Genomic DNA, 72,089 nt, shown 5'->3' with positions numbered 1-72,089 from the left:
CAATCCTGAGATGGCCAGAGTGATGAGAGAAAAAGTTGGAAGTGGAAGTGTGTCCCAAGAGATAGAAAACAAGAGGGGGAGTGCACTTTTTTTGTAGCAATAGTCCAAAGCACTCGGGGAGGGCACTGGACTTAACCAGTCATATGGCAGAGAAAAGCAAATTTCTTTCTATCTATCTATTTATTTATTTATGAAAATTAAAGAAAAGGTAACCTCCAGAAAACTAGGGCCCTTGGTGTGGTGGCTTTTGCCTCCTTTCTTCTTTGCTTATAGGACTCAAGATATAGTGTACACTCCATAATTGTTTGTTGAGAGATAAATGAATACAAAAACAACAATACTGAATTTCCAGGATGTCCACACAAAATGAACAAACCTTTTAAAAAAAATTTAAAGAAAAAGGAAAAGGGTTTTATTAAAGCCCAAGTTAGGACACCTGCCTGTGATATACAATCTTCACAAAGAAGAGAGTGCTTCGGGGGAAGAACATTTGGTGCAGGGTTAAACGTTTTTTTATGTAAAGAGTTAGAAATCATTATGACAAAGGACACTCCAGAAAGTTACATACTCTATTTTATGTTTTTAGTATATGACTTTAATCTTATGGGAACCAGGGATGTTTTTTTCTTTTTTTTTTTAAAGATTTGTTAATTTGACAGAGAGAGACACAGCGAGAGAGGGAACACAAGTAGGGGGAGTGGGAGAGGGAGAAGCAGGCTTCCCTCGGAGCAGGGAGCCCGATGCGGGGCTCAATCTTAGGACCCTGGGATCATGACCTGAGCCAAAGGTAGACGCTTAACGACTGAGCCACTCAGGCATCCCATGTTTTTTTTTCTTCTTCTTGTGTTCAAAAGGCTCCTTTTTGGTTTTCTTTAATGAAGCAGATGTACAATGTGTGCTTGAGGCAGAAAAAGTGCCCATGCTTTGAGGTTTTGACAAATCATTTTGACCTTAGTTAAAATATACCTTCCCTCAGAGTCCAGGAGCAGGGCCCACCCACAAACATTGAATATTGAAAATTTCCTTTTATCAAGGACGATCTCTAGTCACTAAAACACTATCTAGGGACACTTGGGTGGCTCAGTCAGTTAAGTGTCTGCCTTCAGCTCAGGTCATGATCCCAGGGTCCTGGGATCAAGTCCCACATTCAGCTCCTTGCTCAGCGGGGAGCCTGCTTTCCCTCTGCCTGGCCCTCCACCTATTGAGCTTGCTCTCTCTCTCTGACCAAAAAAACAAAAACAAAAACAGAAAAACACCACCACCACCACCACTGTCTTTGTGTGACATTGTTTTTTAGACTAATTGACCATGTACATAAATTGTTTTCAGGAAATCAATCATAATAAGGAAATAAGGAGGTACAAGTAGGTATTGACATTTACTTGCCAGGTTTTCAGACCTCAGAATTGAAGAGAAAAAATAGAATGGAAATAATGCAAAAGGCAAAGCAGAGACTAAAGAAAAACAAGGCAGTTAGATTCTGGGCTGATTTCCTGGCCATCTCCTGAACCAGTAGAAAAGGCAAAATTTTCTCAATTATATAAAAGGACTCTCTTGGGGTGGGTAAGTCAAGTGAATGTCATCTTTAAAAATAATTTTAAAAAATCAGCAAAGTAGTAAAGAAAAAGAGTGTATGCTCACCTGAAATTGGCTGACCAACTACATCATGGATTGTATACACTATGGAATTATCAATTTTCTATTTTGCTAGTGTAGCAAAACCTGAGATACCAATCTAAGCCAATTTACATCAGGTGAATTGCTAACCAGCAGCTAATTACTAACCACCAAACAAAAATTAAGATGTTTGGCTCCTAGATTATCTGTGTTTCATTTTACTAAAACTTTAACAGTTAAATACATATAGATATCCCCTACTTCAACTTTATAAGGGAAGGGCCCATTTCTTATATGACCTCATTATCTCAGTTGGGGTAGGAAAACTGTAGCCTACAAGCCAAGTCTTTCTGGCCTCCTGTTTTTGTAAACATTTTATTGGAACACAGCCATGCCCATTCATATACTTATAATCTGTGGCTGTTTTTGCACAACGAAGGTAGAATTGACTAGATGTGACAGAGACTATATGGTCCAACAAACCTAGAGTATTTATAATCTTGCCCTTTACAGGGAATGTTTTCCAATTCCTGGTCTAGGTTCTCCCTATTCCAAGTTTGGTTCATTGACTAACAGCATCAGCATCACCTGGGATCTTGTTGGAACTATAGCATCTCAATCTTTAACCCAGACTGATTATATCAATATCTTTATTTTTAAGAAATCCCCAGGTGATTCATGTGAAGTTTGAGAAGCTGTAATCAAGAATAAAGTCTGGGTCTTAGTAGATCCCCCGAAATAATTAAGGTGTGAATAACTAGTCAATATGCAATCATTGAACTCAATTAATAGATGTTTTTATTTACTGTGTACAATATACCTGACCCTTGGCTAAGTCTGGAAAAGGAGCCAGAGAAATGGTTCTTGTCTTCAAAGATTAAAATTTACTTAGGATAATAAAGTAGCAGATGTGAAACAGAGAATATTAGAACACAGCACACATGATAATATGCTGATCGTATGTTGCAAATGTAAGTGATGAAGCAGAAATGATACTGGAATCTGAAAGGAACTGGAAAGTGTGTCAAATATAAATGGCTTTGGACTGATGAGTATGGTGTCTTGGATATGGCTCATAAATACAAAACTGAGGAGTGAAGTCCTTTCATTTATCCAAGGGCTTTTTGAACTACAAAGATGTGATGGAATATGCTCAAATAGTTCCAAGGCTCTCACTGAAGTGGATAAATGCATGAGTACATGTGTTTATGTGGCAAGTAAATTAGGCTGTAAATCAAGGAACAAAAGATAGAACCAAACATTGCAGCAGTTATAATGTGACAAGAAATACCTGAACAGCCTCCAATGAATTAATTGGTAATGACATGGTGAAACCGGTAAAAAAAAAGAGACAACAGGCCCCAGATGCAGTCACTTGCACTAAGCCCCATGTCAGCAAACCAAGACTTCCAACCTAATCTGATTGTAGTTGCAGCCTCTCCCAGGAATGTAATCTTTTAACTAGTCAACCTGGAATTACCTGGTCAGCGCCAGTGAGGTAATCCACTGGATATACCCCTTCTGTCTCCCATAAGAAGATGACCGTGTCTAAAACAAACCACTCTGCTAGAAACCACCTTTCCTGCCCCCTTCTGCCTATAAAAGCCTTTCATTTTGTACAGCTTTCTGGAGCTCTTTTCTATTTACTAGATGGGATGCTGCCCTCATTGAATAAAGCCAGTTAGATCTCTAAATTTACTCAGTTGAATTTTGTTTTTTAACAATTACGTATCTACAGTAGAATTAGCCATGGTAAGTCTTATCTTTTTTTTCCATGTCAAATGCTAATTTCATAAGAGTAAGGTAATTACAAAGTCACAATCCTGCTCCTTTTTTTTTTTTTTGCCATTGAGCTGTTTGTAAGCACTTAATTTGTCAGTCTGATGTCAAGTCCTTTCCTGTAAGAATAAATAGCATTTCTCAGAAAACACAGATGCATTTTAATTCTCCAAAGATTATCCTCTGCTGGATGTAATAAATAATATTCAAAGGATAACAGAACACCCAAACTTTAGATAAAGAGGCCCCCACTAATGCATTTGTTTTACATTTGTTTAAGCACCAAGACTGCAGTTTTCCATTTAGATTTTCAAAATTAAAAAAGCACTGATCAGTGTAGCCTCCAATTGGCTTTCTGAATTGAGGGAAAAAAAATGTTGCTTTCATAATCACAATGGTGGAAAAAAGTCATGAGTACAGGTGGTAGGGCAAAATCGATTATTTACTACTTCTGTGGATTTGACAGTTCCAGCATTTTGATTTACAGACTTCCATGTCCTGAAATTTAACATTCCAAGATTCTTTGGGGGCACTCAGTGTAGCTTTACTCTAGTTTTATTTGCCATGAAAACACTAGGGCTGAGGCAACAAGGAAAGGGAGTGAATGTTTATAAATGAGGAGTGGGTTTTTACATTGTGAATATTAAAATCAGGACAGGGGCATCATAGTGTCATCATATTTCAGTTTGATTTATGTCCCTGAGCCGCCTTGCTCCAAGTGTGTGTGTGTGTGTGTGTGTGTGTGTCTAGGGGTTGGGGGTAAGGGGTTGAATATGGTGACCTGAGACTCCTACATTATTCTTATGGCTTGAGCTTTCAACTCAGAGGGTATGGCCTCAATGTGAATACTAACAATTAGAGATTTAGAATCTTGAATTCAGGAGGGGATCCAAGAGGTCTTGTGCCTTTCACATCTGTATTTCATCCCCCCTGTGTTTGAAATCTGAAGAATAAATAGGTTGCTTGGATGGGGAATCATGTCTTCTAACTCCTAGCAAATATCCTAACCCACAAAAAGCAAGGTCTGACCCAGAGTTTGGTAGTATAGTACATGGGGAGAACACTAGATGGATCTGAACCCTTGAGTTCTGATCCTGAGGACAGTAAAACCCTCATTTCTTATACAAGCCAGCTTTGCCTTTGGGTGTTGGTTTTCTTATCTGTGAAATTCAGAGGTCCCCAAACTGGCTATTATCAGAATCACCTGGGGGAGTTAAAGATACAGATCCCTTGGCCTCATACCTCTCTATTGATTTACTAGGTCTAGGTAGGACTTAGGAATCTATATTTTAAAATGTTCCCAGAGTGTTCTGATTTGCAGAACCATTTGGGAACCCCTGAATTAGATGACTTTAATGGTTTATTTTATTGATTTAAAAAAAATCTGCATGTGATTCCAGTGAGTTCAGTAGGACTAATGAGTGTAGTTTCTATTCCCATGTTATGTTGAATTCCATTCCTGACCTTTTCTTTCTTTTTTTACATAAAAGTTATTTACTCATTTAAATAACCTAGTTTCTTAATATTCAGTATCATTTTGCAGTTCAGACATTGTTTGACTTTCTTACTTATAACCAAAGAAATTAAAGAATGATAAAACATGGTAGCTATAATATCCTGATTTCAAAATAGCTGTTTTCTATACAATTATGTTTTCTATAAAATTCTGTATATTTCCATTTATTAAAAAATGCTTATTGGGTGCTTAGTATGAGCCAGGCACTGTTTTAGGCACATGGTTATAGCTGTTAATAAATGGACCAAAATTCTTTACTGAGCTTATAGCCTACTGAATTTAGTTTCCCCACACAGAGAGTCTATGCACAAATTATAAACACTGGCATTCTGCCACCAAATACCCTTGGTCTGTCTCTTGCTTACTTGTTTTTACTATGATTTGGTTTTGGATTCTTTCCATTCTATTCTCCCTATTTTCTAGTGATGTTGTTTTTCCATGACTGCTGTGGAGCTCTCTCTCCATCATTCCCAGACTAAACTTATGTTTTGAGGCTTTTCCTAGGCTTCTACTTCAGGGGGCTCTAGTTTCCCTGAGTCTATGTCTACTGAGTGAAGCAACCAGATTTTCAAGTGTTAAGAGATATATTAGGTAACAAACTATATAAATCAATCTTACTTATGGTTACAGGTAAAAGAAATGTCAACTCAAACTGATGTAAACCCAAAAGTAAATGTATTGGCTCAGATAACGTAAAAGTTCAGAAATTGTTTGACTGCAGTTAAAGCTTGATCTGGGTGATCAAAGAATGCTCTCAGGAATCTGCCTCTGTGTATCTCTTGATTCTTCCCCTCTGCATTAGTTTTGATACCAGGAAGACTCCTTCCACATGGTGATGTATTGAGGGTCCAAAGACAAACCCCAGGTTTGATGATTGATTTGCCAGGAGGACTTACAAGTCTCAGCATAAAGTCGTCCTCAAGGCTGTAATTTATTATAGTAAACAAATACAATACAATACAAAATCAGCAAAGAGAAAATCCACATGAACAAATTCCCAAGGAAAACAACTCTGATGTTCCCAAGAGTTCTGTCCCAATGGAATCATACAGGATGCACTTGATTCCCCCAGCAAGTTGTGACAATACCATGTGAAATGTTGCTCATTAGAGACTTAGAGCTTCAGGTTCTTTTAGGAGGTGGGAGACACCATGTAGGCATGCTTTGCCGAACATGAACCAAAATTCCAGACTGCAGGTGTTGAGGATAAACTACATTGTTTTTACAAACAGGTGAAGCACCAGGAGCCACTCTTATCCATTACGACAATGTGAACCCTCTGAAATCCAAGTTCCCAGATGCATTCTAAATATCTAGGGCCAATGTGGCAGACAGGCCATTCTAAGAATAAGAAGCCTCAGGCCTGCCGTGTTAACTTTTTTTCTGCACAAGTGGTAGCAGTGGTTACCAGTAGTTCTATGTCTATAGTTTGGCCACTCCTCCAAAAAGATGCATCCTTTTTCCAATAAATCGAGCAAAGTCTTTATGTCAGAGACTTACTAGATGTGCCCCAAATCCAATTTCTCTTCTTCCTGGTCCCAGGGAGACCAGCCCCTCCCTTGGTCAGCCATGAGGTAGTGTTCTAGGCAGTAGAATGTGAGCAGAGGTGATACGTGTCACTTCCCATTAGCTACATGCAATTCTCCATGTTCTTTCCCTACTTAAATCTGGCTTGAGGCTTACATGATAACTTTGAATATCAAGTATTAAAGATGGTGGAGCCAAAATATGAGTAGAGCTTGAATCCCTGAATTATTACTTTGGAAAGAACCACCCAACAAGCAGGAATACCCATTTTGGACTTTATTTGTACAAGAAATAAACTTTAGTTAATATGAATTGTTCTACATTTTTGGTTAGTTTGTAATAGCAGTTAGTGTTACCTTCTCTAATACATTTGGGAATCCCTATTAATGGACTGATTTGGGTGACATAGTGCTCCTAAAACAGTTATTGTTTCTCTATGTGTGTATATATTGGGGTGTTTCTCTCATCAGCCAGGCTTAGATCATGTGCTCATCCCTAAAGAAGGCTTTGTCCTTCTCAAGGCACCTGGAATGAGTAAGACTGAATGGGGAGGCTATGTTTCCAAAAGACCATTGGATTGTGTTAGATTAAAAAGGTCAATTCAGGGTAGGCTAAACAGAAAGTATCTAACATACAGATTATACATGCTGTAAGTCCACTGAAGTTTAAGCTCTATTCTACCCTGTAGCTCTTAGCAACTCTGGCATTCAGTAAATTTGTTGAATGCATGAGTGCATGTATAGAAGGAAACCAGAAAATCAGCTCAAAAAACCTTGTCTTTTCCTCAAGTGCAGCATTGTTTAAATGAATTTGAATTTTCTCAACTCTCTCTCTCCCTTTGCCCCCGTTCAAGCATAACCTAAACTGTGCTTTAAACCAAGCATGGATTTAATGAGTCAACGCAAGTCTCTTTGCAATCCGTTTACATTCTGGCTGTGTCTATAGAACATTCAGATCTTCAGGTGTCCTTTGACCTAAGGAATGAAGACACAAACATGGCAAACAACTACAACAGCAAATTATTTATAGTGACAAACCTAATGGTGGTATATAGAACAGTTGACCAAAATATGTGTTCGGGCAACTTCTGGTTTAACGTGTAAAAATTATTTATCATTAATATACTACAAAGAGAAAAATGATAGTCATTCACAAACTCACCACTATAGGGAAGTAATATGAGTGTGTTAGCCCATTTTCTACTGGTCCTTAATCGTGTGTGTGTGTGTGTGTTTGTGTGTGTCCTTGCTGTTATGTTCTGCCACATCTGGGTATTAATGCTGGTACTGCCTATTACCAGAAAATTTCTGATTTCCCTAGGGCCTAACGACTATCTTAGATTTCAAACTATGGTACAAACTATGGTACAAAATATTTATTTTCTCTTCCTTTCTGGAAGCTTTTCAAATGATATTGAATTTCTTTAATTAGGTACTCAGGTTTCCTCTCCCAACTTGTCTTCCTTTTCTACCCCTCCATCTTTCTTTTCTCCAAAGAATACTCAGGATTCCTGATCCTTTTGATCCTTTTCTCTTCTCTTGTGTCCATGTAACCTCTTCCTGAAATGTTCCGTCTAGGGAACTAGGAGGGCAGCAGTAAATAGCCAGTTTTTGGAGAAGGGCATCTAAAAGGTAAAGACATCAGATAAAAATAGGACTTATCTCCTAAGTTTATTTTTCAATAATTACATGTAAAGCATATAGAATAGTGCCTGGCCCATTGCAAGCACTTGGCTGCTATTATTACTGTTGATTTCCTTTTATAACAACTTGAATGCATTATTGTTTTAAAGGCTCCCTCCCCATCTATGATTGATAGTGAGGAGACAAGGTGGTAAAGAGGTCAGAAACTATTCTGCCACGCATTTATATTTTTACACATTCCAGTTCACACTGAATATAAAAATGTATTTCATGCATTTATATTTAAAATTTTTATGAACATTTTCTCATGTCATTAAAAAATCTCCACGTGAAGTGACAAAATCCAGCAACAGTGGGGTTTCAGCTATGTAGCTAGGACTCTGAATTCCTATCAGTTTGAGGATCAGAGATTCTCTACTCCAGGCAATAAGGATCCATTCAAGAATTACTGTTTACCTCAGCCTTAGTCAAAAACCCAAAACATTTGTTCATTTAATTCATTTTTGCATTTATTCATTTAATATTTATTGAGCTTTTATTATGAGTACCATATAGTAGTTACTGAGGATAATAAAGAAAGCAATTTAAACGTGGCTTCTGCCTCCATGAAGCTTACGTTCTGGAGAGAGAGAGTCATCAAATACTTATATAGATATATGGCATAGTCTTCAATGAACATGGAGTAATAAGAGATAATACTTTGGGGACCTTATCTAGCTTTAGAGCTGTCATCATGATGAAAGTGAGTGGTAAGGAAGGAGACTTAGGAAAATTGTCTCCAGGAAGAGATATGCAAACTGAGAGTTGAACAATGAATAAGTATTAAGCAAAGAAGAATTGGGAGAAGATTTTAGGTAGAGGGAAGAACATGTGCAAGGGCTCTGGGATGGGAAAGAGAAAACCTGTTCGAACAACTGAAAGATGGCCAGGGTAGTTGGGGTCTAGAGAGCAAGGACAGAGATACGGGTAGGTGAGGGGGAATGCATGTAGAGGGAGAGTCCTTATTAGCCCTATAAGGAATTTTGCACTCTATTCTCAAAGCAATAGAATTCTCTGAACAGTTGGAGCCAGAGAGTATACCTGTGTAAGACACTGTCAGCAGAATTAAGAGGAGAGAGATCTGTTTCCTCTGAGATTATGTAAGTCATATTGGGCACAAAAGGTTATGTCCAATATTTAAAAAATTCTGTAAGAAACTATAAGCATACGCATGAACTGGCCAGCCACACAGACACATACACATATACCTCCACACACATACACAAAACCCTGTCATTATAAAACAAGATGCGGGGGAACAGTTGGGAACTTGTATGGATCAAAAGTCTGATTGACCTCTTAATTATGCCTTTAATGAATCTAAGAAAACAAAATTAGTATTGCTTAATAGTTCTTACTAGACAAAATACTGCAATATCTGGAGTCATTTGTGGGAACAAGAGAACATAATTTAATGGGGTGCTCAATGATAAAGTTTGGGAACTACCAATATATAGTGGGAATCCAGTTGGAGAAGGAAGTGAACAATATTAGGGATTGGAAGTTTTTTAGGTGTTTAAAGGGAGGTCAAATAGTGGAAAGAAATAGATGAGAGCTACTCATAGCCACATGCAATTCCCCAGTGCTGAAGGATTTCAGGATTTTACATAGGACTGATCACACAGTTCTTTAAAAAAGAATGCCCTCAGGCTAAATGAATGCAGAGGGTGCTCATGGGGTGTACATGGTAATGGGTGTCTGTTATAATGAATAGGTTAACAGGAAGTAAAACTCTTCATTTGTATGATTTATGATAGATAAAAAGTTCATACCATCATCCAGATGTCTGTACTATCCAATTAAGAACACCTGGTTATTTGGAAACATCTGGTGACAGAGAGCATGTTTCACTATATTCCTGGATATGTAATTTACATACATAAACACCTGTGTTACCTTAGATCTGTTTCCTGTGTAAGAGGACATTCTTGGAAGGATCCAAGTTCCTAGTTCATTTCAGAGATCCCACCAGATTCCAGTGGTTTACATTCTTTGGTGTGCATTGATTATCAGGAGGAGTTTGATACCACACATTACTGAGCATCAGCATCACAATTTCTGATTTAGTAGGTTTGGGGTGAGGGCCAAGGATTTGCATTTGTAACACGTTCTCAGGTAATTTACTGGTCTGAGGACCACACCTGGAATACCACTCTCCTTGAAAACCCTTTACATTTTCAGTTAGGGAAGAATATAAGGTCCAGGCAGAAGCAAGTAGATAAAATCAGAGGGTTTCCATTAAATGGTCTCATTAGCTTTAATTCTAAAATTCAGGGAGGTTATTCAGCATAGAAATGATTCACATTCTAGAGCAAATTCTCCATTCAAATATAATAAAACTTATTTTACCAATTACATTTGCTCTAAAAGTGCTACATTTTAAAAATGGAGAGGAACTGAAATGAAATTTATTTTGAAAATTTCATGGAACATTACAGAGGTGTTACAACCCAAAGTCTGGGAATCACTGTGACAGTGACTCAGCTTCCTGTTAAAGGAAATGAAATGCAAAACATTTGTCACACATGTCCAAATTTGGGTGATTTTTTTAAATCCCAAAGCCAGTGTTTTTATTTAGAAGCATTTGGATTACTTTTGTTCTGAGGCATTGGACAGACAGCCCAGACAACATAGTTTTGGTTTATTCATTAACTTGACACATAAGATGTCTAAGTTAAGATGTATGAAGAGGGACTGAAATAAATTATGTGTCCACAAGCAATATTGATTTTTTTTCCTCTGCAAAGCACTATTCCAACATCATTTTAGACAACAGAGCAAATGAGGGAGACTAGGAAAATACAGTGGCTTTGGAACTATAAATATACATCACTCTGCTTTTGCTATAGATTACAGAGTACTCGTTTTCTTTTTCTTTTTTCTTCTCCTTTTTTTAAACAGCTTCCACCATTTATTGAACACTATGAAAACTGTGCTATGCCAAAAACTTGACATATGTTATCTTATTTAATCTTCACAAAGAAGAGCCATTACCTATGGGGGGGGGGTATTACCATATGTCATAGAATCTAAGACCACAATTTTTATAGTCTGAACATCTCTGAAATAAGGATACATTTGGCCATCCCAGTTGGCCATTTTTTCACATTTTTAAAAACCTCTGCAATAAGGATGAGTCTTAAAATTGACATAGTCTAGATTCTATGAAACATGGTATTATTATTTTGCAGATTAAAAAAAAAAGAAAAGGAGTTTCAGTGAGGCTGCCTACTAAGTGACCAAGCTGGAATTAAAATCTATTTCTGTCCATCTCCAAAACTTTTAGGTATACCACACGATCTCCATAAATTCAGATTTATCTGACTTGGACATTTCCTTCTGAGTTTACAATTTCTCTAATTGTTACTCAGTTTTCCTGAATGTTTGGCCGTGATCCAATGTGCCCAATGAAAGACTTAGACTCCACTCTAGCTCATGTACATATATATGCCCAGATTAAGAGGGTCTTTGTAACATAATTAATGATAGGTCATCTTTTGAATAATGGGGCTTAGTTGCAGAGGCCGGTGGACTGCCCCTACCCTTTGTAGGAAGAGGCACTATGGGCTTGCAGCAGCCCTGATAGGGTTCAGTGTCCCACATGGGTTTCAACTATCATTTTCTTTATCTTTTTTCCTTAAAATGTGTGTGTGTGTGTGTGTGTGTGTGTAGTTGACACACAATGTTGCATTAGTTTCAGGTGTACAGCATAGTGATTCAATATCTCTATACATTATACTATGCTCACCACAGTGTAGCTGCTCATTTTGTTTTATTTTTCTTAAGTAAGCTCTGTTTTCACTATTATTTGACTGTGTGAGAATGAGCAAATCTGGTGCTTAGTTTTCATTTGTACAATGTTGACATTGAATTAGATTGATTTTTTTAAAAAGATTTTATTTATTTTTTGACAGAGAGAGAGAGACAGCAAGAGAGGGAACACAAGCAGAGGGAGTGGGAGAGGGAGAAGCAGGCTTCCCTGTGAGCAGGGTGCCTGATGCAGGACTCGATCCCAGGACCCTGGGATCATGACCTGAACCAAAGGCAGATGCTTAATGACTAAGCCACCCAGATGCCCTGAATTAGATTGATTTTTAAGTGTCACTTTATTCTTAGCATTCCATATTTCTTTTTTCTTCCTGTTAAAAATGTTTGATTGAAGTTAACTCCCAAGTGCTCTATTGCTCTGACCACACTTTGTAAAGAAAAGTTAAACATTGTTGTTACCCTTAGAGAATTTACAGCCTAGCCTGATATTACAACTATGTCCTTTCTGAATATATTTTCTATAAATTCTCAAGTCAAACGTGTGACCTCTGTATGAGTGCAGATAAGTGGCGTGCTTGCAACTGTTTAGCAACTGGCTTTCTGAAATAAAGAGGTGATAAAAATCAACAGTTCCTGATTTGTAGCATTTTTTTATTTCCATGGCATAAATACCCTTACTATAGAGTCAATTTCAAGCTGCCAGTGTGATATCATTACCCACAGAGAGATGTGTAGTAAAACATCTTAAAAAGAAACAACAGGTCCAAAATGGAGACACTTACATTAAGCCCAACCAGGACTTAATACCTAACCTAATGGCAGTTTCAGCCTCTCCCAGGAATGGAATTTTAAATCAGTCAATCTGGAAAATCCTGATCATCCTAGTGAGGTCCTCTGAATAGTAAGACCCTATGCCCTGACCCCTAAGGGGTAGGGATCCTGCCTGAAACAATCCTTTCTTTTATTTTGCTAATAACTTACTTGCTCATTCAGTTTCTGCCTATGAAAAGCCTTCCATTTTGCACAGCTTCTCAGAACACCCATCTTCATTAGATGGGATGTTGCCCAATTCATGAGTTGCTGAATAAAGCCAGTTAGATTTTTTAATTTGTTCGGTTGAGTTTTTGTTCTTGAACATATTTGGTGGCAGCATCAGGATCTGAAGAACACTTCTGATGGCTTTGGAGACAATGAGAAACATAGCACAGGACCCTTTGAGTTGTCTGCCTTGCCATTTCTGAGGGCCGTGGTAAGTTCCTCTTGGTTCCAGGGCTCCACCCTGTTTACCTTGTTTACCTTGAGCTCCCAATCTAGCTGATTTTGCACAGTTCCCTATTTGATTGGAAACCCCAGCCCTTGGTTCTGTCCCCAGATTCCATGTTGGAAACTGCTGGTGGTAGCTGTGGTTCCTAATTTGTTTGGAAATCAGTTCACAGTCCCCATTCTTTGCGGTCTGCTGGTTCACTCCCTTCTCTAACCGCTTAGTCCACACAGGGAAGTGTTGGTAGTTACCCACTAGAATTTGACTGCATCCAACTTAAAAACTGGATTGGGTCCGGGTAGCATTGGATCTGATATTGGCCAGATGGGGCCTGGTGGTAAAAATTAAATGTGGGCTGTTTGCTAGTGGGAATCCCAGGAGTTCAAAAAACCACAAACATTGGTGGGCACAAGTTGAGCATTTAAATGCGGTTAGAGCACTCACACCTCAAGAAGACTCCCATGATAGGCCCTTCTTAGGTATTAATTTGACTCCCCAAAACCAAAAGGCCTAACTAAAAGAAGTGGACTCCTTTATATCCAGAGATGAGCATGCTACCTTCCAGCACACCTGCTTATTTTATGTTTAAGAACTATAGTCCTGGAAGCTGCAGATGTCTAGCAAAATGGCAAAATTTTACTAAGAATAGCCTAGAATTATAGTGGCCATTATGGGGAACATTCCAATTAGATAAGATTGCTCATTTAAGAAATGCACTCAAGGGCAAGAGATCCCAAGTTGAACGAACAGAATGGGATGCTTACTTTAATTGGTATGTAGAAGCTTCCAAAAGTCATCCTGATTTCAAATTAACTTCATAAAAGACTCATTTACAAAAGGCTAATGAAAAATTAAAGACATGGAGGTACCTAAAACAAAAGATGATGGGACTTATATTACTCCTGCTCCCCACCTTCCTTTTTCACCAGAGAACTCAAGTTTAACTAATTCTCTATCTGAACAGCCATTCCACTCTGAAGAGACTAACAGATAGTTACTTTTTAAAAATAAAACTAGTCAAGGTTGCAAATGAACCTCCTCAGGTTATCTTTCACCCTTTGTTCAAAGACTGAACTAAGGGCCATAGTTAAAGAATTTCCTAACCTAAGGAAACCCAAATATTTTATTTTTTTTAAAGATTTTCTTTATTTATTTGACAGAGCGAGACACAGTGAGAGAGGGAACACAAGCAGGGGAGTGGGAGAGGGAGAAGCAGGCTTCCCGCGGAGCATGGAGCTGGATGTGGGGCTCGATCCCAGGACCCTGGGATCATGACCTGAGCCGAAGGCACACGCTTAACACCTGAGCCACCCAGGCGCCCCCCAAATATTTTTTTAAAAGAATTTAGAGTCATTACTGGAGGTTATGACCCTGATCTGCCAGATCTTTATCAGCTTGTACACATGTTGGTAGGACCTGAGGTGGAGGAAGCAAGATGGCAAAACCGCAAGAATGATATTTGAGATCTTTAGCCTTCAGCACCACAGGAACCAACAAAAGCTCACAAAATAGCATCTGGATTTATAAAAGGCATTCCTGTAGTCTTCCCTGCATACACTGATTGGTCTATTTTACAAACTTAACTTAAGCAAACAACAACAAAAAAGAATCTGCAGCAGACTTTAAAGCCCAGTTGGAAGCCCTTTTTCTATGGTGTTTGAGGTTCCATACAATAAATAAGGTCACCCAGCCTGCCCTCTTTGTACATGGATTATCTCCTGAGATTGGTGGATTGATAAAAAGGTAGAAAATAGGATGGAACACTGCTGGCTTGACTGAATCCATGAGCATTTTGAAAGAACCCTGGAGCAAGATCTTGTGGAGCAAGATTGAAAAAAAAAAAAAAAAATCCACCAAGCTATTAGTTTTTCAGCTGTAACAGCTTCAAGACCAGAGACCTAAAACAACACCTGGGCTGACTGCATTCACCCTTCTAGGGGTCCACCATTAAAATGCTAAAGATCAATGTCTCAGCTGTAATCAACTGGGACACTGGAAAAGAGATTATCCTCAAAGGTCCCATGCGAATTCTTCTTCAAGGCTCTCATAGTACCTCCAAAGGAGGGTGCTAGATAGACCCCTCCCACAGGTGATGGAACTTCAAGGGATTCTCCAGGAAACTATTACCAATAATTCCCTTAAACAGCCATGGGGAAACTGAAATTAAAATTAATAGGAAGCCCTGCCAAATTTTAGTTGATTCTGGAACTACACTTTCTACTTTAAAGCCCACCATCATCAGACAACAAATCCCTCAGAGTAAAAAGAAGGTTTCCACAGTGGGGGTATCTAATAACATTCAGAGAAAATTTCTGCTGTCTCATCCAGTACAGATGACTCTGGGACCTTTTACTGGAAAACATTCTTTTTTTTTGCTGTGTGCTATAGCCCCAATCAATCTATTAGGTAGAGATCTCTTTTCTAAATTTAAAAAGGGCTAATACATTTTGCTTCCAATGGAGAGCTCCCCTTCAAGTTTCCTGACCTACCTGAACCTGATCTTTTATGTACCTTGGAGACTTACCCTTGACATAGAAGAGGAAGGATTTCAGCAACAGTCCCCTGACTTAATCAAGGTGCCTCACAATCTGTGGGCTACCTCTAATACCGACATTGGAAGAATAAAAAGTACAGAACCTATAAAGATTCAGATAGATAAACTAAACCTCTCCCTAAATTACCTTAATATCCATTAAGCCTAAGGCCATATAAGGCCTCACAGCCACCAGAAGACCTAATAGCCCAGGGGCTAATCATTCCTTGTACTAGTCTCCAAAACACACAGATCTTGCCAGTCCAGATATGTAATAGGAGGGGATGATGATTTGTCTAGGATTTGAGAGCTGTTAATAAGATAGTTATTCCCTGTTTTCTAGTCATTCCAAACCAGAACACCCTACTGTCACAGTTCCCCCTGACTCAAAATGTTTCACTGTTACAGACCCTTGTTAAACATTTTTCAGCATCCTTGTAGACCCCAATAGCCAATATCTTTTTGTTCTTACTTGGAACAATTGACAATACACCTGGACAGTCATGCCTCAAGAGTTCACTGAGGCCCCTTCTTATTTCTCACAAGTACTTCACTGAGATTTAAGCACCCTCCAGTTCCCTGGGAAAGCGACCCTTTTATAATATGTAGATGACCTCTTGCTGTGCTCAGTTAAGGAGGCTTTCATAAAAGATTCCATTTATTTGCTACAAGGGTTAGCTGAAAAGGGACACAAAATCTCTAGGGACATTTCCTAGGTCAGGATCTAAGCACTGAAGGAATTCAGCTGCCTCCAAAAAGAATTAAACTATTCTAGGAATTTCCTAGACCCATAACTAAGCCACAGCTTTGTAGATTTCTGGGCTTGACTGGTTATTGTAGACTATGGCTTCCTAATTTTTCTCTATTCGCTTTCCCACTATATGAACTTACTAAATTTTGGTTTGAACCCTTTCCTTGGGAAGACAAACATAAGTAAGCTTCTAGAAGACTAGAACAAGCCCTGCAAGAACTGCCTGCCATAAGGCCATCTAACTATTCAAAACCTTTCACTTTGTGCATGAAAGGGATGATCAAGCCCCGGGAATGCTCTTGTAAGAAAGAGCATGGTAATAAACATAGGCCTGTTGCCTGTTAGAGCATACAACCTGATTCAGTTGCTCATGCCTATCCCAGCTGTCTTAGAGGCTAGAGCCACAGCTGTACAAGTTAGTGGAAGCTTCAGCAGATTTAACCCTAGGAAATGACATTTATTTGCAAACTTCCCATGCTGTCCAAAGCCTTCCTAACTCTGAGACTCAACATTTCTCTGCAAGTAGACAAACTTCCTATGTGATCCTTCTGCTTTCACCACCTAATCTACATCTTACATGTTGCAATGTCCTTAATCCTGCTACATTACTACCTCTACCTGACAAAGGTGAGCCCCATAACTGACAGGTAATAATGTTTTGTTTTGTTATCCCGTATCATGATTTATGAAATCCCCCTTTAATCCTGATATAATCTTTGTTTATGAGTCATACTGTAAAAATGAAAAAAAGAATTTTCAAATTGGTTATGCTATTACTACCCAATATGTCCTACTCAAAAGGGGAAACCTCCAAAAAGTTAAATCCACCCAAGTAGATCTCCACGTCCTTACCCTAGGATGCCAGTTATCAGAAGGGCAAACTGTTAATATTTTTACTGGTAACTAGTATGCCTTTGGGGTTGTCTCTGATTTTGATATATTATGGAAACAAAAGGTTTCTTACATGTTCTTGGACCACAATCAAAACTGGGCAACATGTGAATGATCTTCTTACTGCTGTTCTCTTACTTTGTGCAATTGTTATCAAAATTGAGGCTCACACTAAAAGGACTGAACCTGAATATTAGGGAAATGACTCAGCTGGCTTTCATGCAAAGGCAGCAGCAACAGAATCTATAAAGATTGTGGCACATGTGGATGAAGTCCATTCTGCTTCTGCAAAAAAATGTCCCGTCATTGCCAGATTGTTGCCACCCTGATGTCCTTGTAACATGGCAACAGTCTGCTCCTGAATCAGAGAGATTAAGATGGGTAAACAATGGTTGTAAATTAAACAAATAGTTGGCACTATGGGAAACCCAAGACAGCTGTTTGGGTCTTCCCAACTCCCATACCTCATTTTTCAGTTTTTTGCATTCCTTCATTCACCACAGTACATTTAAGATGACTAAAATTATGAATAGATGTTGGTGGGGAGATGCCTGTAAAATTGTGAAAATAGTCTACCAGCTATGTCTGACCTGCCAGTTCCATAACCCTGGAAAAACTACTTTTGTCCCCAGAGACCTCAGACGTCCTCCATCTGGATGCTTTGAACACCTACTGGACTTTATTTAACTGCTACTTAGTATGGGTTATCATGCTTTTGTTATCTAATATCTGTTTTCTGGTTGGATTGAAGCCTTCCCCTGCTACAAAGCTGATGCCCTCACAGTGGCAAAGAAACTGTTAGAGAATGTGTTTCCCACTTGGGACATACCTTCCACAGTCTCCAGTGATCAAGGCATCCACTTCACAGGGAAAATAAGATGAGCCTTAATGAAAACCTTGCAAACTTCTTGGAATTATCATTGTCTTTAATCACCCTCAATCATCAAGCAGCATTGAGAAAACTAATGGGATCCTCAAACTTAAAATTTCTAAACTTTTCAAAACCACTGGACTCTCTTGACCTAAGGTATTGTCTTTGGTCTTGGTGACTACTTGAAGTATCCCCTTTGGGAATGTAAACTCACTCCACGTGAGATAGTCACTGGCAGACCAACATCTATTGGTATACAACCATCTACTGATCCCTTGTTGTCTCATGCTAGTATGACGAGCTACTGTAAGCCTTGAGTGTCTTATGCTCAAGCGTATCATCAAAAGATTAGAGAAGCTTTCCTGGATCCTGTTGGTCACAGTCTAGAGTCCAGAGAATGGGTATTCTGAAAGCATCATTGGAAGAAGACAGCCCTTGAGCCCTGTTGGAAGGGACATTAACAAATGGTCCTGACCACTGACACTTTTTTAAGGCATTTAGGGTGGCTTTTTATTTCAGGCTAAGAGATTCTCTTCCCATTTGCACTAAAAACCTGACTGACCCCTGGATTAGGAGTAAATACAAATGAGAATATGATCAGAAGCCTTTCCTTAATCCTTGGAGACATGGTGGATTCCATTGCTAAAACAGGAGCTGCCTGGCAGAGATCCTTAGACTCTCTGGCCAAAGTTGTTCTTGATAACAGGATTATCCTTTAGCTGAGCCTTGAGAAATCTGTGCTGTGGTCAACACCACTTCCTGCACCTGGATTAACACTGCTGGGGTAGCTGAAACTCCGTTACATAAAATAACTTGACTTAAAAGGGTGACTTCTTCAGTGAGGTCTTTCTTTGATTAGTTTGGGTGTTGGGAATGCTCCAAACATTAGGAATCATCCTGGTTATAGTTATCACAATAATCTTCCTAGTGCATTGCAGTCTCTCAAAAGCTTTTTTTTTTTTTTTTTTAGATACTTTATTTGAGAGAGAGAGAGAATGAGCAGGGGAGAGGAACAGAGGGAGAGGGAAAAGCAGACTCTCTGCCGAGCAGGATGCCTGACACGGGCTTGATCCCAAGGACCCTGAGATCATGACCTGAGCTGAAGGCAGAGGCTAAACTGACTGACCCACCCAGGTGCCCCTCTCAAAAGCTTTAAATGCATGCTCACAGCCATTAACTACCAAGCAAATGATTTTCCTAAGACCAAAATGTCAGAAAAGTAACAAAGAATGACTGACTAAAAAATTGTGAGTCTGAATTCATGACCCATGAATACCACAGAGATTCAGCAAAATCACATCAACAAAAGCTGGGAAAACTACAGAGTGGTAACTGAGAATGGTGCTAATGCCTTAGATTTTGATCACATCTTTTAGTTAGGCTGAGATTTTGATCAAAAGAAGAAAATTGTTAAAAAGTAACAATAGGACCAAAATGGAGTAATTTATGTTAAGCCCCACCAAGACTTAATATCTAACCTAATTGCAGTTTCAGCCTCTCCTAGGAGTAGAATTTTAAACCAATCAGTCTGGAATTTTCTCATCAGTAATTGTGAGGTAATCTGCATAAGGTCCCCTGCACTGACCTGTAAAGGAAGGTGCCCTTGCCTGAAACTATCCTTTCTTTTCTTTTGCTAATAAAGCACTTGTGCCACTGTGTTCTTTAACAAACATTATATAGGATCTGCATCATTAGAAAGAAGTAACTTCAAGAGCTTAACAGAAAAGTAGAGTAAAATATTTAAAAAATGAGTGTTGAGTATTTATTACTTTTATTTTTAATATAATTTATTTAATTGTAAATTTATATAATTTAATTTTTGATAATGGAGTGTTTGAAAACTGGCTTGCAGAATTCCTGAAAATTTAGTTATTGGTTCTTATGAGCTTGTATGAGTTGGGTCCAGCATACCACTGGTCCTCCTAGTGGATTCCAAGACAAGATAGAATGTGCAAGAAGTTTATTAGAAGACATGCCTATGAAAGGAGATGGGGAGGGAGCCAGGTAAGGCTGGGGGAGTCATCAGACCATGATGCAATATTGATTGATCCTGAGTGAAAGAAAGAGAGCCTAGGGGTTGTCCAGAAGTGTCCAGTCAGCACAGAATCTAAAGTTAGTTCAACAAGGCCATCAGGGAGTCCAAGGCAAAGTCAGCCATCAGAGTTGTTCCTCTTTCTAGGAACAGGATAGCTTGGTATTCCTGCTCAATCACTCCTTGAGCAGCCTGTGGAAAGTGTGGATTCAGGACAAATGCTAGGAAGGATTTCAGAGGAAGCTGGGTCCTTATCAATTCAGCTTCCTGTTCTTGGAGGTGTGCCAAGAACAATCCTCTGGCTGCAATACCCTCAATACCACTGTGTCTTATGTCTTCCTCACCTGGTTTCTTTTTAACGCCCATGTGTGATCATGTTATTCCTTTCCTCAAATTATTGAGTGGCTCCCAATTACTTTGACAATAATCTTTAGACTTTCCAACACAACAAACACAAACCCTGCAATCTGGCATAAGCTTTCTTTACCATCTTCTACTCTCTACACATTCTATGCTCTAACTTCACCAGATTTCCCATTTTTCCATTATATCGTTCCTACCTTGTCCACTCATACACTCGTCCATCCAAAGACTATTTTGTCAGCGTTGCATATGCGTAAAAACCTTGCTAATCACAGTATTAAATGAGCAGCTTAGAGTTTCATGGGAGACAGATATAAATAAGCAGATAAATTTGAGAAATGTACAAACATTGATAGCCAATAACCAACATGATTAGGATGGATGCTTAGTCATTTAAGTAAATTTTGTTTAGAGAATGGGTTAATAAAAATTATATATATATACACACACGTGCATATATATGTATATATAAAATGCATATATATATACACAAAGCATTTTAACATGTTAAAATAAGCATGTGCAATCATTTATTTTTTGAATATGAGTCTATTAATTAGGTTTCTACATCATTTCTAGTTGTCTCACTCTTACCTAACTTTAAAACATGTTTTCAGCATTCATGTTATATTATTATGAATTTGGCATTTTTCTTTACATATTGTGTGTGTGTGTGCTTTGTTTTTTGTTTGTTTGTTCGTTTGTTTCAGTTTATCCTTTGAGTCAGTTAGGTAGAGGTTGGCTAAGAGAGAAGTGTTAGAAAAGACAATATTGAGAAGTGGCCAGGAGCAGACACTGGAGACAGTCTGTGTTTGAAGCGTGACTCTTGCTCACTTATTAGCTGTGTGATCTTGGGAAAGTTATGTAATCGTTCTATATGCAGTTTCTCTTCCATAAAATAAGGAAATGATATTAGGCATAGTTACCTCACAGGTTTATAAGGATTAAATGAGTTAAGGTATATAGAGTTGTTTAAATAAGTACTTGGCGCATAATAAACCCTTTATAAATTTAGTCCTCATTATCATCATAATCGCAAAACAGAAATAACTACAAATTGCTATGGAAATACTGAGGCTGGACAATTTTAGAGTGTGAGGGAAAGCTTATGGAAAAAGAGACATGAATGCTGAGACCTGGAAACATCACAGCAAGAATGAATGTGGATTGCATCTGTGGTTGTCCCAGTGCCTAACACAGAGCATGGCACACAACAAAAGGGGGGTTGAGTGCCTATGAATTGTGAATTGACCAAAGTTAGAAACTGAGCAAAGGCTACTGGATAAGACAGGACCGGAAGGAAATACAAGTCCTAAACAGCAAGACAAAAAAATAAAATAATGAAGAAGCAAGAGACAAACATTGTGATTATTCTGTAGTATCAAAGCATGGCATTTTACTCAGTTTTTTTCAATATTTTTTTTTCTTTTGCTAGCTGCATGGTTAGACATTAATTGGTGCCATACACCAATTAGAAGCCAAATTGCACAATGCCACCTCCTAAGAAAACTAATTTTTCACATGGATAATTGCCATCAGGCTGGATTTGTTCTTTTTAGCACAATTAGTTGGCCTGTATTAACAATTCAAATAATACTTCGTAATTTCTTTGCCTGTGCAAGCATATGAAATTAACAAAAGAGAGAAGAGGTTTAATGCTTGATAGAAGAAATACACTTTTAATGGATTTGGACTATACTTTTATTATTTAATGGTAACTGTTTGACCAAAAACTTTATTTTTCATCTCAAAGTAAATCCAATAACTAACAGTAAAAGTTATTTATTTAATTTATTTTTCCCACTGCCTTTTTTGTGGACACACCAAATGGAAAAGTTGTCTTTTCTAAATTTAGGCAACATAAGTGTAAAAGATGAATTCCTTGTACTTCAAAATATAATCTTTCACACAATGTTAGATCTTAATTAATTTCCTTTTTAGAGTCAATCTTCCATAGCTTCATCTCTTGTTCTTAGTTAAAGGGGCTTAGGGTGGAATTAAATGGAAAGAAAAAGTTGATAGAATCTAAAGTAGCTGAGTAATTATTCTAACTAATCTTACTGATAGAACAATACCAAGAACAGGTTGCAAAAATTATAGGGGACCGTTGTCATAACTTACTTTAAATTTTTAAAACTTTATTCTGGATAAAACAATTGTATTAATGTTTAAATCACTAAAACCATAGAGCCTCACACCATCTGCTGTGGTCAGGATGTATATTAAAGGTAAAATTATGTCCTTGCCTTCGAAAAATCTTATATCTGAGCATGGTTTAGATAGATGCTGTTTAAGAGTGAGTTTTCTAGTCTGATGTTCTGAGTTTTTACCACAGCTGTATCTTTTTTTTTTTTAGCTGACTGGCCCTATAAAACACTATGTAAATAAAAGCTGGTATTATAAATTATTATCATTATGATTCTTATTGTTTTAGATCAAATACATAAGTGTCTTAAAGCAAAATAATGGTGTGTTTAAAATATATTGAAGTAATTGTGGTAAAATAACATCTATTAAGAGTGAGAGCTTTAATTTTTACAGTATTTAATAGTTTAGAGCATAATTTCTTTTTTTTTTTTTTTTAAAGATTTTATTTATTTATTTGACAGAGAAAGACGCAGCGAGAGAGGAAACACAAGCAGGGGGAGTGGGAGAGGGAGAAGCAGGCTTCCTGCGGAGCAGGGAGCCCGATGCGGGGCTCGATCCCAGGACCCTGGGATCATGACCTGAGCCGAAGGCAGACGCCCAACGACTGAGCCATCCAGGCGCCCCTAGAGCATAATTTCTATCGCGAGCCTTGCTACAACTTTGGAGGATATGTGGGGCACTCACTGTCAATGTTGCCGTATCATAATTGGGGAAACTGGCATCAGAGAGCTTATGCATTAATGGAACTCTTTTGGTTTCAAGCGACAAAAATTAAACTCAAGGCTCCATATGTTGGTTATGTAGCTAAGAATGATTTTGAGGCAACTCTAAGATCAGGGACGAGCTATAGGCATGAGTGCCTTAAGGACTGGAATTGAGAACTCAATTCATTTCAGACTCTCTCCTGCCTCTGTGACTCTCCCTACTGCAGAAGGAACTTTTCCACATGGAGAGAAATTCTTCCAGCACAATGTATAAATCTCTGGGAAGGGTGATGACTGACCCTGCTTGGGTCACATGAGCACTGATGCCAAGTAGATATGGTCCTGTGATTGGCCAGGCCTGGGTTATGTGCTGCCTGTGTGGTCAGGATTGGAGATCTGGAGCCGTTAGAAGTGAGATATAAAATGGCTGGGAATAGGGAAAACTGCTGAGTGTCCAGTCTGGCTGACCAGTATATGAGTTGTGGTGAAGGCATAACTGAGATCCTTGTCTGACCTCACACCTACTGCCATGTCCTCTTCATCCTTGCCCATCCTCTCAGGGTCTTTTAAAACATCATTTCTTTTTTCTCTTTCCTACTTCCATGTTCCTCACTTAGACTTCAATTATTTTTCCCATGGTCTAGTCTCTAGTTAAATAGACAAGGCTTTTTTCACAGTAATCCTTTGTAAGCACTGCTGCCATATTGTTCTTTCTAAATAGCAATTTCCTCCTTGAAAGTCCTTCAGTGATTATGAAACTAAGCACAGTCTTGTCACCCTTGTATTCAGGAACCTTCAGAATATGATTCTATTAACTTTCTACACTTATTTTGCTCAGCAACCCCATCCTCCTCTGAAACTGAGCTACCTATTGAGATCCAAATGTAATTTAAGCTTTTCTGTCTTCATTTCCCCCTGGTTGCTCTTCTTTACCCCTCAAATATAATTTCTCTTATTAATGCTCACTTTAAATTTCCCCTTAATGCAAAGGACAAGCACAGTTTAATCCAAAATATCTTCTTGCTAGTGTAATCAAATTCTCCTGAAAGGAAAATTCTTGGACTGAAGATATTCTACAGTCTGTAAACAATCATTTCCAAAGTTATAAAATTGGCATTTATTCCATTTTATATTTTTTACTGATCTTCCCAGTTAGCTTTATCAATTTCTTTGTACTACCTTTGATGGAAAGTTTCAATTCAGTATTTCTAGAAAACCCATATTCCTTTCCATTATCAATTTTTCATCTGAAAAGGTTATTACAGCTTATTTTTAGAGTACTTTGTACTTAAGAACATATTATTTATGGTTAATATATGTGTCTGTACAGATGGTCACTGCTATTTTACTCAGAATATATTTATGGTATTTATGTCTTCAGTAGATATTTAATTAGTGCCTTAAAAGTGTCAGACTGTCCGAAGTGCTAGGGACATGACATGAATAAGATGGACAAGTTCTCTACCCTCCTGGGGAGAAGAAGACAAGATATACACAAATGTATTATTTCCTCTGATCTTTTAAGCTGACCTAATATCCTTCTGTGTTAACACAGCTAATAAATTCTATCAAGCTAGTTTAAGTTGGATCCTGTCATTTGTAACCAAAAGAATCCTGACCTGCATATCTTTCCTCAATTATGGCATGTCAAGGATGATAAAGACTGCCCTATATATCTCCATTTTGTGCAAAGATTGGCTAAGAAATTTCAATACAATGAATGACTATGTCATTTATTTTAAAAATATAGTATCAGAGCACCTGGGTGGCTCAGTTGGTTAAGCGTCAGACTCTTGGTTTCGTCTTAGGTCATGATTTCATGGGTTGTGAGATCGAGCTCTGCATCAGGCTCTACACTCAGCAGGGGAGTCTGCTTGAAGATTCTCTCTCTCTGCCCCTCCCCCCCCCCACTCGCTTGTGTGCACACTTATAAGTAAGTGCACACTTATAAATAAATAAGTCTTTAAAAAAATGAAAATAAAATAAAAATATACTATCATTACCAGTCATAACAATAACATTTATTGACTCTGTTATTTACCTATTATGTAGCTGTAATATGAATAAACACATTTAAGTTATGCTTTTTGAAAATATATAGAGGGTCACATGAGTGGCTGCCTGGTAAGTGAATAAATTCATCTTTCTATCTTCCAAGACTTGGTGTCTATTTTCTTTTCAACTTCAGGATATCACAGTTATGGATGGCCTGGCAGACTATCATCCTTACTGTTCCATAGTCCTTTTATGTTAGTTTTCATACCCAAACCAGCTCCCACCCCCAACACCAATCAAGATCTGCTTTCAGTTGGCACAAGCATTAGCTCTCACTAGGGTAGTATGAGGCTTCCTTCTGAAGCAGGTCAGCCATATCCTAGCTTCCTCACTACTACCTCTGTGACATTAGACAACCTTTAGGCTGTCCAGGTTATTCAAAGTCTAGATTAGGTACTTACTCATCTCAGAGACATCCTGAGCTTCTTTGTCCTGATTAACTCTCTACTCTGAACAGTCAACACATTGCCATGCTCTATTAGCATTTTCCAAATCATTTTCCATGGGATTTTATCTTAGATTTGAATGGGGGTTAATAGGCCAAATATGTGTAGATAATGCTCCATCTTCTACTTGGAAATTCATGATACACATTTGCATTAGAGATTCTTAGATGCTTTGTAATAAACAAAGGCATACCTCTTTAAGGTTGTTTAACTCAATTACCCAGTTTTTTTTATTTTATTTTATGTTACATTAGTCAGCATACATTACATCATTAGTTTTTTATGTAGTGTTCCATGATTCATTGTTTGCATGTAACATCCAGTGCTCCATGCAATACATGCCCTCCTTAATACCCATCACTGGGCTAACCCATCCCCCCATACCCCTCCCCTCTAAAACCCTCAGTTTGTTTCTCAGAGTCCATAGTCTCTCATGGTTCATCTCCCCCTCCAATTTCCCCCCCTTCATTTTTCCCTTCCTACTATCTTCTTTTTTTTTTTTTTTTTAAACATATAATGTATTATTTGTTTCAGAGGTACAGGTCTATGATTCAACAGTCTTACACACTTCACAACGCTCACCATAGCACATACCCTCCCCAATGTCCATCACCCAGGCACCCCATCCCTCCCGCCCCCCACCACTCCAGCAACCCTCAGTTTGTTTGCTTAGATTAAGAATTCCTCATATCAGTGAGACCATATGATACATGTCTTTCTCTGATTGACTTATTTCGCTTAGCATAATACCTTCTAGTTCCATCCACGTTGTTGCAAATGGCAAGATTTCGTGTTTTGGTTTTTTTTTTGGATGGTTGCATAATATTCCATTATATATATATACCACATCTTCTTTATCCATTCATCTGTTGATGACATCTTGGCTCTTTCCATTGTTTGGCTATTGTGGACATTGTTGCTATAAACATTGGTGTGCATGTACCCCTTCGGATCACTATATTTGTATCTTTGGAATTACCACAGTTTATTGATTATGGAATCCTATCCCTTTTTCTCCATTCAGTAGACATTTTAGCATCCTTGGAATCCAATTTGGGGAATGTTAATCATACAGAAACTCTGATTATTTCATGGATATTTGTTTTGTTTCTCAGTTCAGTTCCCAAGTTTAGTAAGGGTAAGAGATACATTGTATTTCTCTTTTGTTCTCTAACAGTGGTTAGTTCACTGATTAAATGCAGCATGCAATCAGTTGATTATAACTGATAATTAAAAGCATGAAGAATCATCTTATTGATTGAACAGAGGTATGTTAAGAATGACCCTAACTTTGGAATTTAAATCAAACTTTAGTACTAATTTGTCATATTACTTTAGGTAAATGACCTAATATCTCTCATAATTACTTAGTCATCTGTAGAATGGGAAACATATTTATATCACTGTCGTGCTCTATAAAAAGGTACTTAGCAGAAGGCTTAAATGCTTGATAAATGTTAATTTATCTTTTTGTCTAAAATTTAGTGAAAATAATTTTTAAGTGCAGTGAAACACATTCTTACTTTGTAAATTGCATGACTAAATTCAGCAGGGAATTTTCTCTTGTTTTAAATGACAAGATGGCCTAAATCAGTGGCTGAACACAAAAATAACTCAGGAATTTGTTAAATATACCAATCTTTGGACATCACCGAGATGTTCTGAATTCAAAGCTGCAGAAATTTGGACTACTATTTCTAACAAATTGTTTAAATTATATTATGTAACAGTTCATATCTTGCTTTTGGTATTCCCTGATCTATGTGTTGGAATGCATATTTCTCCATTTTAGCTCATTGATTTCCCATGTGTGAACACAGTCATAGTTCATTTCTTTAACAATCTAGTCATTAAAATATACAAGGCTGTGGTTTGGATTGAATATGGTACAAGAACACATGCATTTATCTTCTCTAGTTACTGCTGATAACCCAATAAAATGAGAGTAAAAGCATTAAATAAATATAGACCTACCAGGATGAGAAAGGAGAAGAGACAATAGCAGAGAGAGCTGTCACCATATATTGGAAAATGGAGCAGAGATGAAAGAGTGGACTCTGATGAGAATGAAACTCAGGAGAAAAAGCCAGGAGACTAAATGCTTGCAGAGGGGGATCCTGATGGAGAGTGGACAGATCAGTTTTAAGAAATTCGGAAGTACTCAGCAATTGGAGATACCAATCTGTATAAAGGAAATCAGTATAAGGAAATATTAAATACCAAGACTCCCCCCCCATACTTCTTGATGTTAATTGACTGCCTTTCTTTTCTCTCCCAGAGAAGCTTGGCACACCAGACACAGCGGGCAACATGACTGAGGCACCAGTCTGATTAAAGAGTAATTAAGCATATATCCAGAGCTCTGAGTTGTTCTAGAAGTCTTTCCCTAAATGTATGGCTGGACTCATATTCCCTAGAGATACCTCTATCCCCTCCAATAGAAGCACTCACATTACCAGATCACTCTACAGCATAATACACTAGTCCATAGTTTCGCCCATGTGCAATGGGCATCCAAGTAGCTAATACCTTCCTATTAAAATTAGGTAGACATCATCAGACCTCCAAATATGCATAATAAGTCTTCTGTATTAAAGCACACGAAGAAATAAGCATGAAAAGAAAAAGAAGAATACAGGAAACAAAATTAATTACATTTAAAACAAGAGAGAGAAGAAAGAAAAAGACCTATTGAGAACAGAAGAAGAACACTTGGTAATAATTTTAGTAACTGAAATTTAAGAAAGTAAGAGGATTAGAAGATAATGTCAAAAATGTACAATAGGACTGCAGCAAAGAAAAGGTGCGACCATCAGAGTGTTAATCTGGGAGCTCCAACATTTACCTAATAGTGTTACAGAAAAGGAGAATAGAGAAAACATCATGGGGAAATGTCAAAGAAATAACTCAAGAAAATCTCTCAGATCTGAGACCAACAAGGATAAAGAGAAGATCCTACATCACAGAGTAAAGAAGGACAATGCAGCAGATGATGTACAACAGATTGGGTATCAGAATTACATTCAACAAACACTGAAAGATAAAAAATACAGAGAAATACACACACTATACTGAAGGAGAATATTAAACTCTGACTTAAGAAACTATGTTTAATAGGGACACTTTAAAAAAAAATTTTTTATTAACATATGATGTATTATTTGTTTCAGGGTTACAAGTCTGTGATTCATCAGTTTACGTAATTCACAGAGCTCATCATAGTACATACCCTCCCCAATGTCCATCACCCAGCCACCCCATCCCTCCCACCCCCCTCCACTCCAGCAACCCTCCGTTTGTTTCCTGAGATTAAGAGTCTCTTATGGTTTGTCTCCCTCTCTGGTTTCATCTTGTTTCATTTTTCCCTCCCTTCCCCTATGATCCTCTGTCTTGTTTCTCAAAATCCTCATATCAGTGAGATCATGATACTTATCTTTTTCTGATTGACTTATTTCACTTAGCATAATACCCTCTAGTTCCATTCACATCATTGCAAATGGCAAGATTTCATTTTTTTGATGGTTGCATAATATTCCATTGTGTGTGTATATATATATATATATACCACATCTTCTTTATCCATTCATCTGTTGATGGACATCTTGGCTCTTTCCATAGTTTGGCTATTGTGGACATTGTTGCTATAAACATTGGGGTGCATGTACCCCTTTAGACCACTACATTTGTATCTTTGTGGTGAATACCCAGTAGTGCAATTGCTGGGTCATAGGATATCTCTATTTTCAACTTTTTAAGGAACCTCTATACTGTTTTCCAGAGCTGCACCAGCTTGCATTCCTACCAACAGTAGGAGTGTTCTCTTCAACATATTTGCTTCGTACACCTTTCCCAGGAAGCTGGTATGTGCTCTACCAAAATAGGAAAACAAACAAAAAAGAAGAAAATTTGGAATTTCAGAGACAGAGCATTCTCATGGGGAAGTTCCACTTGATAGTGATGGGAAGTCCCACGATAGAAGCTTTGTAGTAGGTCTAGAGGAAAAAGAGAACTATTTGGAATAGGAAGGTGGAAGGCTCCAAAGGGAGTTCCCCAAGGGGAAGAATGGAAATGATATATTTGACCTCATGGAAAACCATACAGAGAGGCTTTTGTATTTTGTAGGAAGAACTAGCAGAGCTACATTAAAAAATATGAATGGTGTTAATATAGACAATAACCAAATTCTGATGATTTATTTAATTGATAATTTTTAGGTAAATAAATTAGAAGAATGGGTCTATAGCAAGTAGATGTTCATGGAGATGGTGGAGAGTGACCTAAGGAAGGTAAAGCCTTATATACTACATCATTGATAAATTCAGAAATAGCAATATGGACATACTGTGATGATCTATGGCAATAAATAGCAGAAGGGTTAAACATGGTTAACTAGCATGAAAAGAGTAATAGAGGGTGTATGAATGGAAATACTTATTTCCAATGTATCTTCTGTTATTATTTCTTACTATTCAAAACTCTTTATATTACTATGATTGGAAATAAAAATTTTTAAATGTACAAATATTTTAACTGGTAGCATCACATAGTCTTCCCCTCCCCACCTTCCTGGAAAATGGGAAAGAGAGAGAGAGAAAATATCATGAAATTTTACTTCTGCTGAGAGGTTTTCCAAAACATGCTGGTGTGTTGATCTGCATGACACGTTCACAGCATTAGAGAATCATAGAATTAGGTTTCCATGCTGTATTTATTTTTAACTATCATTAGATCTTGTTATAAATGAAAAATACTTCAATAGAGACTCTTAAGACAATTGTTCTTTGGAGATGGTATCTACAAAATGTGATTATCTCTAATGGCATTATCCTAGGAGGTAATAAACCAGATCAGGGCTCCTACTGAGAGAGTCCTTTAAGGTAATTTAGAGAGGAAGATGTGTATGGTTATCCCCAAACTAATGGAGGAAAGGGTTTAAAAATTGGTAATTCAAGGCACATAATGATTCTCTCGTGTGTTCTGAAAAGCAAGATTGAAAACTAGGTGAGGAAATGGGAGTCAATGGATACAGAACAGTAGATTATCTTAAAACGTAGGTTATGTTATTATTCAGGTATGGTGAGGGTGACAGATCAGGAGATGGCTGCCATCACAAGGACAGTTTGGCATTCACAGTTCCCAAGAAGAGGGGGCATGTTACACCACACAGGCCACACAGGAAAAAACCAGGGTCAATCAGAAGGTAGAGGGAACAGGGACAAGGGGAACTCATGAGCCAGACCGTGTATTGTCATTTTCATGGGTACAGAAGGCAAGGTAGGGTAAGCACATTGAGAGTTGGCTCTGGCCTACGGGGTTTCTCTTGTTTGTCTGGTACCTGGTCCTGGATGATGAGAACAGAAGACTATTGCCTTCTGGAGTATAAGAGCCAGACGGAGGAGGTCGTTTGGTTTGGCATAGACCCTGGATTGGTTTGTTTACATGTGAAAGGCATATTCACAGAGTGAATTGTTATTTCTAAGAATTGGCTAGTCCTGGGGGGACAGTCTTTTCCCTGTCAGGAAAGACCCAGATGCCAGAGCATCAGGAATACAGAAAATAAGAAACATAGGGAATACACAAGTAAACCAGAAGGATGACAAAGATGCAGGTGAAGGACAAAAAGGCAAGAGGAATGAATATTAGTTTTAGGAAGCTGTCAGATGTAATTAGGTCGCCAACCTTTGAAGGCCCAGGTCTAAGCAGAACAGGATTGCTGATAGAGATAACATGGGCCCAGCCAAGAACTCCTGAGTAAAAGCTTACTGGCTCAGACATGAATCAGCCCCAAGGGGACATAAAAGATGAACTTATTTAAATAAAGAGAACATGAGATTGGGCAACCCAAACTAATTAAACAAAATTAGGGCACATATGATATGCCAGACTCTCCGTTGGACACTGAAAGGCATACAAACCTGAGTCAGGTGGAACCTGTGCCTTCATGGAAAATGAGATATCTTCAAAGAGATTTGACACAGGTCAAAGATGAATGTAAAATAGCAGTTAAATCATTCAAGTGCCAGGTGATGTTACAAAGGAAAGAGATGGTAAATCAATGCTGTCTTCCATTCTAGTCCCCATGGCAGACATCAGTAATGGACCCTGATGCTCTTGATCTTCCAGTCAGGTCTGATCTCTGATTTCTTCTCAGTGAAGTCTCTGTGAAACCACGGCCAAAGAATCAAAGTTAACCACGTGCTGGTCTTCAGCAGATGCTCTAAGGAGGGAGGTTGAAGACTAGGAGCACCTTCCTGGAAGAGTTACATTTAACTTAACTTAAGGATGAATGACTTCGGAAGTACCCTGAGTGGGATTTGTGGGTACAGCGGTTTCCACAGAACAGGCAGCAGGAATAAATGTATGGTGGCTGGAAAGTTTGGAAAGCTGCATGAATAGTGATTATGCAGTCTGGATGGAATACAGGCTAAATGTAAAGAAGGGCATGACAGATAAAGGTAGAAAGGGGTGGTTGGGTCACACTGCATGCCAGATGTGAAGGTAATAAAATTAAAGCAGCTAAAATTCCCTGTGTGCTTACAGTGTTCTGAGCAATATAATGTTCTAAGTGAACATTAAGATATATATGTATACTTTATATGTATAAACCCATATATGTACACACAAACACACACATATACATATATAAATATACATTATAATAAGCAAGACATACTGTACATTATATATTTATTATATACTGCTTTTATATATTTGTTAATATATTTATTATATATTATGTATTAAATGTCTCACTTATATAATTTATATATAACATGTACATTACACATAATATACACCTTGCTTATAATATATATGTTCTATGTATAAAAAATTTTTATAATTTCCTACAATACATAGACAAATAAACTGAAAACAGAGAAATAAAATAACCTGCTTAAGTGTCACAGGCAATGAAGGGCAGGGTCTAGATTTAAAAGCAAGCAGTTTGACTATAAAGGCCACACTCTTCACCATTATACTGTACTGCATTCTAATATTTTATAGTTCTATTTAATTTGTAGATACTGAGGAGCTATCTATTTCTGAGATAGATATTGATGCAATTAGACATGGGGTTTAGGAAGACCTGTCTGGCAGTAGTGTATAAATAGTTACTGACAGTGGTGGAAGGATATTGCCAGACTGTTTGTGTGTGATTTTGCCAGCCTGTAATATTGAAGTGTTTTTTTTTTTTTTAAAGATTGACTTATTTTATTTTTTTTAGAGAGAGAGAGAAAGTGAGAGCGTAAGCACGCACATCTGTGCATGTGAGTGAGGGAGGGGCAGAGGGAGAGAATCTTCAAGCCAACTCCCCGCTGAGCGCAGAGCCTGATGCGGGCTGGGCTCAATCTCAGGACCCATGAGATCTTGATCTGAGCCAAACCAAGAATTGATGCTTAACCAACTGAGCCACCCAGGTGCCCCTATAGAAGTACTTTTATGAATTGTCTTATTAATAATTTAAGAACTTCCAATTACATTTCCCCCGGGGGAATTATTGCATGCATAAAAATGAGAGCAAGAACTGGTAGCACATACTCAAAAAAGGAATTGAAAAGCATCTATCATATCTATATGCATGTGAAATGAATTCCTGAATCCCTCAACTTTAATCACATAAGCAAAATTTGTGGCTGCAGAGGTGACCTATTAACATGCTTTGTTCAGGCAGATGAGGCCATCCATCGGGGGAAGAAAAGGTGGTTTAGTCAATCTTTGAATAACAGTGTGTCTGTCTGTACTTGTGAATTTAAATAAAGTAGGACAATCACCTTATCCCACTCTTGAATCTAATAAATGAAAAACCTAGACTTGTGTTTATTTTGTACATCTTTTTTATTTCATTTTTTCTAGTTGTTTATGTTTATTGTATTTTTTCAAAGGCTCAGTCCATAATAGATGAGGAAAAAACTCCACTGATCTTTTATCACGGTTAGTCTGAGTAGTACTGTTCCAGATCATTTGTAGTGGAAATCACCGCCTTAAAAGCAATACATAGTAGACATTGTTCTTTGCATTTTCACTCCTGTTGGAGGCGAATAGTAGTTTGATGTGATTTATACATTCAGAAGTCAGAGATTTGGAAGTTAGGGTTTTCTCAGAAGCAGTTTCTATACCTCATGTACCGAGAACGACAAAACAAAATAGGAGTCTGATGCTTGGGACCAAGTTATGGTCGCTCTGGGTCTGATAACTTTGAGTACCTGAGGCAACAGGTTTTATATTATTACCTGTAACATTGCATTAATGTGATTTGGGGATTATTGATTTCAATGAATATCTTCACCTATGTTTTTTTTCTTAGTAGCTTTGCTGTGGACCATTAAGAACTCTTAGGCTGTTTCTAGACGCACTAGTTTACCATGTGTGCAAATTTAGGTGTCACTGAGGCAGGAAAATGCAGAGTTTTACTCCTAAAGATGAGCAGGAATTTTTCTGGCTATGACTATGTGATAGACAAAGAAAGGGAGCTGTGTGGATCAGACACAGGTTATTATCCAGAGGTAAGAGAATAACTAATGCTCTTCTGCATAAATGGCTCTCCCTTACCTTTTGCCATCAAAAAGCATCTACATAGGCATAAAGAGGAAGGCATAAAGGAGCATATCATTGCTCTGACCTGGATATCTAGCTCCCTGTGATAATAATATAGGCTTTCTCATTATTAACAGTAGAAATAGAAGCTAGTATTTAATGAACAGTTACTCTGGTCATATGCCATATTAAATCCTTTACCTGTTTTCTTTCACTGAAACTCTACTACATCCCAAGACATAGGTAACTATCCCATATTTAAGCAAGAGATATGAATAACTTTAGAGTGACATGTTATAGCATGGGAATATTTAAGAATCCTACAGCCCTCATGGTCTAATTCGGGGGTTGGCAGTCTTTTTCTCTAAAGGGCCATATAGTAAATATTTTAGACTTTGCTGGCCATATGGTCTCTTATAACTATTCACTCTGCTGCTATAGCTTGAAAGCAACAATAGACTACATAAAAATTAATGGATGCAGTCACATTCCAATAAAACTTTATTTGCAAAAACAGTGGCAGTCCAGATTTGGTCCACTGGCCATAGACTGACAACCCTGGAATATATAGTTTTATAAAGGATGTTCCTAAGACCAAGAATGGGCATAGACTTGTCCTAGGCTGTGGCAACAGTAATGATAGCCACTGATGCCTTTCATACTTCAAACTCTGCATCTTCTCGTTGATCACCTGACTCCTCTCTCTGATGATTCTTAAGCATTTTATCTAATGCTAAAAAATACATATTATTTTTTGATATCTGTGTATGTAAAGAGATATACCACGTTGGTACATAAGGTTGCAATTTTTAATCTCCCACTCAGAAAGGGTTATTTGAGTACAAGTGAGTGAGGATCATGTTACCACAGAAATAACTTTGAATTTATTCTGATTTACTAATGATAGTAAAGCACTTACACACTTCAGAAATTTGTCATGAAAATTACTTAGAGCACATTTTCCAACTGATTGTGACATGCGGACACACTAGTGAATCATGATATGAAAAGCTGCTATGTATGGTCTTCAGTATCAGGTGTAAACACATTATCGATTTTCTTCCATTCATATCTAGTTCTATCCACTTTTTCCACCCTCATGTCAACCAGAGTTTTCACATTTGTCACAGAAACTGGTTTTTCAATAACTACAAGTTCCCCTTTATGAAGCCTACAAACTACAAATTATAGCAGTACCTTCCGATTAAAGTCAAAATATGCATTTTTAATATTAAGTATGTCCTTTCATGGAGTATCCATTGAAAGTTTTCAAAGAACCTAGCCTTCCTCTAGACAAGCATTAACAAAGGTGCCAATATCCTTTTTTCTTAATTTCCAAATAGAAAATTGATAGAGACCTTTTACCTAGAGACCTTTGCAAGGCTGAATCTGTAAAAGGAAATAGGAATTTTATGTTGTTTTGTTTTTCTTAGAGTGAATAAAATTAGAAGGAAGTTTGTTGCAGCATAAATACTCATTAAATCCTGTGGGATTCAGGAGGAGAGTACTCCTTGAGTATTTATGTTTTTATCCAGGAAAAAAAAAAAAAAAGACTTCAAACACATAAAAATCCAGCCACAATTTATGCTCCACATTTTAGGTTTCACATTATAATAAAATTCTAACAGAGATGCCATCACTGACTATATTAAAAAAAAAAGGTTTTGCATAAAGTTTAACACAGAACATTCATAGGCTAGGGGCAAAGAAGGCACAGTGCGTGTCATTCCTGTGGAGGTGTTCGTGAAGCATCATGTGTCGATAACCTTCCACCTCCTGGATGGGATTCAGCAATTTTTTAAAGATCCACATCTTCATTGCTAGCTGGGTCTTAATTTATTGTGATACTTCTATGAAGGCAGATAATTCCAAATACAGGGTTTTTCTCCCATCTTTCCAAGAAATGAGAACTGAGACTTTGTCTACCATGAACTGAGGAGTAACATTGTAAACGTTTCTGGAGAAAATGAGCTCAGGAAAAAAAAAAAAATTACATAAACCACTTAGCATTTGCTTTAAATTTAAATGGATTTATTTAAATTGTGGTTGTATCTTCTTGAAGACTTGTGATATGCAGCTGGTTTATGGTCCCTATGTTTTCCACTTTGGTCTGAAATAAGAATCTTGGGAATCCTAGGTTCACAAGAACTAAAAAGTCCTCTTTTTGTTTGTGTTTTTCCCCACATCCCAATGGGGCAGACTTATTTGGAGTTAAAAACTTTAGTTGTTTTTACTTCTGTGTTTACCTAGTTTCTGGACATCAAAATATTTTGCCAACATTTTTTAATGCCTCTGAGTGACTCCATGGTACACTTTTTATACCAAAGAGATGATTTAGAATTCAAAGAATGTACCTGGGGTATTAGAAGCTATAATTGCTGGTTAAGTCATATTCTGGGCACTTATTTAGCCTATGCCGAAAATAAAACTAACTTGAGAGATAGTGGCCCATCTGTTTCAATGGAATGGTTGTTCAAGCTTAGCAAATCCCCACGGGAGGAGGACAGGGTGGTGGTACAAACTGTAGAGTGTACTCTCTGGAGTCAGATGACCTGGATTCGAATCTCATCTCCATTGTGTGGGCCTTAATAAGTTACTTTATCTCTCCAAGATTCCACTTCCTTTTAGGTAAATAAGGAATGCCAAGAATATATACACATCAGTGGGGGTTGTTCCGAAGATAAACAGGTGAAGCAGGTAATGCCTTTAGAGTTCAATAAATACTCGTTGTACTTCTAAGGTTCAGGAATCCTCAAACATATTTTCTTTTTCATCAAGAGACTACATTATAGCTCAGAAATATAGCCACTTAAAATTAAGCTGCTTCTCTTCTATTTCATAAGCATAAAGTTATATAAATTTTGAATTAGACCATACTCTTAGATATTTAGAATTAAAATAACCTTATTCTTTTGATTGGTGTCTGTTGCTCCTCTAAAGGTATTTTCTTTTCATTTGCTTGAATGTCTTTCTTTATCTGGTTCTTCTAAAAGTGCTGAGCCCTCCTGACACCCTTGTACCTTTTGCTAATCTAGCCTTTCTTTGAAGTTTTTGAAAGTTAACACTCGTAAATAGTAGGTCTAGGGAATTGCTGGTCAAGAGAATAGATTCCTCTGTGGGTCTGGAAGTAAACAAAAGCAAACAAGTAAACTAAAAAACACATACTGGCATGCTCCCAGTAAACATGCCTTTATCACGACTTTAGCCTAACTGCAAGGGAAGCTGAGAAGTGTTTCACTGTGCCCAGAAAAAGGAAAATGAAATGGGATTTAATGAACACTTAGCATTGTCTCCTCCACCCATCATTAAAAAAAAAAAAAAGCCCTGTACCATATCCTAACTTATCATTCTGATCTGAGTCAGGTTTTAGCTCACAGCAACTGATCAATTAAAAGATAAAGTTTTTAACAATCTGTAGTTCCTAGGTTTTGTGTAGACATTAGTTACTATCTTTTTAAATTTCTATATGATCTTCCTTTTTGGCTATCACTGCACAAACATTGTGTACTCATGGTAGGCAGGGTGCTCTGACATTCATTTCATAAACCACAAATTGTCAGTGGTTATGAAATATGAGACTGAAATTATAGGCTTCAATACATAATTTTAAAAGGTGTCAATTTGACTTTAATGACACCAAAAATCCTGATAAAATCATATTAAGACAAAAAAAGTAGACTTAGCTTTCATCCCCAGTCCAGTTATTTCTCTCTTTATCTCCTCACAGGAACCTAAAAATTCTTACATTATGTTTTTAAAAATCTATTAATTTCCTGTTGCCTCTATATGTCTGTCTGTTTATAAAGATTTTCTTTCCCTGACCTAACTCTAGGTATTTCTAAACTCCCATTATTCCCCTATACAAAGTCTCCCTTTTAGTTCCGCCTCTGTTTGAGTGATGCTACCTACTCTATTAGGAATGTCCCCTCCAAAGATGCCTCGCTGATGATGTCCTGCTGAAGATGCACCTCTCTCTATGCAGTTCTTCTCCAGAATTCTCAAACCCATGTTACTTCCTTACCTGTGAGATTCTAGAACTCTAATCTGTTTGTCCTTGAAGGTAAGACTTGTTCATAATTTTCTGCTCAGCACTGAGCACAGGACTGCACATAGAATATGTTTGATAGCTATTGGTAGGACAAATTAATGCATTTATATATTTAGCCTTCATTTTTGTTTCTCTTATTTTGGTATTGTATCATTCAGGACACAGTAAATTATTCTGTGATACCAACTAATCTCAATGGCTTATAAAATCAAGGACACTATATGTTCGTGGGTCAGCTGTGGCTCTGCTTCATGTTGTGTTCACTCTAGTGTCTAGATTGATGGAGCAGTCTTTGTCAGGAACATTTTGATTGTTGTGTCAGCAGGAAAAGAAACATGGCACTCATATCATTGGCTCTTGAGCTTCTACTTAGAAAAGATATATGTCACTTCTGCCTTCTTCCGATTAAATAAAATGAAACATCTTGACTTCAGCAGAGTAGGAACATATAATTCCCCCTTAGGGAGGAACATGCTAAAGAGAGAATTTGGGACAAATAATAATACAGTCTACTGCTGAGAGATAACGATATATCATCTAGCTCCTTTATTTAGTCACTTTGGTTGCCTTTATCCTTTATACCAAGTAAAATGATATGTAAGAGTAAGAAAGTTCCTTTCAAAAGTTAACAGCAGGCTGTCTACAATGGGTGAATAATAAGAATTTATAGAATTATGCATTATGACATCATTTCTGATAGCCTGGAAATAGTATTTATATCAGCCCTCTGATGAAATATAGACACATGGGCATTCTTGCTTGTCTTTTAAGATGAATAACCTTTCTTTTAATTTTGTCTTTTCCCAAATCTGAAGAACAGGGTGTTGAATGAACTCCCTTCACTGGTGATGACTTTCCAGTCTGGTGCATTTCTCCACAGTCTATTCCCTCCTTTGATTCTTGCTGTAGCTCAGATCATTTCAGAGATCTGAACATCTAAGCAGAAATTTCCATAGTACCAGACAATGAAATAATTATGTCCCATCATCATTTGTCCTTCCCTTTTCGATCTGTGTTAGCATCATTAGCTTTAATTTAATAACACCATCTCTTATTATTGAACATTTAGAATTCACCTTGTTGGTTAATTTAATTAATTAATTAAACCTCCGAAATGTTTTGTGAGAATCTACCATCTTTCTGATGCCCACTTTGTTTCCTCTCTTATTTTCTCTCTCCCTCTTTCTCTTTCTCTCATTTTCTTTTTTCTTCTCTTCTTCCTTCCTCCTGTCTTTACCTTTCTACCTCCCTGTCTCTGTCTCTCTTCTATTTTCTCTCTCTTTCTTGCATGCTCTTCTTCCTTCCTTTCCCCCCTTCCTTCTACACTCTCCCTTTCTCTCTCTTTCTTTCTTCCTTCATTCTCTTTCTTTCTTTCTTTCTTCTTTTATTTTTTAATGGCACACAGATTGTGGTTGGGCTTGATAGAATCCATTTCATTTATTGAATGTCTAGTGGACACCTGGTACTTTGCTAAGGATGTTAGGACATTTGTAACATTAGATCATACTAAATATGGCACTCTTATGCACACAAAATATTGGTTCTGCCTATAGTACAAAAATTTGTAAATTAGTAGCTGAAAGACATTTGGAGCTTTATCTGGAGAATTCAGACATCCTTATTTCTCTGACTCATCTCCAGCAAGGATAAAAAAGAAATGGCTCTACTTCTCCATGTGTACTTATTCTGAATGCACCTGAAATAACTTATCTTTAATAGGTCCAAGCAGCTCATACATTTGCTTTCATTACTGATATTATAGCTCTAGCACCACCTTGGGCCCTTTAAATAGTAAAAAGTATCAGACTCTGTATAGTTCCACTCAAGGCTCTTTTAAAGCAAAGTAATAGCAGCTGTCCTCCAATGGGTTTCAGGCTGATTATTAGTACTCCAGTTCTCCTTTCTCTTCAAACTTGTAAATATGCTTGTGTCAGGATTTACGTGCAATTGCTCCCCATAGCCAGATGCATGACCTTATTCTCTCTTTCCTGCCAGCTCAATACAGTTTATGTCTGTAGGATGAATTCATATCTTCCTCTATTCATTCATTCCACAGATAGTTATGGGGCATCCCTGTCTGTCAGGTACCTTGTTTGGTGCTAAGGTCCTGCAGTTAAAGATTCAGGTCGTGTGCTCAAGAAAGTGAATCCAGTGGAGGCAGGCTAGGAAATAATCATGTTTAATACAGAGAGATAGCTGCTGTAATCCAAGGAAGCCCTGTGGTCCTCTGAAAGTATGGGAGAAGGTCACCAACTCAGCCTTGGGGAAATGGTCATCCAACAGATAGGGACCCTCCGTTGGTCTATCATGTATACTATTGTTATTTCTCTGGCTTGAGGCAGCATTTCTTAAGGTGTGGTAGTGAATCTTTAGATTATATCTAGGAGAAAGACTCAGTTTGTTGCTAGTGTGTGTGTTTGCAAAAAGGATGTTTTTTAAGCAAATATTTTTTTGACATCTAACATACCTCAAGAACATATGATCTTAAATGTACAGCCTGATGCATTACGTACAATAAGCATGCCAGCATGCAGAATCTGGATTAGGAAGCAGCATCTTGCCAGCCCCTAGAAGTTCCATTTATGCCCCTGCCAGGCAGTCCTGCCTCTAGGATGGGCACTATCCTGACTTCTGCCACAGATTGGTTCTGCCTGGCTTTGAACTTTATGTAAGTGCAGTGCTGTCATACAACAAGTACTCTTTTGTTTCTGTCTTTCCTGAGCTAGCTTCCCATTTGTGAGATGCATCCATGCTGTAGGGTCAGTTGTAGTTTATGTTCTTTTTTTAAATAATAACAATACACATTTATTTAAAGTAATACATTTGCCGTTCAAATAATCCTAATTTGTACATTTCATGTTTACCCAAATTCTTTTTTTTTTAAATATTTTATTTATTTATTTTAGAGCGAGAGTGCACAGGGGGAGGGGCAGAGCAAGAGGGAGAAAGAGTCTCAAGCAGACTCTGCACTGAGTGTGGAGCCTGTCACAGGGCTCTATCTCAAGACCCTGAGATCATGACCTGAGCTGAAACCAAGAGTCGGTTACTTAACCGACTGTGTCACCCAGGCACCCCAGGTTTACCCAACTTCTTAAAAATATTTGAGGGCAGCTGTAACCACAGATTTCAACTCCATGATGATTTCTTTGCCCATTCTTCTCTCTCTTTTCTTTCCCAAATAATTTCTTTCAGATATGGTTCAAGATAGAGTGTATCCTCATATTCTGTCCACTGCTCTTTAGGTGAGATCTGCTGCCTCGTGGTCAGGTTCAGTGCTCTCTTGATGCAAAACATCCTGTCATTATGAAGGTTCTTGGGAAGCCTTTCACATCATCATTCTCGCATAATGTATCATCTCGTGTTAACCCCAGTGTATTGACCCATGCAGCATTGTAATCCCATTTTCAAATACCCTCCTGCCACCATCTGGATGCTGCAACAGTAGGCCTGCTCACCATTTTGACCAGTTTATACATTCTTTGTGATTTATAGGGCTTGATCTCATATTCCATTGTATGTTCATACCACAGTTTATTTATTTATTCTATGTCAAGGAATATTTGGGTTTGTGGGCTTTCAATACCATTCTAATCTCCCTTTTAGCTCAGAGTCTTGGCAAGTAGCAATAACCACCCCTGCTGTCCAGTGTAATCAGAAGCACATCTTGCCTAGGTCATACCCCCTCTGGAAAATAACAAACTTCCCTTAAACTGCCTTGATTCCCACACAGAAATCAGGAGCCATCAGAAGGAGGACTGGTTCTTATATGATGGAGAGGCAAACATTGGAAGGAAGGAAGGAGATTCTGTCAAGGAAGCTGAAGTGATACAGAGACCAGAAGGTGTATTCCTTCTCATTTGGGAAGATAAAAACTGGAATCCATTGCATTTGCAAATAGACTATGTTAGAGCAATTCAACCGTGTGGTAGCCACATTTTCGATTTGTGTTTAAAGGTCCATAGAAACAGTGGATATATACGCTATATGGGATCTCGATCTTTGCAATATGCAGCAACCAGTGAAATTCTCAATGAAAGGACTCTAGGTTTGTTTACACTATTCTCTTTCTGTGTCCTTTTATGTATTTATTTGCCTATTTAATAAAGTTTTAAGGCATATCTTGAAAAATATTATTTGGCAGGACTCCAGTTAGACAACCAATTCTTTTATTTACTTAGTAGCTATCCTAGCCCAAAGTCACAGATTTTTTTTCCATTTCCTATTTTTTTTCCATTTCCTTAATAAAACGTGGTACTTAAACAGTGAGAGGGTGACAGTCTTCTAGATTCTATTTATAAAAGACTCATAACTCCTCAATAAACTCATAGCCGAGGAAATATTAATCAGTTGCCAATAAACAGCTCTGTGCTGGAGTTCACATATGTTTCTTCTCAATAATTGCATATGCTTTGTATGAAAACTGCAGAACTGTACCCACTAGAGACAACATTTTTGTTATTAAGAGTTTCAATATGTGTTGTGTTTGTTTGTTTTGTCTTTTTGTTTTGTTTTGTTGTTTCGTCATGGTTGAACTACCAGTTAAAATATAAAATGTTAGTTGGTAGTTGGGAAGGAAAAAGCCTGCTTACTCTTTTTGGTGAATGTCCTGGTTGGGTTTTTGTTTGTTTGTTTAAGATTTTATTTATTTATTTGACAGAGAGCGTGTGCACAAGCAGGGGGAGCATCAGGCAGAGGGAGAAGCAGGCTCCCCACTAAGCAGGGAGCCCGATGCAGAACTCAATCCCAGGACCCTGGGATCATGACCTGAGCCAAAGGCAGACGCTTAACTGACTGAGCTACCCAGGCATCCCTGTCCTGATTGTTGATGAGGTAGATTGAGAAGTATGCTAATGTCTGTCTCTGAATTCCATACTTGGCAAAATGACTTAATAGTAAATAAGAGTACCTCTAAATTCCCCTTAACCAAATTCAAAACCTGCCATATCCATACTGGCTGTGTAACCAATTAACCTCTCTAACCCTCTAAGATGACAATACTAATAATGTTAATTTCACCTTATAGGATTGCTGAAGGGGAACAAAAAAAACACATGCAAAGTATTTAATACAACGCTCGGTATATTGAGAGCATGCCCTGAATGCAGCAGATATTATCATCATTAATATATATATATTTTTATCTGTACCTCATGCCTGCTTTTACAGATGAGGAAACTAAAGTTTAGACAGGTGAAATGAGTTTCACAACCTAACCAGTAATAGGTTCATATTCATTTCTCAGGCACTTTTTGTTTCCTATAGTGGGCATTATACACTTTAACATGTACTATTTAGTCTCTAGCCATAGCTATGTCTGTCTCCCACTAAAAGCAAGATTTTTGAGGAAAGGAGCTGTGGCTATTTTTGCACTGTTATATTCCCACGACCAATAGCTCTGCTTACATAAGACATCTCCAGTAAGAATGTACTGAAAAATTAAATCAATGAAATTTACAAACATAATTTTCCAATCAGAGAAAACCATGATTAATCTCCATAATAGTTATATATGATAGATAAATTTTTGAAGTATTTCATATGCAACTTGTAGGCACTTTCCATGTATCATAAATTATTCTTCAGTCATGAATGGGGTATATGTTTTACCACACATATTTGCAATCAGTAGGTCCCCTTGTGAATTATAGCACTAACATTAATGAACTCGGCTGCCCCAAATGTTAACAGTTTGCTCCTGAACTGGATCCGTGAAAATTTTTTGCCAACAGACTACGTGAACTAATATATTGCTTAATTCTCAGTCTGGCAAAGCAGAGAGAATTGTCACTGGTATGTGAAAATTTGCAGTGTAACATCATATATGCAAATGAAATAAATGTTGCAAAAATAATTATTGTTGCTTATGGGAGGATTAATAGTTACAGTCTGCCCTGTTTTCTGTTGAGGTTTAATTTAATTCTGTGGCATGTATTAACTGAGGAAATTAATTTGGGTTTAATTATTGTGTGTGTCTGTTAATGTGCACACTTTTTTTTTTTTAAGATTTTATTTATTTATTTGAGACAGAGAGAATGAGAGACAGAGAGCATGAGAGGGAAGAGGGTCAGAGGGAGAAGCAGACCCCCCGCCGAGCAGGGAGCCCGATGCGGGACTCGATCCCGGGACTCCAGGATCATGACCTGAGCCGCAGGCAGTCGCTTTAACCAACTGAGCCACCCAGGCACCCAATGTGCACACTTTTGATGAATATTTAGTTACACTGAACCACCAACCCAGCCACTATGCTTTGCTCATCCGCTGATAGGGAGCATCTGATGGAGGGGATGGTTCGTACTGGATGGATTCCAAGTGCAGTGTCATTATAGCAGATAGCTGTGATTCAGGGAAGAAGGCACTGGGCTTGAGTCAGAAGAGCACAGGATTTGGGTTCTGGCCCTGCTATTAACAAGCTATGTGCATCCCTAATTCTCAACTGGAGAATGGTAGGAGAAAACCAATTTACCCTAGGGCTTTGGTTTGGGAACTAAATGAATGAATGCATGTGAAAACAGATTTGTGATCTGTACACTACTGCTTTAACGAATGGAATGTCTACAGTAAACTTCACATGAATCCATTTATAGACAAAGTCATTTAAAAAGTCACATAGGCTTAAACAAGTACCTAAAAGGCACTCAAGAAAGTATCTGTTGATGAACAGAATGTAGGTTGATTGTGATTAAGTATAGACGAACACCCACACCTTCACTATAAATATGGCCATGAACAAAAATTCCATGCAGCAAGAAAGATGGTCAGATCCTCTGGAGGTTTGGTTTGCTCATTTCAAGAAGCAATTAACATCACAAAGAATTCCTGTATGGCTACAAGTTTTAAGATTAAGACATAAGCATTCTGGAGCCAGACTGACTTGGTGCAGCAATAGTATAGTTTTCCAGCTGGTGGTTAGGTCCTGAGCCTCCGTCTCCTCGTCGGAAAATGGGGGTCCCATCACTTGCAAGGGCCACTATGAGGATTGAATGTGGTGATGTATGTAAAGTGATGTGCACAAATACTGGCCCATGGGAGTTTCTCAAGAAATGTGAGCTTTGCCTGCAGTAGAAGTGATGACATTTTAATAGGATCCTTTGCAATGGCATGTAGCTCTTGAAATAGAACAAATGGAAGTAGCTACTATCTCTATAAAAAGAGTGAGGATTATTGACTCCAGACCTGGGTGTAGTTCATGTTCACACACTCACTGCCTTTTCTCTTCCTGTTCTCTTCTTTCACCCAGGCCCATGGGTTTCCTTTAAGCAAGTAAAATAATAACTTGAGCAGGCTCATTTCACACTGGGGTCCTGTTGGCTCAGTGGTAGTATTTAGTTACAGCTCTATTTCTCCTTTGTTTGCGCAACTCATCCCTGCAATGTCAGGAAAATAAATGTCTGGGGAGGGGAGACAAACAAGAGGTACAATGAAGGAAGCTGACCTCAAGTTAATGGAATCTGGGTTCTTTGAAGGAGAACACATTGCTAGAGAAGCCTGCTGTATTCATTCAGCAGAGAGGCTGTCTAGCCTTTCTTCACATGTGTTTGATTCTCATTTTCTCATGCCAGAGTGAAGGTCCAGCCCCTCCTCACACAAAGCAGGTCAATTTGGACAGAGGCTAAGCCTTCCATGCCTTTTACACTTGTCTGGCATGGAGGGGATTTATCTTTACAGAAAAAAAAAATAGGCGAGAATAATACATCTAAGCAATCAATCAACAAATATTTATTGATTGTGTACTCTGTGCTGATTACAATTCAAAGTGTTGGAGGCAGAGTAGCAAACGGATAAAATTAACACCAAAGTTTTATTGTGTGCTTTTGTAGACACTAGTCACTGTGCTCGGGTTTAAATAGTTAATCTTCACAAATCTTGTGGAGTAGATATCATTAGCTCTCATTTATAGTTGAGAAAAGCTAAAAGCAGCTTATGTAACTTGCTCAAGGACATATAGTTAACACATGGTCAAGCTGGGATTTCAGACTAAAAATCTACTTGTACTGTAAGCATCATGCTACAGCCTTCACAACGGGAGTTGGAAAATAGCAGAGATATTGTAAGCCCCACATAAAACCTTGGTGACTAAACAGACTGACAGAACCACATTTCACAGAATTCATACTATATATATTATTTATATATACATATATATATGCATAAACACACACATATATACACATCACACACACAAATATGGATATTCCAGGGTGCAATCTCTTGTCTTTTAAAGGTTTTTAAATACTCAGTTGACACTTAAGGCATCCTGTAAAACATATTTGCAAAACATAAATAACTCTGAGTGTCACTTTAGTTATTGGTAAATGGAATATTTCATCCACTCACAGGATGGATAACAAAAGATGATAATATGTATCAAGTGCCCAGTGCAGTGTTCAGCACATGGTTGTCAATTAAAGGTATTTCCCTTCCCTGTGGTTATTATTTTTTCAATACAGAGATGTTGTTTTCCTCTGCTATATTTAATGCAAACCCTTTATGAACAAGAACCATGTCCTATAATATTTATTATCATCCTAGCATTTCTAACCTCGTTCTTCATGCCCATCCTCTCTTCCAGAGCCTATTCCCGACACTGGGCTACTCTGTAAAGATTGGTTGATTTTTCCATGATGCTAAATACTACTTGACTACATTTTGACTTTTACCAGGTTTGGTGGAAATAATCTTTTTTTTTCCAAATTTCTAAACACCAGCCTTATATCCTTAAATGTGATATTGACCTTCATGAAGAACTGGTTTAATTATTTTGACCATTAAGGATAATTTCTAAAAATCAATTTTGATCCCTGAATTTTCTGATCTCTCATTACCCACAGAAAATTCAGTGTTACCATATTTTCTCCTCTGCCTGTTGTGGAGGCAAAATTCCCCTCATACTTGAACCAGGAAGCACAAACCAAGGTTTGAGTGTCATTTCCATGACCAGCCAAAAAATTTTTTAACCACTTTATTGAGGTATCATTGAAATGTAAAAAAAAAAAAAAAAAAGTATTAATTTATACAGCTCCATGAGTTTGGGGCCAACTATACACCTGTGAAACCATCCCTACCATCAATGCCATAAGCATATTCATCACTCCCAAAGTTTCCTCCTTTATTATCATTTGTGTCAGGGTGTGTGTGTGTGTGTGTGTGTGTAGGAACACCTACCACAAGATCAACCCATTTTGCAAATTTTAAGTATACAGCACAGTATTATTATCTATAGGCATTGTGTTGCATAGTAGATCTCCAGAAATTTTTTATCTCATGTAACTGAAACTTTGTACCCTTTGACCATCACCTCTCCATTTTCCCTTCCCTCCAGCCCCTGGCAACCACCATTCTATGCTTCTGTGAATTTGATAATTTTCAATTTCTTCCCAGGATACCTTTCTGATCCTCCTTGGATCTTCTTTAGGGGGTTGTCCAACCAAATGCTAAATTTTACTACCTACAGCTGGTAGGATGGATTCATAATGATACAGCAACTGTCTCTTCCCTTTCCTGAGCATTTAAAGAATGATTCTCTCTCTCTCCTTCGCTTTTCTTTTTTCCAGTTAAAGTGCAGACTGAGCTTATCAAAGGAGTAGGCAGCAGCTTCAAAAGCTGAGTCCCCCTGGGCCTTCAGGAACGTGAGCTTTGCAGACTAGGAAGTTACATTGTCTTATGAATTCTGATAAAGCCTTTGAATTTCAGAAAACTGGAAACCAAATTTCCCTTAGTTTTTCTTCCTTTTTTTTTTTTTTAAAGATTTTATTTATTTATTTGAGAGAAAGAGAGAGAGAGAAACAGCATGAGAGGGGAGAGGGGCTGAGGGAGAAGCAGGCTCCCCACTGAGCTGGGAGCCCGATGTGGGACTTGATCCCAGGACTCCGGGATCATGACCTGAGCCGAAGGCAGTCGCTTAACCAACTGAGCCACCCAGGCACCCAGTTTTTCTTCTTTTTAAAAAACATTTTAAAAACTTTTTATTCCTTTTAATTTTTAATACTCTGCACTAGGTTTTCTCTGTAGCCTGCTTACCTAGACAGCACGATGAGAAAGACATTTTGAGAAGAACTGAGCCTGGATTCTCAGAGATCTATTTTCTCTCATTCAGAAAAGACATGCATCCTTTAACCTTGAGTGTTCCTAAACCTCTAAGCAGATTACAGTCATTCTCAAACATTGCCTTGGTGCCCAGCCCTTCATGTATTCTTAGAGTCTTCTGACAATGAAAAAAGAAACGAACGTAGAAACAAACAAAAAACTCAGATATGGTATTTGGATGCTCAGAAACTTAACTCAAAGACTTGGAAATAAAATTACAGTATATTGAGAAAATCTTAAAAGAAAGTAGTGTTCACTTACATCCTTCATTAAATCTAATACTCTTACTCATCTAGTTAGTGTGACAAGTAGACTATCACAGCCCTTTTTTCCAATTTTATTTTAAAAAATTCCAGATGGCTACTCATGCATTTTAAATTTTAAACCAACTGATAAGAAAACATAAAAATGGTCCGTTGTACTAAGGGAACTGTTATCATATAAATAATACAAATGATTCTTTTCTTCCTTCCTTCTTTCCATAAGTAATTCTTAAGAACTTCATATAAGGATACATAATAAATGTGAGGATTTGAGCAAGGCATGGAATACCTTCATATAAGCTTATCTGGGAGGTTTTGGGGCTCTGTGACTTTGCCATGAGCTTCTCTTTAAGAGATGCTAAAGGAATTGGTAATGGATTTTCATTTGCCACAGTTTCCTCCCTGAGCAAACAATCAAGTCGGGGAAACACATCCCTTCTTTGGCTTTAGCCTGGTTGAGATGGCAGGCACTCTTGAAGATAGCAATCATTGGTGTATCCTCTGCCACCAAAGTTCCAAGAGAACTCATTTATTTTAGGCAATTGAAGGCTTCGAACTTCAATTAAGAATAGGAAATATGAGTAGTAATTGGCCATGCATTTGCACTGGATATTGTGAAAAATAAGGGAATTTTTAAAAAAATCATTATGAATGAGAAGTATTTTACATTTGGGGGAAGATGAAAACATTTACATATGAGTGCATCTTATCAGAAACAGGTAATGAAAATTAAAAATTGGCTTGATATCTCTCCCTGAAGAAACATAAGAAAGGAATGAACTCCAATGGTCATGGAACAGATGTTTATGACTTAGCTGTACTTGGTGGCTTAAAAGAAGTGTGGCTTTTTGTTGACCACGAAACAAAGAATTAAATCTGATAACACTAGGCTTTTAAGGGTTCAACAATAGACTGTGTAGGAGCCAAACTTGGTTATTCGGCCTATCGCTCTCTTATCCTGAAATTTAATTCCATGGAATTAAATGAATTGAGAGAAAATTCTCACCCAAATGGGTTTGTCATGACAAATTTTGGCAGATCCAGCATAGATTTTGGAAAGAAGAATAAAAACAGTTAATTTATTTAGCTTGGAGGAGAAGAGAACTAAGAAAGGGTTAATGATCAAATAACTGAATCAATCCCCTTTTGTAAGGGGAATAAATAAGTATATGTATTTTTTTTATCTATGAAGAAGATGAAATGAAAACGTGTAACAGGTACAAATTTATTTATTTATTTGATTTATGAAAGAGGCAAAATGAAAATGTATAATAGGTGCAAATAAAAATCAGTTAACACTGATGAAATTAGAGCTGAATTTAAAGAAAGAACGATGAAGGCTATTCCAGCTTCTTTCACTATTTCTGGACTCTTCTAGCAACAGGATATATTAGTATTGAACCTTCTTCTCTATAAGGAGAATTCAGTAGTGCCTTATTTTTTATGTGAGAAGAAAAAAAAAAAAAACCTGACAGATGTCAAGGCTTTATTTGAACCTTTAGGAGAACATGAGTGTTGTCTGCCGAAGTGAAATGGCTGGTTTTAAGCTTTTCATGAAGCTCAGAGGCAAACCGTTTATAACCCTGGAAATATTTAATTTGGGGAGGTTTATGTTAAGATAATAAAATAATTAGCTTTCCCTCATTAGAGGCATGCAGAGCGGTAGGGTTGCGTGTTCTGGAAAATTACATTTCTGCTCTTTCACTGACTTAATACGTGTGGATTGATGCAGATCAGATAGCTAACTGGCAGGCGTTTTACACGTTTACCTTGTTTTAACTAATTGCCAGTTCAGAGTCGCTGGAGGTTCCATTTTAAATTAATGACTGTGAGGTTAACTGCAAACACGTATCTATTGAGAAATTAGGAAAGAATAGCAGACTCCACATTGTTTCTTATCAGTGCTCTCAGTTCTTAGTGGGCTGATACATTAAAGAAGCAGGGGATACCAACCTGTGGCCCTCCCATCAGATGGGGCCCACTGCCTCTTTTTGTAAATAAAATTTTATTGGCACATAGCTACACCTATTTGTTAGTGTTCTCTGTGGTTGCTTTCTCATTATAAAAGCAGAGTTGAGTAGTTGGAACAGACACCATACACTTGCAAAGTCTAAACTAGTTACTATCCAATCCTTGAAGGAAAAAGGTTGCCAACTCCTGCATTAAAGGATATCTACCTCACTATATCATTCTGTAGTAGTTCTTAGGTGAAACAGTCTTTTAGCTAGAGGTTTGTTTTCATATTCTCATTGATTACCAGTGGAAAATACACATGTTTAGAAAATAAAATGCAACTTTAGTGTTTTATTTCAGTCCTTCATTGTAATCTATATGCCTCTCAGAACATTTCTTTGGACACAGTCTGCATGAGTTGATGAAATTCGGGATTAATTTTGGTGCCTGATGAAACATGGCTTAGTTTGGCATTTCTTTGCTTTATGATTCATGCTTTCTTTGCCACTGGACTTTATTTAGACTATTTTCTTGGCTCATATTAGCTATAGAGAATTGATAGGACACTACATTTTCCATCCTCCCTTATACCAAAAATATTGTTAATGTGGCATGAAAAAAGAAAAATAAATTTTAATTCACTCCTAAAACTAGAATCTTTGTATTGCCAGTTTCCTCTCTTGGTAAAGAAAAGCAATGGCCTCATTGGTCCCTAAGGTCACTGTATAGTATTCAAATTTTGAAATGGAACACTGTGGGTGAGAGGGGAGCCCTCCTTGGCAAAAAACACAAAACAAACAAAACAAAACCCCCAAAACAAACAAAAAAAGCCCATAGAATTCTATTATAATGAATTAGTGAAGTGTTTTAGTCTTTCATGATGATTTTCCAGCTTATTTCCAAAGGAATTTATTTTTGTATGACTAGACCTAATCTTTTTAAGGTAAACATCTCATTATTTTGGTTTATATCACTCTACTCTCTTCACACCACCGCCCCCCCCGCCCCCATCCAAACTACCTAAATCCAGAAAAGTTTGAAAGCACCTGACTCTTTGGCACAACTTTCTCTTTTCGCTTTTTATTTCTGACTTATTACATAGCAGACCCTTCTACTGAACACCTAAAATTAATTAGGGCCATAAATACACAAGAATCCCATTTTCATTTTCTAACCAATCACCAGAATTTTAGATTTTCAGAGGAAAAAAAAAGGAGAACACTTACTCTTGGAACCAGCTCTGTATCTGTTTGACACATAAGGAGGAACTGATTGAAGAATTAGAGGTGATTTGTCTCCTGAGAGAAAGTAGAGGTGCCATCTAAGAGTTCTGTACAGTTTTTATTAATTTATTTCATTCTTTATAAAAAACAGCAAACATTACTGTCCCTGGGCCTTTGCTTGGTGTTGAAAATAAAAGGAGGACTGGGTCTGTTTTCAGTGAGCTCACAGTCTGTTGAGATGTGCATTCCAGGCTGAGACTCTGACCAATGTGATAGCACAGATGCATTTTGAGGATGTATGTGTGGTAGAAAGAGAAGAGGAGGTTCGGCGGAGTAGGCAGGGGCTAGATCTTGAAGGAATTTGTAGACCAATGAAAGCAATCTGTTGTATGCAAAAAACACTGTGGCATTTTGAGGGCTAATGATCACGTTGAGAGTGGATAATCGGGAAGGCAGCATTCAAATAAAATGTTCATCTAGAGACAGCAGAACAACATTGATGGTCAACACATTTTGTATGCCTTAAATGTTTATGGTGCTTGACTAAACTGTACAAATTTATATGAGGTTGTCTTTATCACTATGAGAAAGATACAACCACAGTGAGAAGAAATACGGACACCTTTTATATATTTATTTTTGGCCTTTCTCTTCCCAGAGTCTAATTCCCTCCCTGAGAGTCTAAGTTGCTCCTTTCCTGGGTTAATTTGATCGAATTTGCCTTCCCTTCTCCCTGAGGACATTTAGAAGGATCTGGAGACATTTTTGGGGTCACCACTAGGGATGGAGGAGATGCTCCACTGCCATCTCCTGAATAGCAGTCAGGTGTGATGCTGAGCACGCTACAATGTACAGAACACTCATCCACAACAAGGATTTATTCTACCCAAACATCAGCAGTGTCAGGATTGAAAAACCCTGATTGCAAATTATATTTTCTGATTCCATCCTGCTTACTGCCCTATGTATGTGACTCAGGAAATATGAATAGGGCTGACAGCTTCTGGAAGATCCCCAGGGCAGCCTACAAGATTAGATGGGATTGGAATCCTCTGAATGGACAAGCCTGATGGAGAGTCTGTGCTTTAACACTTCAGTTCTCAGTGGCCAAAAGAAGGTGAACCTGTTCACCTCCTGTGTCTAACTTTTTATTCTACTGTGATTAAGGCATAGCAATTGTGGGGCCCTTTGTTGCAGAGAATCACATTCATGCTTTGACTGAGCTCTCTTTCATTAAAAAATACCGTACCCAGAGGAACATTCCACTTAACCCTGTATTTGCTTATGAGGTACTTCTCTCACCCCAAAATCCACAGGGTCTCTCTTATGTTACGTGGTGAGTTTCCCAAACTAGCCCTGTACCCTCCTGTATGTGGTCATGTTATGAAAAGATTTCCCTGGATTTCCTTGCCACAATGAGAAGTTGCTTTGTGTTTTTATCTTTCTCTGAAAAGAAATGGTGGTCACTGTATTTTGAAGTTGAAGAATTGTATTTTTAATGCCCAGGAAGGAAAGGATTGCTAATATTCTGGTTCACACATATATTCCTTGTAATTCATTGCATTTCTCGTTTAACTCAAGTCAGAATGGGGAAATGCTGAGCAACTGTGAACAATGTAGCAATAAAGGCACTGGGGTAATCTTTCATACAGACCTCTTAGGGACAGTGCTGAGAAGGGTATGAATTAATCTTGCTAAGTTAGATAAATGGCAATGACAGAGCTATATCCTGCTGTTGTCTGCTACCCCACAATAATAATAATAATAATAATAATAATAATAATAATAAATAATAAATAAATAACAAAAATAAAATAAAAATTTAAGAAGCAAAAGTTTAAAAACCCATAAAACTCAAGCCATAACAATTATATTCAGCATTTCATCCCCTAAATGAATGCAAATATATCTTTAAAAGCATTTTTCTTACATCTGTGTGTATTTTAGCTTCTTATAAATGCATTAAAATCATTTTTCCCCACAATAGAGGCCAGTTCCTAATTTTGGAACCCTGTGGGTGGAACAAATGGTAACCTCCAAAGAGAACAGCAGGAGCCTTTAGAGAGGAGGACGTCCCGGGGCATACTCTCTTACCTCGTAGGCATTCTCTGGAAGACAACCTTGTCCCGCCCTCATCTTCTGTTTAATTTGCTGTTTTTTTTTTTTTTTTTTCTCTCCTTGGGGAGAATGATAGTAAGTGAATGCTTCATAATTTCTCTGCCTCACAGGACATTTTAGAAACAATGACGTCATATTTCTTTTCTTTGCATGTAGTCCAGACTCTCTTAGAGACTACTAGAATCTAGACATATACAGAAGAAAGAGTCCTCAGAATTCAACTAGTTCCAACTCTTTTTCCTTTGCAAATGAAGGAACTGAGGTTCAGTGGGGCAAGGCAACTTCCTCAGGATAGCAGAACCAAGAGAGGCAGACATGCGTGTTTGGGGCTGCAGTGTTCTCCCAGTGAAGCCCTTGCTTCTTAAACCTTGGTGACAGGCTTGTCAGATATGGCAAAGCAAATTGAACAAACAGACATACAATGCTTGGGACATACTTATCCTAAGAAAATTATTGTTTATCTGAAATTTAGATAAACTAAGCATCCTGTATTTTATCTATCAAAACAGCCTGAGACTGTGGGAGCCTGTGCTCTTAGTTAATTGGAACATTTGAATAAATATATACCACTGACTATGCTCCCAACCTAAAATTTCTCTTGATAGGTATGTGAGACTTTTTTGTTGTTGTTTATTTGTTTGTTTTGTTTTGGTTTGGTTCCAGAGCTTGAGCACCTGAAATAGAGCAAAGGTTGGAAAATTAATTAAGGGTGCAGAGGGATATGTTTTCAATTAGTAGCATTGGGTTCATCTGATGAATCCAATGAATGAATCACCACTGCATGAATGCACCATTCTCCAATCCCATAGAGGGTTGGAGGAAGCAAGCAGTATGGTGTATCCTGATATGCATTCTTAAGACATTCTGAATTCTTCTAGGAATTGTGTAATTGCTATTTATTTTGCTTCATGGAAAAATGTCTCTTTATAAAAAACATCAATAATCGCTTAAGAAAGTAGAAGTTTAAAAGAAAAATTAGTTAAACTATGGCCATTCATAGTTCATTCATAATATGTATTCATTTATTCTATAATCATTATTCCTTTTAACTCCATGCATTATGAAGATAAATATGATACTTGGCCTCTACTCTAGGAAAACTTGCATCCTCAAAGTTGCTGGAATTAGTCTAATATGGATCTGGTTTTTGTAAACCTTCAGTGCTTCTAGGTTGATCAAATGTCTCTCCAGAAATAATAAATGGTTTACTTCCTATGTAGGCAAGTTGGTACCAATGCTCTGTAAATGGAAATCTGGTTTATGTTCTAATACCTTAGATAATCCATGTAAGTCTAATATTATCCAGCCCTTATATATAGGAAATGAATCTGTTTGTTCCATTTTACTTTTATCAGTGGCATTATGTGGTTAAGAGTACAAACGCTGGAGCTAGGCTGATGGATGTGATCTTGAGTAAATACTTAGTTTCTGGAACTCTATGCCTGTTTTTTCACTTGTAAAATAGGAATAATAAAATCACTTCCTTCATAGCCTTCTTGTGAAGTTTAAATGGGCTATTATGTTAAAGTTAGAACTATGCCAGCCTCCTTACTAGCCTGATATAATCATTTTCTGTTGTTATTCTTTTGACTCCTTGTTCTGTCTGCACATCATGCCACCTAGAACCTTGGGATTTTTTTCCTTTGTTCTATTTCAAGGTCTTCTGATGTTACAACATTCCCTTTGACCTTGAATGCTGAGTTTGGAAATTTCCATGAGTCTCAACCCCACAGTCATGAACCAACCAACTTTTATACCAGTCCCTAGCTCATGGGACATGAGCCCAGGTCAAAACCCTAAGATCGTTGCTTACAGAAGAAAGGAGTTCAGAATATGAACTCTTGTGTGTACTGTTCACCACTCTGTTCCTATCTCAACTGTGCACAGTTGGGCTGTAACACATATTCACTGAATGAAGTAAGAAATAAACACTTTTAAGCATTTAAGATTGAAAGAGTATTTTTCCTAGGCTAGGAGAAGCTATTACAGTTAATTGGATAGGTATCATTAAAGAAAAATCTTAGAGTAGATCATCAAACTCCATAAGATCCAGAATGCGGTATGTACACATGAGAAGACTCTTCATTTCACTTCCCATTTCATAAAATCATATGACATAATTCAAGTGATGGGTTTTCCCAAAGTCATTAAGATTCTCATTTCCATTTACTAGAAGAAACAGTAACATTGAAAATAAAATTTTCTTTTGTTGGCATTATTGCTTATTTTCCAAAGGAAGAATGGATCAAGACTTGATTTTTTCCTCTCCCATTTTTCATCAGAGGCCACCCTCCAGACTTCTTCATTGGACAATGTCTTGGAATTCCTCTTTTCTATTAGGCCATTCTATTTCTCATTTATTTTTATTTATCCTCTCAATGGCTTTTCAAGATTGATTTTTAAATCAGAATTACAGAGCTTAAAGTCTTTTGGCCAGGGCTTCACAAAATTTTTTGTTGTTGTTGTTGTTGGAATGGAAAAAAAGAGATCTTTGGTAATACACTCTGAGAGCACCCAAATAACTTTCTTAAATCTTGTATCAGTGGTGTTTCCAAGTTAAATTTAAAATTAGCCCCTGCTCTTTTCTGATCATATCTCTTCCATTAGCTCTGGAATAAATGGGATGCTCATGAGTTCTAAAGAAGTATCAGTCAGATACTTGAATTTATTGCCCAGCCATAAAACTGAAGACAGAGTGTTTTTATGATCTAATCCTAGCTCTATGTATTTTATTCATTGTGGTTGATTGTCCTGGTATAAGCTTTGTGATGCAACTGTTATTATGCAATGGAAATATCAGTGAAGGAGATAAGAATTCAGTGAATACCCGAGAGCAATTCATCTTCCTCCCCATTTAGGGAGACCTGGAATTCTTCAGGTTTATAACATTGTCCTCCTTAAGTCCTTTGGTGGTGTTGAAACTCAGAACATCTCTCTATCTAACTCAGGGTAGATATGATGGCTATTTGTTGATTATTCCTAGGAATGCTTATGAAGGCTCCCCATAAAAAGTCTAGCTTTCCCCTTCCATGAACACAGCAGCATTAAAGTTCCCCTCATCCTTTGAAGTTACATGTGACCATGTGACTTGCTCTTGACCTTTGATCAAAAGTGAAGACTCCTTAAGAGTGGACATATCTCGGGGCGCCTGGGTGACTCAGTTGGTTAAGCGACTGCCTTCAGCTCAGGTCATGATCCTGGAGTCCCGGGATCGAGTCCCACATCGGGCTCCCTGCTCAGCAGGCAGTCTGCTTCTCCCTGTCCCGCTCTCCCCTCTTGTGCTCTCTCTCTCTCAAAATAAAAATAAATAAAATCTTAAAAAAAAAAAAAAAAGAGTGGACATACCTCTTTACGTTCTCTTCTCCCTCATCCAACCTATTTGACAGTGTTCCAGAATGTGTCTGTTTAGTCAACCTGGGTCCTGCAGTGAAAGTAATGAAGACATAAAGCAGAATTCCCAGCTGGCAAAGGTGAAAAGTTAGCAAGAAGTGAGCATTTGTTCTTTTAGGCTACTAAGACTTGGGGTCATTTGTTACTATAACATAATCTACCCTATTCTGACTAAAAGACTTCTGAAACATCTATCCCTCTTTTTTTCTTTTTAGTAGCCCCTGGTCTTTATTTGTGGGTCCATGAAGCCTCCAGGAAATGGACTTCTCCTATACTTCAAGGCTGGAGCATATTATTGAGACTGAAACAAATGATTACATTCGCAGAGACAATAGTCAGTTCAGGGTTGGGCATGTCATATAAGATTATTTAATCAAAATACATCTAAGATTTGTAAAGATTGTTGGGATGAAGCTACTCCCTTTACTATTCAATGTGAAAGAGGAACTGTGTATTTCTGGGTGTTTCTGTTTTCCTTCTTGAATATTGAAGAGGCAAACTTTGGAATGAAATGGACATTATAGAAGTTGAAGAAGAAAGACAAAACAGGTCCTTAGAGTCGTCTTAGAGCTAGTAAGTGGGGGTTTATTAGACGTTAATTCTTACAATAATTATGTGTGCCAATAAATTATCTTTATTATTTATCCTACTCAGAGCACATTTTTCTGATATCTGGGACTAAAAAGAGCTCCCCAGACAGTGTTTGTCCTGTCATGTGATAGATTTGAAAGGTGCATAACCATCACCAGTGACTTGCAAAAGCCAAGCTATGCTCTTATCATTGCTGCTAGGAAGAACTGACAGGTTGGTGGGGTGACATGTGGGTGGAGAATGAGTGGTCATCACATTAGAGGCAACACGATGTGTCAGAAAGGTGTATGCTAGAATCTTTTGTCTACTAAAAATCAAGCTTGTGTTCGTGGAAAGGTATTTTGGCCTCTAAGAGCCTCAGCTTCCCATCTGTAGAATAGTAATAATTTGCTCTAAGCAATAAATGAGATAACACATAAAGTTTTAGGTATGCAGGGTGAATTCTTTTCACTCATGAACTTTGAGGTTCTTCCAGTTTTAATGAATACTGTATAGTACTTCTTGTCAACATCAAAAGACTTTTGGTTCTTTTTTGGAGGTTCTAGCAGGGGAGCGCAGCTACTCGTATACCCTTGACTGAAGAACGGTCCTCCTCTATCGGGGAAGGTCGTCCTCTTCGACCGAGCGCGCAGCTTCGGGAGGGACGCACATGGAGCGGTGAGGGAGGAAGGGGACACCCGCCCAGCCAGCCAGATCAGCCGAATCAACCCTGGCGATCAATGGGGTGACAGATGTCGCAGCCAGATCGCCCTCACATCCCTTTTGGTTCTTTTTTGAAGCCAGCCTATTCTACCCTTCCTAGTCCCACAGAATTGAGGGACTTTATCATTGCACCTCAGAATATGGGTCAGGAAGAGTGTGGAACGCTCTTTGTAACTTAGACTAAGTTGCCCCATCTAAATGAGAGTCTTCTTTCATTTATTGGAGATATGGCGCGCGCGCGTGCGTGTGTGTGTGTGTGTGTAGATAATTACCAATGCCAGAAAGACATCTGGAGTATAGTTTAAATACAATATTTTTAAAGAAAGAGTTCTATTTATGTGTCCAGTCTAGTACATGAAAATCAAGATATTGTCTCTAATTTTTCTGATACTGTGTCAATATTGACCAGTTTGTCTAAGCTTTTTCTGCAGGTCTATATATAAGGTAGAGAAAACCTATGGCAGTTGTGATTATGAGTGTTTCACGACCATTTCTCTCGAATTCTTTTATCCCCCTATACATTAGGTGGTGATCTCCAAGGAATTCTAAGCTAGCAAAACTTGGCTTCTTTTATTATTTTTTTATTATTATTATTTTAAATATTTTATTTATTTATTTGACAGAGAGAGACACAGTGAGAGAGGGAGCACAAGCAGGGGGAGTGGGAGAAGGAGAAGCAGGCTTCCCACGGAGCAGGGAGCCAGATGCGAGGCTCGATCCCAGGACCCTGGGATCATGATCTGAGCCAAAGGCAGATGCCTAATGACTGAGCCACCCAGCCCCCCCCCGCCTTTTTTTAATTAATTTTTTTTAAATTTTATTTTTTAAAAACTTGGCTTCTTTTAAATACATACATAGAAAAGAGTAGAACTCATTTCATTCAAAAACAAAGTTGGGGAAAAAAAGCTATCTATTTTTCTCACTTTGACCTTCATTGTAAAGTCTTTAAGGAGAGAACAAAAAAAAAAGGAAGGGAGAGCATAATTGTGCCATAATAGAGTATAGCAATTCTATGCTCATTTTAATTAACTTTGCAGTCCCAAAGGAGCCATTCAACTCCTCAGAGGCATCAGAAAATCCTGTAATATTTTATTTCTGTTTCATAGTAACATGGAGATTGGTTTGCTTATCCCATGGGATCTGAGACATTTTACACAAGGGATATAAAGTACTGTTAAAAATTAATCATCTTGAAATATAAAACATTATTGGAAGCAGTGCTATTGTTCTAAAGATTTATAACTGGTTGGCACATTGTCATTACATGCAGAGCCACACTGGGTTTTTATATTTCATACTAAACACTTCTCATTTTCTTGAAGTTACTATTAGAGCATGACTAGAGCTCAATGCGCGTTAAATTAAAATAATGTGATGAGGCATATTTGCCTGACATCCTTGGTTTCCCAAAGATGCGTACAGTATGGGAATTCATGAATGAATACACTGGTGGGGAGATTCAAGAGTCTAATAGTAAAGAAACAAGGTTAAGATTTTGGCCTGTGAAATCAAAGAGACCTATGTTTGGATCCTGGGTATACAGCATGGAATCATAAACCCCTGGGCCAGCCACTAACCTCTCTAAGCTGTGGGTTGGAATGTGTTCCCCACTCTTCTGTGGATAGAACTCAGTCTATGAGGAAGCTCTAGAGCCAGGGTCAGCAAACTTTTTATGTCAATGGCCAGTGTCTTAGCTTGGTTTGCCATTACGAAATACCATATGCTGGATGACTCAGAAACATTTATGCTTCACAAGCTCCAAGTCTGAGTTCAGGTTGTCAGCATGGCTGGGTTCTGGGTAAGGACCCTCTTCCTGGCTTGCAGATGGTCGCCCTTCGCACTCTGTCTGCACACAGTGGAGAGAGAGGGAGAAAGAGAGAGAGAGAGCTCTGGTTCTTTTCCTTTACTTAGAAAGACACTGATCACATCATGGGAGCCCCACCTTCATGATGTCTTCTCCTCCCAAAGGCCCCACCTACAAATATCATCACATTGGGTGTTAGGGCTTCAACATATGAATTTGGGGGTACATGTTCAATCCACAACAGCCAGAGAGTAAATATTTTTTGGCTTTGTGCGTCATACAATCTCTGTGGCGACTCCTCAATTCTGCCTTTGTACTGCAAAAGCAGCCACAGATAATACATAAACAGATAAGCATAGCTATATTCCACAGAGGCTTTATGTAGGGACACCAGAATAAGAATTTCGTATAATTTTTATGTTACGAAATACTATATATTTTTTGTTGCTACTATTTAAAACTTTGAAAAATAGTCTTAGCTCGTGGATCATTGAAAATCAGTTGGCAGCCAGAGCCAGCCCACAGGCCAGAGTTTGCTGATCTCTGCTCTAGGAAAGTTTAGCCTCTCATGGTAAAAGGAGATTTGACCTTTGAGTCACCACATGGAGGAAGACTGCCTACAGACTAGGAAACATCTGCCCAATTTTGCTCTGAGACATAAATCTCTATTATACAAAGCTCTGAAATTACAGATTTCTTTTGTGAGAGCTGCCAGCATTACCCTAAATGAAATACCACCTCACAGGAATATGTGAGGATAAAATAGAAAAATGGATGAAAACACTTAACACAGTGCTAACCTATAGTAAGGAATAATCAATAATGTGTTCTCAGACGTACAATGCACACCGAGCCCGTGGGAAGGCATTAAATTCTCCAACTCTGAGATGCCACGCCAAGCTTGAGAAGTTCATGCCAGGGGAGTGGCAGATACTTGTTAGGGAGTCCCTCAGTCTTGACTTAGAAATGTCCTAGAGTCTAGACAATCTGGTTTGAAGTAAACTTTCATAAAGCATAACCTCATGATCCTGTAATACTAGGTACAGGGTGCCCAACAGGCCAAGCTTTCCCTATAACACATAGCCCACTGACCCATCTTTGTAACCAAGATATGATTAAGGAGAGTTTTACACTTTGGAAGACATCTATGTGTAAAGCAGAAAGCCAAATGAAAGAAGTTGCATTTTTTTCAATACAAGCCACAACTTGTTATAAAGTTACATTTTAAAAGAATTTATATGTGAAAAATATGTTGAACATTTTATAATTATTTGCTTCATACATATTCTCACAATTATCATATTCTAACCATTATCATTAAATGTTATTTATTTATTTTAAAGATTTTATTTATTTATTTGAGAGAGAGAGAAAGCACGAGCAGGGCGAGGAGCAGAGGGAACGGGACAAGCAGACTCCCTGCTGAGCAGGGAGCCCAATGCAGGGCTGGATCCCAGGACCCTGAGATCATGACCTGAGCTGAAATCAAGAGTCAGACACTTAACTGATTGAGCCATGTAGGAGGCCCACATTAATTGTCAATTAAAATCACAGGCTATTTGATATCTTACTGATGCTTTTCCTTAAAGGTAGAGTTTGAAATCTTCAATTTTTCCAAACCAATCCAGCTTGGTACCTCAGCAAATTCCACTCTTATTCTTAGAACTTTATTGTTTTACATACTGAGATACAGAAATTAGCTATCTTCAAAATATTTTTATAAAACAACCATCTGAAAAATGGTTGGATACCTTTACATATTACATCTATGTGGGCATTTCTGCTTAGCTTGCCAGTATGATGATTTTAAAAAACTCAATTTGTATGGATAAGTAACATAAGAAAGGGTGCTAAACCTGGAGTCAGGTGACCTGGTCTTTTGGTCTCCTAGTCACTCACTGTGTGATTTAAGGGAAGTTATGAACATCTTTGGGCCTTTATTTCCTTATCCATAATTGGGAGACAATAATACCTATGGCAGGGGTTTGTAGTGATAATAAAATGAAATCATTTTTGTGGAAATGCTTTGTAAACTGTAAGTCATAATGATGTGAAAAGGACTCTGCATAAAGACCTCACCAGTTTATCAGTTTATAAGGTTTTCCTTGTCTTGTAACAGTGGATGTTTTGTTTTCCAGAACTGAATGAACTAACTCTCTCCTTCTAGCTCTATCCCTATTTCTATCTCACACACACACACACACACACACACACACAAATACACACACAGACATCGTGATGCTTTGGGAGAAACATTTTGTCTGTTGCTGCAAAAGCAACTTCTGACCATATTTCCTCTTTCTCTGTGGGTGGAGTGAGAAAAAAAATCTGGATAGGGATGTTGAAAAATGAGAACAGCTGACTGAACATTGGCATGTATTCACAGAAGTTTTATCCCTTCTGTGCAAATCTGGAGAATTTGGCTTGCCAATAGGCAAAATTTAGAGCAAAATAAAATAATTTCTCCAGCCGTTTCAGGAGTTATCAGCTTGAAACAATATATCTGTGTTGAGAGATGCAATAAGGAGTAGATGGGCCATCAATTTTGGAGCTCTTTTGAGAATTAGATGTTGACAAAGTGACTCTTTTCCCACATTTTCCCTACATCCTCATCTTCCCCACAATTCCTCTAGGCACTAACTTTAATGTGTCTCCTATTCAGATTTACATGGAGGAAATGGCATTTGGTAATTTTGAAGTTAATAAATCTTATAAACACTACCTTCTCATTGGGAGTAAATGAGTTCTCTTGGTTAAATTTAATGTGAAGAAATCTCACCAGATTAACACAGTGGAACCTGGGTCAGCCTATTTTAGCTCTAAAACAGCCACTCAAATACCTGCAAGGTGGCCCTGATCCTAGGGTTGCATGAAGGGACATGAGCCCTCATTTGCTAATTTTAAAATAAGAGTCCTTTATTTGTGAGGTCTATCTCCAGCTATCTGACATTGCAACCATCACATCTGGGCCAGTTTATGGATGGAAGGGCCTGCTCAGATCACTTTGGGAACTGAGTGTTCCCATGGTGCCTTGGCTGCGGTGGCTTCTTAGTGATTCAGAATGTCAGTCCTGTTTAAGATATCCCTTGATTCTAACAGCCTTCCACGGCTAAGGGAAGGGAGGTAGAGATACTGTGCTTGTCCTAGTCTGATGTCAGTAGTCTCAAATAACTTAGGACTTCCCTAACTGTTATTTTGGAAATTTGTGGGTGCTTTTGGCCTGGTTTTCACAATAACCAGGGTGAAGAAGCATTAATGTATGGAGGCCAGAGATGTCAGATGTCCTAAAATGGATAGAGTAACCAGGAACAAAAAAAGAATTGTCCTCTATCTTAAATGACTTTTTAATATTACCTGAACTACTCTTTATCTGAGCTCAGAACCTAAGTCTGTGCATACACACACACACACACACACACACAAAGTACTTTTGCCTGGTTTCAAAATACACTGAATTTTCTGAGAATGAACTATGTCAACTGAGGTAAGATTGTATATATTCTATTTTGCTTGGAAATCTTACCAAGAGTTCATTGTTACAGAAAACCATGTGACCAATGGCAATGTTGTTTGTGAATTATGAATCACTAAAATAATACTCTGGAACCAGTCTGCATTTGCTATTGTCACATTCATGGTGATCCTGCATGTAGAACATACTTCTGACTACTTCCATGTGTCATTAGTGTAGTGTGTCAATCTATTTTCATATTGAAATGTACAGTATTTTATTATAAATTGTTATTTTTCTCCTTTGAGGAGAGCTATGGCATTGCTTTGAAATTATGTATATAGTTTAGATATATTATCTATGAATCTAATTTAAGAACAGTGAAAGAACATTACAAGAAATTTACTATCCAAGGGGAGCATTGAATCCAAAAGTTTGAGAACCATTAGGACTCATAGTCATGGCTATTATGCTCACATTTTGGGAAAAAACCAACGGGACCCAAAAAGATGTAACCAAGACTTGAATTCAGTGATACAGACATCTTAAAAACCTCCAAACTAACCAATATTGTTGTCTTTATCATTGATAAATGCAAACTGATTTTATGGTATAGTAGCAGCCCAGGCATCTCAGAGAAACTATGTATTTCTTCTCTCAGACAAGCAATACATTATTTAATAATAGACTCTTCCTCAGCTTCTTGGAGGTGGAAAGGGCCGCAGAAGACATTTCTAATAATTTCTGACAGAAGAAGAATCTCTTATGCAATATCACCTACAAGTGAAAAAGCTGTTGCTTCAACATCTCCAGGGACAGAAAGCTTACTATCCTATAAGATGGTTTGTTCTCAATGTGGCATGCTCCTTTTTAGAAAGGTTGAGCTAAGTCTCTCTACTTAAAATTTTACTCTCTAGTCCAAGTTTGGTTCTCATTAGTAATATAGAGCAGTTGTTTTCACTCCCCTACATAACAGCCTTTGTTTGTTTGAGAAGAGTGCTCACCTAGTGATGGAATAAAGCCAGTGTTACAGCCAAGGCACTTTATGACAGCAAGAGCACTATGGTCATGGTGGGGAGTGGAGGCTTCACAGTATGAATCTGCAATGAAGCCACCAGCCAAAGGCAAGGGGTCAATGTTCTTCACCTCCAGCATCAATTACTTCAGCAACCTCTCCCTTAGAGTGACCATGGTGAATTCTACCTCCTCAAGGGTTTAGAGGAGACAGTATAGTAAGAGGAAGGAACATATCGGGGCGCCTGGGTGGCTCAGTCATTGAGCGTCTGCCTTTGGCTCAGGTCATGATCCCGGGGTCCTGGGATCGAGCCCCGCATCGGGCTCCCTATTCCACGGGAAGCCTGCTTCTCCCTCTCCCACTCCCCCTGCTTGTGTTCCTGCTCTCGCTATCTCTCTCTCTGTCAAATAAAGAAATAAAATCTTAAAAAAAAAAAAAAAGAGGAAGGAACATATCAATAGAGATGTCGAAATTTATGAAGCTCTAGCCTCTTGTGTGTCAATTCACTGTACTTTCTGAAAAAGCAAGAAGGCGTAGGCTTGACACTCTGTCTTGAATATCTTTTTTTTTTTTAAAGATTTTATTTATTTATTTGACAGAGAGAGACACAGCGAGAGAGGGGGAGTGGGAGAGGCAGAAGCAGGCTTCCTGCAGAGCAGGGAGCCCGATGCTGGGCTCATCCCAGGACCATGGGATCATGCCCTGAGCCAAAGGCAGATGCTTAACGACTGAGCCACCCAGACGCCCCACTCTGTCTTGAATATCTTTGGGAGCTCAGAAACTCCACCGTGGAAAGAAACTAATAATGTTTCTCTTTGTTCATCTTTCCTAACAGCCAAGGATCCAAAACTTACCTAAATGAATAGATTTTTTTTTCCCCTGAATTATCTAACTCATACCCTTTTCAATAACACTGGATGAGCTGGACTTCCCTACCTGAAGTGCTTTACACTCACATTTATATTTTGTGTGGCAGGCTGTCTTCTCTAACAGGTGTTAACCCAAATGTTACCTCCTCAGCAAGACCTCCCTTGACAACCTTGATATAAAGCAGGTTCCCCTAAACCTAGTCTTTCTGTATTAGATTAGCTGTTTACATCATTTATAGCACTTAACTAGGTATAAATGTTTATTTAATGATCTGCCTTATCCATTAATTTTTTTCTTACTAAATTTTAAGTTCCATAAAAGTTTATAGCACATTTTTCATGTTCACTGCTATACAATCAGGGCTATAAACAGTATCTGGCATTGGTACATATTCACTAAATAATTGCTGGATAAATGATTAAGTAAAGAGAAAGAATAGAGCTCTTTATTTTGTACTTTGAGGTAGCTTGTTGGATTTTAAATTGGGGTCAATATTTTTTGCTAACTATGATGATTCTTTAGTCTTTTCTCCAGGTTTTGAGACTTAATTCCTTGTGTGAGATACTTCCAGTCTCCCATTTTTGGAAATGCTCTACTTTTTTCAATTTTTTTCTTAAAATATGACTTGTAGCATGAACACAATATGCCTTCAGCTTAGAATATGGTTATATAGATGCTGTGCTTCGTGCTTAATGGTCCATAAGTTTTAGTGAGTGTGGAACTTCCTAGTTTTATCCCTAGGAATACTTAAACTCTGGAAACAGTTGGTTAAGTCTAACCTTGTGCTTTGTTATGCTTTTTAATACAGATTAATTTTCAATTATTTTAGTCTGTTTGGATCTCTGGACTCTGTCCCCTTGTGTATTCAAATTGTTAGCTAGAAGTTCATTTAAATAAAATAATATCATTTATAATAGGAGTACTGTCTGTCTTTGGCATAGAGTTCCTTGTTGCATCTGTGTTCTAGTGCCTTAGTGAACATTTCACCAACAAAGGCACTATATTTTGATTTATTAGGAGAGAACAACAGACACGATCTTAAAAGTTTATGATGATATTAACATTTCTGCTTTTGAGGTTCATGTAACAATGCATTTGTCAGACTATTCTTCATATGCTCTGCAGCAGGACTTCTGATTCGCTATTGCCTACATGTATCTTGTATCTGTAATTTCCCATGCTTCCCGCTGTCCCTGCCAACTGATGACATTGTGGTTTGTGTGTCTACCAGGCCATGGCATAGACCACAACATATCTGACTAGTGATTCAGTGGTCAGCAGAGCAGCAGTCCCATATGTTATTCCAGCACCACCCAAACCATAAAAAGCTAGTCTGATAAATCATTTTCAAGTGCCCTGCATGCTGCCCTTGAAAGGGAAGCATTAATGATGTTGCACAAGAAAAGTTCAGGAACGATAAGACAGGTCACATTTAACCACATGTTAAGGTGAGAACTCCCCTCACCCCTATTTACACACTAACTAGACAAGTCCTGGCAGAAACTGGAAGTATGAAGTGGAGGTCTACCAAAGTTCTTTAGTTTTATTTTAATGCAACTCAAATAACACTACTTTGTTATAAAATTAATAATTCTGGACAAATGCCAGGACAAGAAGTCCTGGGCAAATAGGAATGTATCATTGCTCTACTTAGATACAATACAACAGAGGAACAAAACTTCTCCCTGCCCTAGGTTGCCAAACGCACCAAAGATAGAAGCTGAAGCATCATCCTTAGATCTCAATCATATGCTAATTCTCTCATTTGTTATTTTGTTTGGTTGCTCTTCTAAAAATACTTTGTTGGCTCTAGAGATTTAAAGTCAGTCATCATAATAGGTATAAATTTACAGCAATCTTTTGAGGAGCCATAGGAAATCAGCAAATACACAGCAAGCATGTTACCACTTCTTGATCCTACAGGTATGACAGAACCCTGTAATTGATCTATAATAGACTTTAGGGTATCCAAGACCTTGTTTGATGTTTCTTTCCTTTCTTCTTTTTTCTTTTTAAATAGGCTCCAGACCCAGCATGGAGCCCAACTCAGGGCTTGAACTCAGGACCCTGAGATCAAGACCTGAGCTGAGATCAAGAGTCGGATGTTTAACCAACTAAGCCACCCAGGCGCCTCAAATGTTTCTTTCTTTTATACACAATACACAATTTAGTAATATATTTCTGAAAAAGTTGTGTATAGATATATTTTGTTAAATCATACTTTAATTGCACAAACATTTCACTATTTAAATGAATCCCACTGTGAATATATTTATAGTCACCAATTAATTTTAATTCTTATGTAACTTTTTCTTAAAATGAATCTACTCTCCAAAGACATAATTATAAGCAGTGTGCTTCATTACTAATCAGCCAGATAGAGGGGAGCCAAAAACTTTCAAAAATGATCAGAACTTCAAGTTGTATTTCTGTTAGCCTTGCTGTGTATGGCTTTGTCTTTGTAAAAATCAAGCACTAGTAATATGCCCCTCACCTGTGAGAAAGCTTATATATTTTTCTACAGTAATTTTTGCTTCATTTAGGGCTTCCAAATCATTAAAATGGTTTTTGTTGAGGCCAGTAGATGTTAGTATTTATATTTATTATATTAATGATTATTCATTTTATGGACCAAATCATTGAATGAGTTAAGAGAAACTAGAGGGCCCATATGAACATTTTAGATTAAAAACAGATGCCTGTTATACAGATGCTCTCTTATTTATTAAGTGTGGATTTAGAAACTGACTTATGCTCCCATTTAAGCTTGAGTAAAATCCTGAGTTGACAGTAGGAGTTGTCAGCTATGGGCTGTGTCACAAACTTCATTTATTATAGAACAAATTGCCTAAAATTTGAAAATACTCAGGACTAAGAGTTCCTTCAGCATCATTACTTTATGACAAGGATCTGCATAAATCCTACAGATAGATCGGTCCAATTCCACACATGGAAAAACCTTTTAGTGTCTGTCTTCTCTCACTCTGATCAACCATATTTTGAGTTTGACATTGCTTCTAACTTCAATGACCTGGAAAAAAAAATGCCTTCCTTTGTAGTCAGTCAAATTCTTCTCTCCAGCACCAACCCCCTTCTTTAGTTCAGCACATTTGGAGAGATCTTATTTGAGGAATTAGCCAGCTCTTCCCTAAAATCATCTCCCTATTCTGGAAAAAATAGTTTTTATTGTTCACTTACTGAATACCAGTGTGATAAATGTTTTTATTTGATTTATCTCAATTAATATCCATAACCATATAAAACAATTTCCATTACTGTTCTCATTTTAGAAAAGTAGAAATTAAATATGTAAGAAATATGCAATGTCATACAGCTAATCTATAGCAAAGCTGGGATCAAAACCCAAGAAGTATGATTTGTTGGTCCTGACCATGTTTATCAAAATTGAAGACTATTATAATCCCTAAAAACATGGAGTAGTAAGTGGGATGTGTAAGCATAGATATTGATGATCTTTGTCTTTCAGCTAGGACTCTGTCAGTTATGATGTGATGATTGTGACTTTTGTTGACAGTGATATTAGACCCCCATTCCAGGAGGAAGCAGAACAACCTATTCAGGCTCAAAGCATCTTCAGAATATGACTGAAATTTCTACCATTTAAGAAAAGTTCAGTCAACAAACATTTATTTAGAACTTACTAACTATCCAACACTGTGTTGAGCACCAAAAGTAGAGAATATGATCAGTGTCTGGAAGATCCCACAGTCTAACTAAAGAAAATAGAAACTATTAAAGAGGGCACGTATTGCATGGAGCACTGGGTGTTACACGCAAACAATGAATCACGGAACACTACATCAAAAACTAATGATGTACTGTACGGTGACTAACAATAAAAAAAGAGAAAGAAACTATATAGACAATTTTATAAAGTGTTATAACTGTTTTTTAAGGTTTATTAATTAATTAATTAATTAATTAATTTATTTATTTATTTAAGAGAGAGCGCAGGGGGAAGCTCAAAAAGAATGGAAGAAGCAGACTCCCTGCTGAGCAGGGAGCCAGGCACCTGACTGGATTTCAGGACCCTGATATCATGACCTGAGCCAAAATCAAGAGTCGGACGCTTAATCTACTGAGGCACCCAGGCGCCCCTTGTTATAACTATTTTGGAAGGCAATTTGATAATATTTCATGATCACCTATGAGGTTCCAGGCCCTTGAGATGCTTCAACACGTTTAATTTTTGCAAACATGGTGAAATGCAAAGAACCCCATTTTAAGGAGAGAGAACATTAAGATTAGTGGAGTTTAAACATCTTGCCCAAAGCCATTCAGCTGAAGGGTGAAGGAGCAGTAGTGGTGGAGAGTCAAGATTTCAATCAAAATCCATTTGCTGATAAACACATGGATTTTTTCAACCTAATCAGTTGAAGTCTAGCTGATAAGATAAAGATGCAAGATTTATCAATAATTAACATCTCATACCAGATGAGTTTATCAAATCCTTCCCAAGCATCGATCCCATCAAAAATTGGACAATGAGAAATAAAGTTAAGAGGTCTGGAGTTGAAGCTTCTTGAGGAGGCCAGTTCGGGTGGTGTTGGGGGCAGTGGACATCTAGATATTTGTGTAAGATCATCAGAAAAAAGAGAGAGCCAAACAGTGCCAAAAATAGAAGAAAAAGTTTATTAACAGAATTCCTTCTTTTGTTTTCCCCCCTGTCTTCCTTCCTTGCTTCCTTCCTCTTTCTTTCTTTCTTTCTTTCTTTCTTTCTTTCTTTCTTTCTTTCTTTCTTTCTTTCTTTCTTTCTTTCTTTCTTTTTCTCTTTCTTTCTTTCTTTCTTTCTTTCTTTCTTCCTCTTAAATAATTTTTTAAAAAAGTAGTTATAACAATTTACAAATTTGTCTATATAGTTTCTATTTTCCTTAGACTGTGGGACTCAAGGAAAGGAAAAGGAAGGGAAGGGAAAGGAGAAGTGGAAGGGGAAGGGGAGCAAAGAAAATAGAGTACAGCCACCAAGCACAGGTCCCAACTTTTTAACCTACTTATTTTCCCTGGTTTCTTTATGCTTTTGATATGAATTAGCTTTTGCTGCATCACAAACTAACCCAAAACTTTGTGGCTTAAAACATTCATTATTTCTCACAATTCTTTGGGTTATCTCAGGAGTTCTTTTAGTTTGGAATGGCTAGGCTGGGGATGGGTGCTTTGGGATGAGCATATTCTCACGTTTGGGGTCTCAGCTGGGACAGCTATGCCTCTCTCTAGATGGTGTTTATCTTCAAAGAAGCTAACTCAGGCTTATTCACATGTCAGCAATGTTCTAAGTCAGCAAAAGCAGCAACTTCAAGGTATCTTGAGGCTTAGGTTCAGAGCTCACACAAAGTCACTTCTGCTTCATTCTGTTAGTCAAAAAAGTCATAAGGCAAAACCATATTGAACATGTGGTGGGGAAATAATATCCACTGCTTGGTGGGAGGAACTGCAGAGAGTTTGTGGCTGTTGGCAATATACAGCACTTTTGGATGGAGAAGTGAAGGTTCCTAGTCTATTATCAGTGATTGCCAATGGCAAATGTCTTCTTGAATGCCTAGCTAATCTGTATCAGTTATCGCTTCTGATAACTCTGTCACTAAAGAACCTCAGAAAGTAATGCTTCTTGTGCAGAGCCATGAAAAGTTTACTACAAAAGTGAGTATGTTTGTTATATTAACTTTCTAGAACCAGCCACATTATAGTTGAAAGTTCAAAGATGGTTTCACATTTTAACCAAAAAAAAAAAAAAGTCTTTTTAAAGTATTTGACATCAAGGAAATGTCTCTGTCTCTATAACAATGTTCTTTGAATTATAGAACTGAGGCATGGATTCTGCACTAAATTGACATGAGGTTTTCAAAGGGGAACATTAAACAGTTCAGTTAACCTTATCTCTTGGAAATTTTGAGAAATTCACAGAGCTTCAAAGTGAGAATTGAAAATAAGCACAAGTTGACTTTCCCAGATTGTTGGAAATCCAATAACAAACATTATGAAACCCCCAAATCCCAGAAAATACTAGATATGATTACAAACTTGGTTATGATTTCTTCATATTCTCCAATGTTTATGACATGAGCCACTGATAATCCTAAC

At 37.7% G+C, this 72,089-nt stretch overlaps 1 pseudogene; it reads right to left on the bottom strand.

Moving 5' to 3' along the window:
* Nucleotides 1-41,653: 41,653 nt before the first annotated feature.
* LOC123862982 (cytochrome b-c1 complex subunit 7-like) lies at nucleotides 41,654-41,985 on the bottom strand (annotated as a pseudogene).
* Between the last annotated feature and the right edge of the window lie 30,104 nt (nucleotides 41,986-72,089).

The sequence above is a fragment of the Mirounga angustirostris genome, unplaced genomic scaffold (assembly GCF_029215605.1).
Source record: "Mirounga angustirostris isolate CCGP_5_RB_7025 unplaced genomic scaffold, mMirAng1.0.hap1 SCAF_1, whole genome shotgun sequence".
In the NCBI taxonomy this organism is placed as follows: Eukaryota; Metazoa; Chordata; class Mammalia; order Carnivora; family Phocidae; genus Mirounga; species Mirounga angustirostris.
This window is presented reverse-complemented; position numbering and strand designations above follow the sequence as displayed.